Source organism: Macrotis lagotis, chromosome 3, assembly GCF_037893015.1.
Source record: "Macrotis lagotis isolate mMagLag1 chromosome 3, bilby.v1.9.chrom.fasta, whole genome shotgun sequence".
NCBI classification, from domain to species: Eukaryota; Metazoa; Chordata; class Mammalia; order Peramelemorphia; family Peramelidae; genus Macrotis; species Macrotis lagotis.
This window is the reverse complement of record NC_133660.1, coordinates 292,991,413-293,063,501: the sequence shown is the minus strand read 5'-3', so window position 1 is coordinate 293,063,501 and position 72,089 is coordinate 292,991,413. Positions and strand designations below refer to the sequence as shown.

General features: G+C 34.7%; 3 protein-coding genes and 1 pseudogene across 3 annotated transcripts; all 4 read right to left on the bottom strand.

The window, feature by feature from the left end:
* Nucleotides 1-32,266: 32,266 nt before the first annotated feature.
* LOC141519505 (olfactory receptor 5B2-like) lies at nt 32,267-33,211 on the bottom strand. The gene has a single exon (XM_074231729.1). The coding sequence runs from the start codon at nt 33,209-33,211 to the stop codon at nt 32,267-32,269; it is 945 nt and encodes a 314-aa protein (XP_074087830.1).
* Nucleotides 33,212-43,116: 9,905 nt separating this feature from the next.
* On the bottom strand, nt 43,117-44,103 carry LOC141519504 (olfactory receptor 5B12-like). The gene has a single exon (XM_074231728.1). It carries the CDS (start codon nt 44,098-44,100, stop codon nt 43,117-43,119), a length of 984 nt encoding a protein of 327 aa, XP_074087829.1. The 5' UTR covers nt 44,101-44,103.
* A 12,898-nt stretch (nt 44,104-57,001) lies between these two features.
* On the bottom strand, nt 57,002-57,923 carry LOC141519503 (olfactory receptor 5B12-like; annotated as a pseudogene).
* A 6,432-nt stretch (nt 57,924-64,355) lies between these two features.
* LOC141516703 (olfactory receptor 5B2-like) lies at nt 64,356-65,312 on the bottom strand. The gene has a single exon (XM_074227699.1). It carries the CDS (start codon nt 65,310-65,312, stop codon nt 64,356-64,358), a length of 957 nt encoding a protein of 318 aa, XP_074083800.1.
* Nucleotides 65,313-72,089: the final 6,777 nt, after the last annotated feature.

Here is a 72,089-nt window from a genome sequence, read left to right as displayed (position 1 = left end):
GAATTTTGATTATTAAAACCTCACAAGATATCTTGGGGTTTAAGGACCAGATTTCTTTTTTAAGGACCATGCCTTAAACCTAAATCACTCTGACTCTCACTGATTAGACATTTGACCAATTCTTGATTCACCATTGTTTGGTATCTGCTAGTTCAGAGTCAGTAAATATAGTAATTGGTCCTTCTTTGGACAATAATTTGGGCCATTAACACTGAAGAACTTCCTCTGCATTGACTTTTTTTTTGACTAGGTAAGACTCCTTTCCTTGCTCCATTTCTTTTATTTTTTTAGAGTTTTTTTTTTTTTTTTTGCAAGGCAATGGAGTTAAGTGGTTTGTCCAAGACCACACAGCTAGGTCATTATTAAGTATCTGAGAGGAATTCGAACCCAAGTACTCCTACTCAGGGCTGGTGCTTTATCCACTGAGCTACCTTGCCACCCCTTGCTTCATTTCTTAATCATTGAATGGGGGTTGTCTCAAATAGACTGAGACCCAGGAAAGACTTTAGCTTTAAAAGGCCAAGGTCTTCCACTGAATTTAGGGACATCTCCAGTCATCCTAATATACATTTTGCAAAGGACTTAGATGGCTCAGGAAGAGAACATAAAGCTAGTGGCTTCCGATTCATTTATAAGAAATGACATTACCTTCCTGATGTCATTGGTCCTCTTCTAACAACAGCAATAATTTTTTTTTTCTTAGGGTTTCTATTCTTAAAGCTAGACATAAATTTCCTGTATGCTTAGCATCTCTACCAGTGAATAGAATTTAGTAGGTATTTGGGGAATTAAATGATTTAAATGATTCAATTTTAGACAATACAATTAAATATTTAGCTCTCCTCTTCCCTGGATATAAGAGGATAATAAAATTTATGTTACATGAGTCAAAAAGTGATTATAAAGAAAGTCTAACATTAAAAGAGCTATACAATTAGGAGTTGTTACTTCTCTTATAGACTTCAGCACCTCCTTGTGGTAATCAAGAGATAGTTCTCTGTAAAGAAAATGAGCAACTCTATGGTGGCAATTAAGTTTAGTGCATAGAACTAAGGACTTTGATTTTGGGAAGATTTAAAATAAAATCCTATTTCAGATACTTATTGACTAAATAAGTTTGCATAATTCATATAAATTCTCTCGTTTTGTTTTGAAAATGGAGATAATGACAATTGTAGCACTTACCTTTCAGGGTCATTGTGAATTTCAAATTAGATTAGTGCTCTAAAGCATTTTGAAAATGCTAAAGCAAAATATAAATAAAAGATGTTAGTAGTGGGGCCTAAAATTATGTCTTTTCCTAATTTCAGATCTGCCCCCCAACTTTAACACTATGATCTCTACATAGATTGCCCTTATTACTCACTGATTTGTTGTTAAATAGTCATTATCATCATCAGACTATTTATTTCCTTTCAGATGGTCCCTTTTCTTAAGGTAAAATTTAAGGTAAAATGGTAAAATCTAAAGTTTGATCCATAATAATGACAATCATTTAAAAGGCTTTGAAAATTTGCAAATCATCTTACTTGTATTTCCTGTGATCCTCACAATATCCTTAGAAGGAAGGTTTTATAGATGTCATCTTGATTTTGTAGTTGACTCAGAAAGTTGGAAGGATTTCTCTATGGATTCACAGGTAACAATTTTTTAGAAACTAGATCTGAATCTCACCTTCCAGCTGCCAGATACAAATCCCTAAGACATTGTGCCATACATATGCTCATATAAGTTTTGGAATCTTTTTCTTTTTCTTTTTTTTTTTTTTTTTTAGTTTTTGCAAGGCAATGGGGTTGAGTGGCTTGCCCAAGGCCACACAGCTAGGTAATTATTAAGTGTCTGAGGCTGGATATGAACTCAGGTACTCCTGACTCCAAGGCCAGTGTTCGATTCACTGGGCCACCTAGCCGCCCCGAGTTTTGGAATCTTAAATCGGATTTTTCTGAACCTGACTTTTGGAGAAAGTCTGATGAGTCTGTAGGAGAAAGATAGCCAGGCACCTTCATGGGGAGTCCAGTGCTTGAAATCTAAGACTGAGGAAGAAAATGAAAATGATGGAAAAGTCCCCTTAAGTACCTGTTACTAAGAGTTCAAAAGTCCATTGATCTGAAGAGGTCATACTTGACCCTTAGTGATCTTGCCTCCTGTTGAATTTCAGAACAACAATGGAAAATAAAAGATTGAATTACTCAAAGAACTCCTTCCTAAATTGTTCCCTGAAAGAAACACATTTGAATGACTGAAGATTAAGGAGGCATTAGGGAGGGACTTTATACATCCTGGGAGACTATGGACTCTTAGAGATAATTGACTATAGAGCCAACTAATAATCAAAACAAGCCATTAAATTCTACTCTGACCATGGGGAGTAAACTCTGATTGCCCATGGAGATAATTTTCTTTTGGCTATCTTTGACTTTTTTAATTCATTATTAGGGATGTGGAACAGAAAGAGACTTTTTGAAAGTCCTGGTCTAGAGTTCCTAGTCATGGGACCTTGAGCAAGGCACTTAAGGCATATCTATTTCAGTTCCTCCATCTCTCAAATAAGATTGATGCTCCTACCTATAGAGCTCACAGAATTGGGATGAAATTCAAATATCATACATATTTGTATGTGTTATAGGAACAATGTGCTATGGGGGGGAAGGGTGAAACCTAGAATTTAGAGAGTCAGAGTCCCAGTTTGTCTTTTTTTTATTAATTTAGTCATATTGCTCTCTGTCTTTCACTTTCCTGATCTGTAAAATTGTGATAATTAGTATTGTCCATTTTGCAAAGTCTTCCGAGGACCAAGTTCCTGAAGGATACGTTCATATAAAGATCTGATAGACTAATGACTCAAAGAGATACTATAGTTATAGTCCAATGAATTCTAAAGGCAGTAATTGACAGTTAAGAGGTAGGCTAGAAAAGAAGACATTTAGGGGCAATCAGAATTGACTGAAAGCCAGAACCAACATTAGCCAATGGCTCATTTCATTAAAGGGATTAGATTCTTGTGGAGGACCCCAAAACTCTGTCTTTGGTGCTGTACTAGTCAGCATTCTGTATTATCATAATACATATTATCTCTATCTATTAGATCTCCATCTTAATCAAAACCATTCATAGTAGCAAATTAACAATTCTTAATAAGGAAGCTTTTATTTCACCCTAAGAAAAATCAAAATATATTAAAAAACTGAAGGAATTCAGAACCAATTCAGGAATGTCTAAAATACCCAAAGAATTGATCAGTTAGAACAGAATAGAAGCTGGGCTTGTCATCAGGATACCGTGATAGTATTCTGTTGAAATTCCCAACTTTCCCAGTATTATACAAAAACTTTTCTAGAATCCCAGGACCAAATTCAGATTAATAGTCCTTCTTTTAGGTGGTCCTATATTGGGTGCTGAATAAGCAATGCTCTTCTCATCAAACTTATTCATTCATTTTCCATTGTTCTTCTGAAGGCATTTACTTGCCTTGTCCAAGTAAATCACTAGTTTTGCTCTCCATGCATGAGGCTGAGCAGGAATTAAATGACTGATCCTCTTTCTCAAAAGATGTTAGGATAATGACAATAACAATCAACATTTATATGTTTTGAGATTTGCAAGCTACTTTACTTATATTATTCCCTCTATTCCTCACAACTCCACAAGGTAAATGCCATTAATGTTTACAGATGAGGAGCCTGAGGGTGATAGAATAAATGATTTACTCAGAGTTGCACAGCTAAGAATTGTCTGGAAATGCATCTGAACCAAACTTTCCTGATTCCAAGGTCTGTGCTTTGTCCACTATATTGTATTATTCATTAAACTATTCCTGTCCCAAGAGTATTTGGTTTTGAAGAGAGACACAGAGACAGAGAGACAGAGGCAGAGGACAGAGATAGAGCACAGCTTTCCTTCACTATCTGGAAGGATTGATCCTCTGTTAAGAGTCTGTCCCTGAGGGGAAATTTTTACCAATTAATGTGAAAATAGCCTCAATCTACAAACTCAAGTTGTCAGAAGATGGTGTTTACAGCTACAATTTGGTGATCTTATTAGTGATTTCACCATTCTGCCTGGTGGTCACAGGAACACTATAGTTTCTAAGAGGATTGACTACGGAAGTCCTTTGCATGAGACTGTTGGGGTTCATAGAACCATAATATTGGGGTTGAAGTTTATCTGAGAAGGAATTCACAAAATAAAGTCTCTCTCTCCCAGGTAAATTGATATTTTATTGGGCACTGTGTTGATTGAGAGTTTGGAGATATTCTTGCAAAGAGGGATATGACATACCCTCCTTTATATAGAGAAAGAGGAGGTAGGAAGAGAGAAGAAAACTCAGATTGACAATTGTGGGCCTAGAGGTCAGAAATTGGTTCCACCAAAAGGACTGACCCTTGGTTTTTGCCTAGCAAAGAATACTCTAGATACTGGAAGCACTTGACTGATCTTTTGTCTAAGATTAAAAGATAATCCTATTTAGAGTATTCTGATAACAAAAACAAAGGAGATCAAAGACCTTGGGCAAAGTAGGAGATAGGGGTTGTAGGCCCAGTCATAGCTAGAATTCCTAGTTCTCAGGAAGGACCTTCAGAGCAGATCTGAATGTTAGAGAGGAGGATCATCAATTGGGACCCAACAAGACCAAAGGTCATTAGATGTGCTCTCATACTGAAGGGAAAATTCACATTTGTGGAAGTCTTGGCATAACTGATAAGGCACGAACTTCCTTGGTTGGAAGGAGTCATCCATTCTGCCATGTCCTCCTAGACATCCTAGGGAGCTGGAGGGACAAGCCAGAGGTAGCTTTTCAGAGCCCAGTTTCTATTTGGATCTCTTTTCCAAACAGCATTTTTGGGGGTTTGGTTCTGTCATCAAACCATACCATGCAAGCCTGAGTAATATGTCAACTTAGAGAAATATTAATAAATGTGAATGTTGACTTAATTCTGTTTTGTACTTCCTCAAGGATTAAGGTAAACATTGAGGGTTAACACATATTTAAACTGATAGTTGTTTTTAAGGATAAAATAAAGTGACAACCCTTCTTTAGTTTGGAAAGATTCCCTCCACATTAAATGGAGTCCATGGAAGTTAGATTTAGACTAGAGAAAATGGGGTATCAGACCCTTTCTTTGGCAAGTTGTGAAATGCCTGCCAGATATACGTATCTAGAATAACAATTTGGAAAAGCTGATGTCTGTCTCCCCCTTCCCCTCCCAATTTCCTTACTCTAAATTGGAGGCCATGACAGTTTTTGACAGAGTTCATGTTTCTCTAATCTTGCTCTGAGAAGCAAGGCCTTTTTTGTGGAGTACCCCCTAAAATTGAACTTGGGTCTAAAATGAATATTACCAGTTGCTGGTACAATTAATAGTAGGTCCCAAATTCTTCTATGGTTGGTTTTAATTTGGATTGATCTCAAAGGAATTAAGACTATAGATGTCTAATTTGCAATTTCTGGTTTGTACTTTCCTGTTTGTCCCTTTTCTCCCATAAGCTTCTCTTCAGTTTCCTTTTCCCCCTCTTCTGCTCCTTGTACTGAAGTCACTGACGCTACCTCCCCACCCATCTTCTACTCTTCAGGTATCACCTGGATTAAGGACTAGAAGAAAAAGTGAGTATAATCATTTAATTTGGAAAATTGTATTAATTAACAGCCAAGTATTTTCAATCTGTCAGTAGGTTATAGAAGGAAGATAAGAAGGTTTGGGAACAAATACCCTGCACATAGCTCAGAGCTCTAAGCCCCCTCAGATCCCTGGTGAGTCTCTAAGGGTGGCATTGTGTCAGCCTCAGATGCTTTAAGCATATGGAAAGAATGTGAAAAAATTTGACTTTAATCTAAGGGAAAGGTTAGGTCACCTGGCTAATTAGACTACCCCAAACTTTTAGGAATAACTCTATAGGATGCCCTTCCATTATTATAAGGAATCTTAATTTTTCAGATTCTATAAAATTTTTACATATTTCCTAATATTTTAGAGTTTAAAATTTCTGGGAAAACCAGAATGAGGAAGATTGGATTGATTGAATCATCTCTTTATCTGATAAATCTCAAAGATAGAGAAAGGGGATCCTAGCTCTTTAAGGAAAGGACTATTCAGAAATAGGAATTGTCATCATGTGTCTCAAACCATTTTTATTTTATACTGTCTCTTTTGCACCATTAATAGTACATTAGCTGGAAAGAGTGAATCCCATAATATGAAATGCTTGGAATAAACCACCTTTATGAAAACATAATAGTAACTAATAGAGATGATAACTTGAACTCATGTACAACATTTGAAAAATGCATCTAGATATCATTAAATTTATTCTGGTCTCATTTTAATTGAAATTTATGATAGCAATTATTCTTGTAATCATTGTTCTATACTAGGAAACTAGTTAATTGTATAATTTTAAGCCAAGTTAGTCAATTTATGTGATTTGTAAAGTGAATAAGGAGACATCTCCCTGGATTATAGTGAAAATGACATAACTGGACAATGTTTGGCATAGGGCAAATACTATATGAATGCTAACTGTATTTTATAATCTATTTAATTGAATGTAATTTTTTCTTAACTTTTTTTAAATACTAAAAACAATGTTTTTGAGATAAATTTTCTGTGTAAGGCAATAGGGAAGTGCATTTACTAAAATAAGGTCATTTGATATGATAATGAGTTTTGTTTCAAGTTTTAAAATACTTGGTGAAGTTTATAGTATTGTTATATCCCTAAATTTTCTAAAACTGTGAAATTTGATATACAATTGTATCAGCTATTTCTTTTATATGCTAGGTTACTGTGAGATCAAAATTATACTACTGAAAAAAAATAGGAGAGGACTAATGATTTAAGAACTTGTTAGCTAAACTATTCCTACTGATCATATTCTGTAGTAGTCTAAAATACTGTAATTAAAGAAATTATAAACTTCCAAGTTTTTGTCTACATTTATAGGAAAATTACCCTAAACTTATTTGACTATTCCTTATGAAAATTATGAGAATGAAAAGTAAATTATTTGAAGTTAAATGGGTATTTAAAAAAGGAAAATTAGTAATTGCATGAGAAAAAAGAAAAAGAAAATCTTGTTTAATATGATTCTGCTAGCTTGGCTTGTTAAGACTCAATTCTTGAGGTATCTCATTATTTCAGAGTGATGTGATTATAATTAGACAAAAGTAGTATATCTTTTGTGTAAAATATAAGATTTCAGAATAAAAATAATATGTTGGAGAAGACTAATTATTTAGGAACTATCTGATCTCAACCCAATTAGAAATCATGTATATCTATATATGCAAATCATATATATCTATATATGCAAAATGCTTGAGTCACCTAAAGATGTCCACATTCTTTAAAGGACTTAAGCTAACAGTAGTCCTTGTTTATCTACTTGAGCCTAGTTAATAACTGAACTTCTTTTACTTTAGACAGTGTTTCCTAAACTAACTATGTGCCATTTGGAATTATTGAATTTCTACATCCCAAGTCTTTGCTGTTTATTATTATGCATCTAAGAGTAAAATCATTAGTGCAATATTGACAACTTGGTAATTTTCCTGTGAATTTCTTACTGTTACCAATATGAGATGAGTCATTATAGTTTGCCTAAAGCTTTATTTTTTGTTTTTTTTATTATCATCCCGTTGTACATACATATTCCCAAGTTAAAAAATTTTCCTCCATCCTTCCTTTTCATCCCCCTCCACTCAGTATGTTGCATTTTACATACATATTTTGTTAAACATATTTACAAATTAGTAATTTTTAGCATGGGGAATTAGGGTTAAGGGAAAGATACATAAGAGATAATTTTGGTAAAGTGTTCATTATATTTGGAATGGTTTTTTTTTTTCCTTCTGTCTCTTTTGTTCTGTTTTTCTTCCTCTGATTGGGGATAATAAAGGCCATAACTAGTATAATACAGTTGTCCTAACTTTATGGACTGTCCAGAGGAGTTGTGTCCATTAAGGCTGTTCATCTCATAACGTTGTTGATGTGTACATTGTTCTCTTGACTCTACTCCCTTTGCTCAGCATCAGATCTCACACGTCATCCTGTGTTTCTCTAGAGTCCAACCATTCATTTTCTCTTATAAAACAATATTATTCCATAGTATTCATGTAAAATAACTTGTTATCCATCTCCTGATTGATAGGCATTTCCTCAATTTCTGATTTTTTACCAATAAAAAAGAGCTGATATGAATATTTAGGAACATGTAGGACTTTTCCTATTCTTTTACAATTTTACAATTTCTTCTGGATATAGTCTTAGAATTGGAATTGATGGTTGAAAGGGTATAAACAGTTTTATTATTCTTTGGGCATAGTTCCATATTGTTCTCCAGAAAGGTTGGATCCGTTAAGTGTCTGAGGCTGGATTTGAACTCAGGTCCTCCTGATTCCAGGACTGGTGCTCTTTGTACTGTACCACCTAGCTACCCCCAACCTTATAAGTTTGATGCGATTTCTATATATTTTAGAAATGAGACCATTATCAGAACTACTGATTGTGAAGGATTTTGTTCCCAGCTTTCTGCTTTTCTTCTAATTTTGGCAGCATTGATTTTATTAGTTCAAAAACTTTTAAGTTTAATATGGTCAAAATCATTCATTTTGCAGTTTATACTAATTATTGTTTGGTCATAAATTCATCCCTTTTCCATAAATCAGATAAATAATTTTTTGGTCTATTAATTAATCTATGGTATTGCTCTTTATGTCTAAATTCCATGCCCATTTTGACCTTATTTTGCTACAGGGTGTGAGATGTGGATCTATGCCTAGTTTTTGCGATACTATTTTCCATTTTCCCCAACAATTTTTGTCAAATAGTGAGTTCTTATACCAGAGACCGATGTCTTTGGGTTTGTCAAAGAGGAGGTTGCTGTAGTCATTTGCTGCAGTTCCTTTTGAACCTATCCTTATCCATTCTTGGAAGTCTCTTCTAAAGCTTTCATAATGGGTCTTGCTATTGAAAGAACCCATGGGAATGTTAACTGATATTGTTCTGAGTATCATCAAAGAATACTGTTGATTCAATGATCCATGGTACCAGCAAGTACATGAAGTTTTACATGTAGATGAATTCTCATTGGAAAGGCATGTTATGAGCTATTTGTCTAATATTCTCAACGCTAAATAATCAAGGAATCAAGTGTATAGCTTTGGCATCTGGTTCCAGCTACACATTTCTGTGTTAACACTCCAAATTCTCATAATGCTCTGGGAAAAATTAAACAAATGATAAAGATTTTTTTTGAATTTTTATTTTTCCAACTACATGCATGAAAGTCTTTCAACATTCATCCACCTGCATATTCATATTATACAATTTTCCACCACCTTCCCTTCCTCCTTCCTCCCTTAGCAGTGAACAGTCAGGTAAAGGTTCCTCATGTGCACTCCTGTTCAATATGCCCTCAAAGTAGTTGTTTTGTATATGAGGAAATAGAATCAAGGGAAAAGCAAGAAAACCATGGGATAGGAAGGTAAAACAGGAAGTGTTTTTTTTTAATATGAGCATAAGATCCACTGGATTCTGTTTTTTATTTGTTTCTGTTGTTGTTTTGTTTCATTGCTTTTCCCTCTGGATGTGGATGGTGTTGTCCTTAACAAGTTTCTCAGGTTTGTCCTGGATGTGTGAACTGCTGAGAAATCAGAGTTGATCAATTCCCAATGTTGCTGTTGATGTGTACCATGTTCTCTTCTTCCTTAATCCAACAAAGAAAAGATTTATGAGACAGGATATGATTCTGTTACATAGCAAATAGCATAACTGTCTCAGTTCTGCTTTAAGAAAAGGAATATCAGCTAAATTATCAGAAGGATGGTCTATGGTCTTAAATGACTTAAAGGAAGATCCATTTCTGCTAGTGATTTGTTTATTTAAACATTGCTGTGTAAAATTTAAAAATGTTTTATTGTAAGTAACTTATTTGATATGGACTGTTTTGAAATAGATTATATAATATATTTATAAGCCATCCCTGAATTTTTTCTTACAACTAAAGTTAATTTCGCATTAAATGCATTCACTTTTTTATTAAATTTCATATTCTTATAAAGCTCTTTTATTATTAATTTATTTTTCTTTCCCTTTTTAAAAATCTTTTCCAATTATTCAAAGATAATTTTCAATGTACATCCTTTTGAGTGCTGTTGAGTTCCACATTTTTCTACCACTCTCCCCTTTTCTCTCCTTATGGCAGCAAACAGATATATGTTGTAAATGGATAATTGTGTTTGACATATTGTCATGTTATGCATGTTTTGAAAGAAGAATTAGAAGTAGGGGAGAAAAAATATTAGAGAGAGAAAGATACAACATAAAACAAATTTCAAAAAATGAACATGCTTTGCTCTTCATTCAGACTCCATAATTTTTTTTTTCTGGATATGAATGGCATTTTCCATAACAAGTTTTCAGGATTATCCTTGATGACTGAACTGCTTAGAGAAGTTGTGTCCATTGTAGTTGTTCATCTTATACTACTACTATTAATATGTATAATGTTCTCCTGGTTCTGCTTACTTCACTCTGCAGCAGGTCATGGATGTCTTTCCAGGCTTTTCTAAAATCTGTCTGCTCATTATTTCTTACAGAGCTATAGTATTCCTTAGCATTCATAGACCATAATTTGTTCAGTCATTTTCTTCATTCCATATGTATTCCCTCAATTTCCAATTCATTGCTACCACAAAAAGAGCTGTTTTAAATAATTTTGTACATGTGAGTTTTTCCCCTTTGGGATACACACCTAGAAGTGGTGTATTGAATCAAAGGGTATGTACATTTTTATTGACCTTTGGGCATAGTTCCAACTTGATCTCCAGGATGTTTGGCTGAGTTCACAACTCTAACAAGAATGTATTAAATATACCAACATTCCCACATACTCCTCAATATTGATCATATTTCTTTTTTTTGGCATTTTAGCCAATCTGATAGATCAACATGAAGTAGTACCTCAGAGTTGTTTTAATTTGTATTTCTCCCATCTGAAAATTGCCTATTCATGTTCTTTGACCATTTATCAATTAGAAATGACTTATATTCTTATAAATTCTATTCATCTATGTATTTTAGAAATTATTCCTTTATCAGAACACTAACTGAAAATTGTTTCCCAGCTTTCTGCATTTCTTCTAATCTTAGCTGCATTAGTTTTATTTGTGCAAAAACTTTTTCTTTGCTCCATTCTATCTTCCCCCATTTGTGCTTTGCTTTTTTCTTTTTCCTTTATCCCTCCTCTCCAATGTTTCACTTCTGACTACTGCCTACTTCACACTGTCCTGTCCCCCATTTCCTTCTACTTCCCTGTTGTTTAGGATAAATTTCTACCATTTTTGAGTCAAATCTGTTGAGAGTAAGATTCACTCAGTGCTTATAGTCTCCCTACTTTCCCTTTACTATAATAGGTTGTTTGTGCCAAATTCATCCTCTAGTTTGTCTGACTTCTTCCAGTATAGTTTTTCAGTATAATAATATTCCAGTATAATATTTTTCCATGTCTTAATTGATTTAACCACATTTTATTCACATCCTCTGTTAAAGTGTGCTCCTTTCAACTATCCTGATAGAAGTACAATTCTCAAGAGCTATAAACATCATCACATATCGATCATTTTATACCCACAATCTAAGTACTCTCCCCCCAGCTATTTCAATAATCATCCCATCCTGATCAATTTATATCTATATTCTCTGTCTAATTATGTTCCTTTCAATCATACTAAAAGAAATACAATTCTCAAAAAAAAAAAAGTTAGTCAAAAAGACTAAATGAGAAGATTATGGGTATTATTTTCTCATTTAATCAAATTGACTTTTTTTCTTTCCAATTACAATTACATTTTTTACACATATCTTGTTATTTAGTTATGCTCTTTTTTTTATGCAGTAAATTTGGAAGTCCTCTATTTTCTTGACAGTCCAACTCTTATCTTTAAAGAATATACACTGAATTTTTCAGGATAGCTGATTTTTGGTTGTTATCCAAATTCATTTGCTCTCCAGGAGATTATATTCCAGTCCCTCAGATCCTTCATTGTTTTAGTTTACAAGTCTTTTGTAATCCTGACCTTGGCTGGTTGGTATTTAAATTTCTTCTTTTTTTTTAGCAGCTAATTTTTTTTAGGTAGTTTTTTATTTTTTTGCAAGACAATGGGCTTAAATGGCTTGCCCAAGGCCACACAGCTAGGTAATTATTAAGAGTCTGAGGCCTGATTTGAACTCAGGTACTCCTGACTTCAGGGTTGGTGCTCTATCCACTGCTCCACCTAGCTGCCCCTACTTATATTTTTAAAGTAGTTTATTTCTTTTTTCATTTGAATATTACTTTTAAAGATTCTGTTTTCTTCTGTTAATTTTTCATACTCCTCCAGCATGACTCTCATTTGTTTTCCCCCACTTTTCTTCTCTTTTTTGGTTTTTAATTTTCTTTTTTGAGCTCTTCCAAGAGGTCTTTTTGGATTTGAGATCAATTCTAATACCCTTTTGAGTCCTCATATATAGGCATTCTTTTTCTGAAATGGTGATTTTTATTGTCCCAATATTTAATTTTTATGAGTAGTATTTTTTTTTTGGTTGTTTTTGTTTTGTTTTGTGTCTGTGCGTTTTCATTTCTTTGGTGAACTATGTTCCTGAGTCAAATGGGGTACACTACCAAGTTTTTTTGCTGAACCCATGGGTCTGGTCACTGACTTACCACTTGCCTTTCACACTTCAGGAGTTAGTGGCTTGTCCCCTGCTTTAGGTTGGCTCTATCCTGTCCTGCCTATTGCACCAACATTCCTGGGGTTTGAACTTTGTTTTCTCAGATGGATTTGGGCTCTTCACTGATGACTTGCTGAGCTCAGTTCTGAGCTGGTTCCTGCTGGTTTTTCCAGTTCTGTATATATTGGACTATACTGTCTGCCTTTTTATTCTCAAGAGATAGACCTTTTCTGAAATTCCCCCATGATATCTTGAGTTGAGAACTTGTTTCACTGTTTTTTTTTGGTTTCTGCCACTTAAGAGTCTGTTTAGAGGCTTCATTTGAAAATGCTTCATGAAAAACTACAAGAGCTTCCTTGCTTCCCACTGTCATTTTTTAATTTCTAAATTTGCTTCCTTCCCACAGTCTGCTCAGTTTTCAATTCTCCACCACTGCCACTGTGGAAACAGAAGGTGGTCACTTATGGGAATATTTTGTCTTTTAATTTACTAAATTTTTGGGGGGTCTCAAAGAAACCACCTTCTTGTGTTTTAACCTTCTTTCAAGGTCCTGTGAAAATCCCACATACAAGAAATCTTTCCTGATTCATATCAATTCCAAGATTTTCTATTAAAAAAAGTCTCCAATTTATCCTGAATATTTCTGTCTATACAGTTATTTGAATGTTATCTAAAGATTCAGAGCTCTTTGAGGACAAGAGGTATAAGTTACCTTCATATTCCTGGTGCTAAGCATGTGTTGGGCACATAGGAGATAATTAATAAATGTTTATTGAGTCATTTACTTAAATGAAAATTCTTTCTTTATGAAAAAAGCTAAGGTAATCTTTGGGCATCAGGCACATACATAGTCTATCCCCAGACTCTATCATAACCCTTAACAGCTAGGAGAGAACTGCCACAGTTATATTTCATTAACTTGGAGTACTTAATTTCATCTCTATCATCATGAGACATTATAAAACAATCTTCCTAAAAGTTATAAGTAAGCCACAATATATTATCTATAACAATATGTATCTCAAAAAAAATCATCGCAATGAAATCAGAGAATCTCAAGTCAGTAAACTTTCTCAGAGGTTGTCTTCCTTGGTTCTCTTCTGAACAAGAGTCTGTTCTGCCAAAAAAAGCAATATTGGAAATGACATAGCTAGTGAAGTAGGAAGAATGAAAGACAATAGACATATAACTAATGATCTATTGGCATGCCCAAGGAATTATGCCAAACAAGCATGGTGAATTAGAATCTCTAACACAAGGAATCAAATCTAACTAGCAGGGTGATACTTAAAATCAAGCAAAAGGACTTATGATTGGAATGTGATTTGAGAAAAGTTGTCCTTGATTGAATGAAATGGAATATGGAATAGTAGGCTACTCCCTACTCTATTTTTAAAAACAGATTATGTATTCAAATGGGGGTAATTCATGAATAAATGTGGGGAAATATGGTAGAAAGTATTTATATTGATATTAGTCTGACATACTGATATTACTGATAAAAATAATTTAATAAAAATGAATTGGAAGAGAAAGTAGATAATGAATTTGTTAAACATCACAAAGTTGACATGAAATAATGACAAAAAAGTGATGAGAGATTTCAAACACCTGAACATTGCTCCAGAATTTTTTTTCATCATGTCTCTGTTTCTGCTTTTCTATCTCTTTGTCTCTGTATATATCTCCATCTCTGTTTCTTTTCTTTCCTTTCCTTTTTTTTTAAGGTTTTTGCAAGGCAAATGGGATTAAGTGACTTGGCCAAGGCCACACAGTTAAGTAATTATGAAATGTCTGAGGTCGGATTTGAACACAGGTCCTCCTGAGTCCAGGGCCTAATTAAATAAAGAAAGGGAAACTAGCAAATGTCAGACTTGTTTATTAGGTTTGAGGAGGGTCAATTCAAAGTGTTCTAGAGCAAAGATGATACCAGAGCCTAGGAATTAATTCTAGAGGGAGGTCAAATCTGAAGGGACAGAAAGCTCCCAAGAATAAAATTTTGAATGTACAAGAATGAAAATTGTCAAATATATAGACTTAGATATGAAAGAAAAATTCTGTATTAAGAAAAAGGGATAGATAAGCAAAACTGAATAGAAAATTAAGACTTATAGTAATTGAGTGAAAGTGTCAGGGCCCAAGGTGAGCTGAGGGGAGTACATACAGAAAGCTCCAAACAACTAAAAGACGAGGTTTTTTTTTAATTGAATAATTGGCCATAAATGTAAACAAAAGATAATCATATAAAGAATTAGTTTGATTTTTCAAGGTTGAGGAGACAAGCACAATTGAATGACAAGAAAAGGCAGAACTCAATTTTTATTTAGCTTTTCTTTTTTACCAACAAAGAGAATTATCTTTAGATTTAGATTTAGAAGAATAAAATGAAATGATTAGAGCTTCTAAAGACTTGATACTAAAGATAATGGCGATTAGAACTGATATTAGTGAAGGGAGGGGAACAAGTGTTTATCTGTCCTGTGCCAGGAACTGTGACTATTATCTCATTTGATTCTTACAATAACCCTCAGTTTAGGTGCTGTTGTTATCCCCATTTTAAAGCTGAGGAAACTGAATCAATCAGGGATTAAGTGACTTACTCAGCATCAGTATTTACGCGTTTAAGGCTGGATTTGAACTCAGAACTTCCTGACTCCCCCAGTGCTCTATTCATTTTGCCACAGATTTATCTTTAATACTTGGTTTCCTCAATAACTTTTGTGCTTTCTTTTCCATTTGGCAGTTCTACTTTTTAAGCAGTTGGGTTTTTTTGTCCAAATTTTGTCCTACCTCTCTTTTAAGACTTTTAAACATTTTTTTTGACCTCTTCCATGAGTTCTTTCTGAGTTTGAGACACTTGCTATTTTTTTTGTGTGTGGTTTTGTCCATAGGTGTTTGGGCATTGTTGTCTATATGACTTTGTGTCTTCATCTTCCCTGTCACCATAACTTTCTAAGGTCATAATTTTTTGTTGTTTTTATTCATCTTTCTCCTTTCATTTAAACTTGAACTCTGCTTCCAAAGTGGAAGGGCCATTGTCTCAGGATTCTTATACCCTGGTTTATTTCATCTGGTGTTTTGCTGATGTGTCCCAGGGGACTGTGGAGAATCTTCCTGTGTGCTGAGGAATTTGGGGAAATGCTTGCCTCTGTTGGAGACCCCAGGCATTTGGCTGTTTAATGGGTGATTTGGGATGGTTGAAGTCCAGTGGGAGTGATTTTGCATTTCTCTGGGGTTACACAAACACATATTAGTTTGGTTACAGGAAGATAACTATTTGCCCAGTACTGAGCCAAAGCTTGTGTTGGTTTCTTGGAGTCTTCTAATTCCCCTGGCTTTGTTAAGACATGTGGGGAGTTCTGGGGTTGGCATTTGCTAGTTCTATGACACTTTGGCTCAGGATCTTCCACTAGATTACTGAGGTAGGAATTACTGCTGACTTGCAGGGATGCAAACTTTTCACAAAGGGCTCCCCTGCTAACACTTTACCAAAGTGAGATGGAGCTAGACTGTGATTTCTCCATGTTTTCAAAATTAAGATTCTTTTACCCCATCCCCTTGTTGATTCTGCTATTCCAGGATTTGTTTTGAGGCACTGTTTTATTCTGACCGCTGTTGGAAGCTCAATAAGGAAGGGCTGAAGCAATGTACTGCCATCTTTGCTTTCAAAAGTGGAATCATGCTAGATGTATTTGAAGGAGAGTATATCATAAGTTTAAGGGTGTAAATGCTTTGTAACTATTGTGTGAGTTGCTTGAGGTCAGGGACAAATTTTTGTTTTTCTTCAAATCCTCAATCTAGCACAATGATAGCCACATAGTATATATTTAACAAATATTTGTTGTAGATTCAATTTTGACATTTGATGCTATAATAGTGACTGTGACATTTCCTTGCTAAAGAACTATCTAATGACTGTTAAGGAAGATCATACCAGAGCTAGCTGAGAAGCTACAATGTAAGGAAAGGCACCCACAAGTTTACTTTCAGAACCCTTAAGAGCAGCAGCCAAACTTCCCCGGGGATGCAACTTGCCACTGTTAATATCATTTGGTTGTTGTCATTGTTCACTTTTCATGCCCAAAGAGGAGAAAAATGATATCACAATGTTGGGCCAAGACACAGCGTGCTCAACTATGACTAATGTGACCATTATGAGCTCTGAAAAGTCCATGAAAGCTTGGACAGAAATGGTTCATTTGTACATTTGAGATGGAGGTTTCTTTAGATTTGCACATCTCACAAATATTTTGAGTTGCTGTAATTTTTCTTTGCACATATGTTGGGAGCCAGGGTCTCTAAGCTGTTTGATGCAGTCGCAGCAAAAAGACTCAAGGCAAGGGGCAGCTAGGTGGTGTAGTGGATAAAGCACGGGCCCTGGGGTCAGGAGTACCTGGGTTCAAATCTGGTCTCAGACACTTAATAATTACCTAGCTGTGTGGTCTTGGGCAAGCCACTTAACCCCGTTTGCCTTGCAAAAACCTAAAAAAAAAAAAAAGAAGACTCAAGGTGGTCACACTGCCTGATGGAACATTTCCTTCTCCAATACATATAGGGATTCTATGCATACTAATATTTATTATTGATTGCAATATTGACTCACCCTAATATATAAAGGAAGGATTTCAGAAAAATTCCTTGAATAAAACAGATTGTAAACTCTATCCAAATTTAACAGGACTGCCTCTCCCTGAGGCATACAAAAGGCTTCAACATTATGAAATCTCTGGAAAACCCAACACTGGGAATTCCAAGGAGATGTCAGAATATATACAGGGAATACAGGTACAAGATGGGTCAGATAGAATTCCAGGGAGATTAATAGTTTTGCCCCCCTTACCATACACAGGAATATATGAAAAAGATGGTGAGAAAAGAGTTAGTACAGGTGATGATATGTGAACTCCAGCAGCCTTAGTTTCATGGGAAAGAATAAAAAAGTCACAGAAACCATGGTTTCTACCAACAAGGCCTGAAAGAAAAATTGGTTATTGTATGAGTTAATGGATGGGTGGACAAACATAAAGACTTTCACTATAGATTGTTAAGGAAATATATCAAAAAACGTTACACAAAAAATATAAAAAACTTTCCATGAAAAGAATTGTTTAATTAATAACTTTAAATGAATTAACAATTATACAATGTAGTAATAAATAAGGTAATAGGTTGAGGTCATCATGGTCTGAGTAGGGATAAGAAATTAATTAACTATATGATTATTAATTAAACTTGTGATCACATAATTAAACTTGTAACCACATGAATTATATGACTGATGATGAAAATTGTACACTTTTGTAACCAAGGAAATGTTCTGAGCTTGCTTGCTTGCTTGATATATACATGATTCTGAGATTATAAAAATAAATCCAAGCAGCTGACAGTCAACCTGGTCCTGCCTTTACCCCTTTGTTGACTCAACTCATTTCGCTGACTCTATCCCTCCTGTCAGGTTCCAAAGAACCCTGTGGAGGCTGGATCCCCGCACACATAGAGTACAGTGTCTTCTTCAATGTGGGCATAACAGGCTGAATTGTCCTTTTCCAATGTCCAAAGTGTTATGCAAGAGATTTCAAATTTCTTCAAAGAGATATTGAGGATGTCCCTTTATTTGTTTTTATGACTCATGTTAAGTACTTGCCTAGTTTGCTTCACAAAATAATCATTAGTAACTTTGGATAACATTAAATACTTGGGAATGTACCCCCCAAGATAAACACAAAAACTGTATGAATACAATTACAAAGCACTTCTCACCCAAATAAAGTCAATCTAAATAATTGGAAAAAATGTCAATTACTCATGGTTAGGTTGAGCTAATATAATAAAAATGGCAATTCTTCCCAAATTAAATTACTTAATCAGTGCCATGCCAATCAAACTATCAAATGATAATTTTATTGAGCTAGAAAAAAAGTAATGAAATTCTTCTAGAGCAAAACACAAGGTCAAGAAAGACTGACAGATTGCTTTCTGCGGGGGTGGGGTGGGGGGAGGGAAGTAAGATTGGGGGAAAAATTATAAAACTCAAATAAAATCTTTAATAAAAAAACAAATAGATAAGGAACTGATAAAAAAATGTAAAGGAAGGTGACCTAGCTCTACCAGATCTAAAACTATAAAGCAGCAGGCATCAAACCTGCCTGGGACTGCTTAAGAAATAGAGCAATGGATCAGTGGATTGATAAGTTCAAAAGAAAATATGGTAAATAATTACAGCAATCTTCTATTTAACAAACCCAAAGACATTAAGTTTCTGGGATAAGAATTTGCTATTTGTCAAAAATTGTTCGGAAAACTGGAAAAAAGTATGGCAAAACTAGGCATAGACCCACATCTCACACCCTATATCAAAATAAGGTCAAAATGGGTACAGAATTTTGACATAAATGGTGACACCAAAGTTAAATTAATAGACCAAGAAATACTCTATCTGTCAGATCTATGGAAAGGGGGAAATTTATGATCAAACAAGAATTAGAATACATTATAAAATGCAAAATGAATGATTTTGACTATATTAAATTAAAAAAGGTTTTGAACTATTAAAATCAATGCTGCCAAAATTAGAAGGAAGGCACAAAGCTGGAAAACAAATTTTACAATTAGGAGTTCTGATAAAGGTCTCATCTCTAAAATATGAAGAGCTTTGCATTAAATTTATAAGGTCACAAGTCATCTCCCATTTGATAAATGGTTAATGGATATGAATAGACAAATTTTCAAGTGAAAAAATTAAAGCTATATATAGTCATATGAAAAAATGCTCCAAATCATTAATGATCAGAGAAATGCAAAATAAAACAGCAATAAAGTATCATCCCACACCTATCAGATTGGCCAAGATGAGGAAAAAAGGGAAAATAATGAATGTTGGAGAGATTGTGGAAGTATTGGGACATTGATGCATTGCTGGTGGAGTTGTGAATGGATACAACTTTTCTGAACAGCAATATGGAATTGTGCCAAAAGAGTAATGAAGCTGTTCATACCCTTTGATCCAGTAATTCCAATTATAGGTCTATATCAAGAAGAAGTTATAAAAAATGGGAAAATTCTCACATGTTCCAAAATATTCATAGCAGCTTTTTTCTTTGTAGTGGCAAAGAATTTGAAATTGAAGGGATACCCATCAATTGGGGAATGGCCAAACAAGTTATGGTACATGAATTCTATTGTATATTATTGTTCTATAAAAAATCATAAACGCTCAGATTCTAGAGAAGCATGGAATGACATACAGGATCTAATGTAGAGAGAAGGGAGCAGAACCAAGACAACAATGTATACATTAACAACAACATTGTGAGATGATCAACTTTAATTGAAGCAGCTCTTCGAAGCAGTTCAGAGACCTCAGTCAACTGTATTAAAATGGCTATGGACAATGTTATCACATTCCAGAGGAAAACAAAACAAAATAAAAAAAAAATCCTTCAGAATCTGATGGACATTTTATAAAAAAAATTTCTTATATATCTCTTTCCCTTAATCCTAATTCTTCATCTCCAAAACGATTAATATATAAACAGGTCTATCTAAAATATGTATGTTAAATGCTAATCTGACTATTCATCGCTGAGGGGAGAGTACCAGGAAAAGAGGGTGGAAGGAAATATTGCAACAAAAATATACATTTGCATATATGGATGAAAAAATAAATTTCAAAAAAATTTCAAAAAATCTTTTTTAAAATTTGGCAGTCAGCTAATGTGTTCAGTTTATTGATGTTTCACTCTCTGAAAAAGAGACAAAATGCTTGGTAGTTCTGCTTGAGAAAGGAATAAAATGTCTAATTTTATCTTGCCAGGTGATTTCTTGAATATTCTCTTAAGGCAATTCATTTGGAATTGATTCAATATCTTGGCATGGCACTGGTAGACTATCCAGGTTTAACAGGCATACAACACTGAGTTAGGCAGAGTGACTCAGTATACTTTGTTTGGTAGGAAGCCTAACAATGTTTTTTTTTCCCCCCCACACTTGGGGAAATGATGAAAATGCTATCTGCCCTGATAAATTGTTGAGTACAGGAACTATTTTGCTTGTTTCTTATTAACCTCCCCCCCCCCACACACACACACCCTCACCACAGTGTCTGGCTCATCAGAGGTATCTAATAAATGTCTACTGATTAATTGATTTATTTGCTCATAAAACTGCAACTATATAGTGTTATCTGAAAAAAAGATGCATTTGGTGATTTGTTCTATGGAATATAAATCCCATTTAGTATGCCAGTGCTATAAATAAATAAATCTTAATATGTGTTTAATCTCAAATTCAACATCTCTACAGCAGAATTCAATCTTTCCTCCTAAATCCTTTGTTCCAAACTTTTCTATAACTGATAAAGACTGCACAATACTTCCAGATATCAAGGCTCATCTACTCAGTATTACCTTTGACTCCTCTTTCAGCTATTTCCACTTACCACATTTATTGCCAAATATTGCTATTCTCACCTCACAATATCTCTTAAATACCCATCACTCACAAAGTTACCATGCACACTCTCTGTCTCATTGATTCATAGCTAGCTTATTGGTTGTAGCCTTTACTTTAAATATCTCCCTACTGTAATTTGTTATTTATTCAGCTGCCAGAGTGATTTTTTTTAAATGCAGGTTTAACACCTCCCACCTCCATCTCAATTATTTCCAATGGGACACTACTGTTCCTAAAATAAACATAATACTCTCTGTTGGGCATGTAAAGAATTTCAGAACCTGAGCTTTTCCCCCTTTTCAATCTTTTTATACTTTCATTTCTCTCATGTCTCTCAATGATCCAGTTACAAGAAGCTTTCTTGATGTCTAATTTTTGACTGCTTTTTTTGCTTCCATCCTGTATTCTGGCTTCCTGTTTATTCTTCAAGATTCAGTTTTGATTTCTACTCCCCACTCTGCCAGTTGTGTCTTTCCTTTGAGTTTACCTTCCATTATTGCTTTACCTTACATCCACCCATTCTCAAACATTACTTATAAACATATATATATATATATATATATATATTAACTAAATATAATCTTGTGTGCACATATATATGTGCACACAAGATTATATTTAGTTAATAAATGGAAGGCTATGTCTTAGAGGCAAAGTAATGTCCTACTTACATCTTCAATTCACTTAGAGATCTTTAGGGTTCTTCTCTCTTTCCTAATTAGGGCAGCTGGTTGGTATTGCAATTTTAGGTTGCTGGGTCTGGAATCAGGGAGACCTGAGCTCCAATTTGAGCTCAGAAGCTTAATAACTGTGACCTTGACTTGGGAAAGTCACTTAACCCTGTTTGCCTCAGTTTCTTCATTTGTAAAAACAGCTGGGGAAGAAAATGGCTAACCTCTCCAATATCTTTTCCTAGAAAACCACAAATGAGGTCATGTGGAGTTTTATACAACTGAAATGAATGAACACTAACAAAACTCCCTAATTAATAACTACAATGCTAATTTATATGATGTCTTAAAGTGTGCAAAGCACTGAACACATATTACCTCATATCCTCACAACAAACTTGGGAGGTAAGTAACATTATTATCTTAATCTTTCAGATGTGGAGACTTGTTAAGGGTGTAATCCCACCTGGAGTTCTGGGGGTGGGGCGGGCCATTAGCCTGAGACACCTGGGTGTGGACTAGGCCACTTAGTTGAAGGGAGATATGGGAGGAGTGGTATCCACCTTGAACAGGACTGGCTCCCAATGGGCTGGTCCATGCAGGAGGAGGACTTAGGGAGCTATATAAGAGGGACACGGGCAGAAGTAGGAGATGGAACAAGCAGGGGACCATATTTGCTGGAAATGTAACCAATAAAGAGCTGCTTGTTAGACTGCAACCGGGTGCTCTGTCCAGTTTATTGCCCTCCGTCCCCAAGGAGGGTCGGTGACATCCAAAGACCAGGAAGAGGTATGTATCCAGGCGATGGCTGGTCACAGGTCCCCGAGCAGAGACTGAGACAAACTGAGGTTAAATCCAAGTTCATCTTTGTTACTTCCATGACACAATCTATCCAACACATCCTCTACCATTCCCTGCTTCTTTGAACCTCAATATTTTCTAACATCTGGGTCTTTTCCAATGGATCCTGTTTCCTCATTATGTGGCTAAAGGTATTAAGTTTCAGCTTTGTCTTAACAGGGAATAGTTTGAATTGATTTCTTTAAGTTTTCTGTGATTTTATCTGTTATTTAAGTGGCTCTCAAAAGTTTTCCCCTGAGTCCAATTTAAAAGCACAGACTCTGTGTCTTCGAGCTTTTCTTATATTCCAACTCTCACAGTCATTGCTACTGGAAAAACAATTGATTATATAGACCCTTGTCAGCAAGGCAATACCTCTGATTTTCACTATGCTGTATAGATTTGCTATAGCAGTCCTTCCAAGGAAATTTAATTTCACAGTTGCCATATGCAGTGATCTGTTAACCCAAAAATATAAAATCTGACACTACTTCCATTTCTTCTCCCTCTCTTTCCCAGCAAGTGATGGAACCAATTGCCAAAATCTTAATTTTTTTTATGTTAAGTTTCAAGCCAGCTGTTAGACTCTTCTCTTTCATCTCTTCAAGAAATTTCTTAATTCTTTATTACTTTCTGCCATCAAAGTAATAATTGTCTGCATAGTTACTGATATTTCTCCTGGCAATTTTCTAGCTTTTAATTCATTCAACTTTGAATTTTGCCTGATTTACTCTACATATATGTTAAACAAATAAGGTGGCAACGTATAACCTTACCTTACTTCTTTACCAATCAGTTTTTCTATATTTGATTCTCATTGTTGCTTCTTGACTTACATACCAAAATGATCTGATTCTCCCTTCTCTTTGAGGACTTGCAACATTGATTTTTGTGCTTTAGTGTAGTCAATGAAACAAAAGGTTTTTTTTTTTTTTTGTAGCTCCCTTACTTCCTCTATAATGTTGGCAATTTGGTCTCTAATAATAATAATAATAATATAATTTTTACAGTATATTACATATTGTTAATCATGTTACATACTTTGTTTCATTTAATTAATACATCAACCTTTATGGGTTTAAAGGAATTATTATTCCATTTTATAGTACATAGGAAAAGGATGAAAAAGTTCTAATGGGGCAAATTGGCAAAGTAATTTTAATACTTATATTCATTTGGAAGTCTCATTTCTTGGAAATAAATGATCTAAATGGAGAAACTTTTTGCTGTCTTCTTTCATTAAGTATTCAAATATTCCTAGATCAGTAGACTCAGGAATGATCCATTTTATTGAGACTAAGGGAAGGATGAATGGATTTCTCAAAGGACTCCAAGTTTCAGGTTGTTTCCATGACAGTGAGTCCTCACAGAGTCACATGTAGAGTCACTGGCTGAAGACAGAGTTCAGGGAGCGGCTTTGTACAAACCTGGAGCTGCAAAAGCTTTTAGGAAACACTTGACAGCTCTTTAACCAACTCCTGAACAAAACAAATTATTAACTTACACTGATCATAGGGAGCAAATCCTGATTGCCCAAAGGAGATCGTTTCTCCCTGATGCCTTTGCTTATCTTAGCTCTTTTACAATGTGATGGAGTCAAAAGAATTTCAACATAGGAATACCAATACTTAGTTTCTAGATCTCTCTCTAGGATCTTCTGGCTGTGAGACATCAATGAAGTTGATGAGGTTTTGTAAACCTAAATTGGTCCATCTGAAAAAGGAGGATACTAAACCCTGTCTGACTCACAAAAAGGGTGTTGAGTTATTTGATCTAAAGTGGCATTATATATGGAAAAAAAAAAAAAACCCAGTTTGATGGAATGAGTAAAACACTGTACTGGGAATTAGAAGATCTGGGCTGTAGGCCAACTCTGCTCTTATTAGCTGTGTAACATTATGAAAGTTAAAAATCCTCTGAGCCTCATTTGTAGAATGAGAATTGCAATTTTAAGTTATTACCTTACCTATAATACTGTTGTGAAAAAGAACTTTATAAAAAGAAAAACATATAATATTATTTTTAAAAAAATTTATCCTTACCCATTAATTTGATAGACTATTTCCCAAAGTTTACTTTAACTGAATCATCTTATTGGGTTTCTTCATGAAGGATATATACAAATTACTTAAAAAATGACTGAAAGATAAAAGAAAGTAAATCTACTTTTCCTTCATTTTTAATTAAGCCTTGAACAAAGGCTTGTTATTTATTTTTATGGACAAGATTCAAAGTAGTAGCCCAGAAAGTGATTGTAAACTGAATTACCAACAAGTTGAATTGTTAAATACAAGGAGAAATGATCAGGGACTCGATGGCTACTCAATTCTGATGCATCTTAGAAATACCCAAGAATGTTTCTTATGCTCTAAATCATGTCATATTTTATATTTGCTTGGGAGGCAGGGGCTATTTTGGGAAATAAATGTAACTTTCTTTGAAAATTATTGTTGTAATTTCTTCTATCTTTTGCATATCTGGTTACTTTATAATTCCATGCCTCAATACTCATTCAATTTTAGCATTTCAAGCATAGATCTTCTCAGTGTACATTTGGTTAGCTGATTTTCCTGATTTTGTTATCTTTCATACCATTTCTACCTTCTAATTATGTCAAAGTTTACAATATTAGAAAGCAAGAATGATGGACTTACTTTTTTAATGGTGAAAAGTTTGCAGATTTTGTCCATTCTATTTGTTGTTTCTTTATTTTTATCCTTAAAACCTATAGTAATTTACTTTGCTTAGTTGATGTTCTTGGCAATCTTTTCTTAAGCTACTTTTACTGCCCTTTTTTCTCTCTGGTTTGTGGCATATTATTTATAAGTACTCATCATCTTCCTTCAGAAAAAGTCAGAGGTGAATTTAAATTCTAAAAAATTGATGTTTCTCTTGGCCATCATTTTTCACTCTCGAATCCTCCTCTTCTTAGAGACTTATTCAGGCTATGTTTCAGAAAATCAAAGCAGCGAAAAATGATGAAATTATATTTGCTTATTAACACACCGTTGATAGAAAGCTTGTACAGTAACAATGCTACCCATACTGGAAATCAGATCATCTAACTTTTAATTTTAGTTGTGCTGTTAATAAACTATGTGACCAGGGGCTGCTAGGTGGCGCAGTGGATAAAGCACCCGCCCTGGAATCAGGAGTACCTGGGTTTAAATCTGGTCTCAGACACTTAATAATTACCTAGCTGTGTGGCCTTGGCCAAGTCACTTAACCCCATTTGCCTTGTAAAAAAAACATAAAAAAATAAAAAATAAACTATGTGACCCTGAGCAACTTAACCATCTGCTTAAGTGGAATTAGAAGTTATCTACTAGACAATTCCTATAGTAGAACTATTCCCAGGACTTAGTATATTGATTCATACCCTGTAGGTGTTAAAAAGTGATTTTTGACTTGATCTGCTGATTTGTTTTAGAAGTCAGAGGACTGAAGTTGAAATCTCATTTCTGAAGCATCCTACTTATGTGATTATGGCATAACCTCTCTAGATCTCAGTTTTCTCAAATATAAAATGATGGAGATAAACTGGATGGCCTCTGATCTCCTTTCCAGGATAAAAGTATATAAAATTAGTTTACATTCAGTCAAAGCAGAAAGATAATTATTTTCAAAAAATGTGGTTAAATTTCTCCATCATCTCCCATTTCCTTAAAAACCTTTTGATGAGATCTGAGATTTCTTTGAATATTATGCAGCAGGATTCCAGTCCCTGGTGCCAAGTGATAGAGAAGGCACACATTCAATGGTATCATTATCAATTTAAATTTGGTCAAAATTTGATCACTAGGACCAAATAGGTATGAAGTAGATACTTGGGCAGCATGGAGATTAGAAATTCACAGAATCATAGTATCTAAGAATAAAAAAGTAGCTTGAAAATAGAATCTTTTTTGTTGTATATTAATCAATGATAATCCAGGCTCTCCTTAAGGAAAAAGTTAATCCAACCTTTCTATTCCTCATTTGAATAACTTTTACCAAATTGTCTTTATATAATTTCCAAGAATTTCTCCTAATTCTCTCCTCTGCTGTCCAGTAGACCAAGACTCTGTCATAGTATAACCCTTCAAATACTTGAGTGTAACTATTATTTACACCTAAATTCTACTTCTTTAGGTTATATCTCTGGTTTCATCAACTGAATCTTATATGCCATATACTGGGGTACTCTCTTGGTCCTTCTCTAATTGCCAATTACAATATGATTTCCAAAACCAGACAAAGTACTTTAGCTGAGTTTTCCCATTCTTTTGGACCCTGGACTTGCACCAACAATCTATATTGAGTGTGTAGTTCACATAATTCCAAATCATTTTTTATACAAGATCCACATCCCCCTCATCTTGCTTTATGCTTGATGATCATTTCTGAGCTCAAAAATCCAAACCAGAGGAGAGCAGAGCAACATGGCAGAGGAAAGGCCAGAACTCCACTAATCTCTCGCTTGAATCACTCCAAATACTTTTAAATAATTACTCATACCAAATTCTGGAGGGCAGAATCTACAAAAAGACTGACTGAAAGAATTTTCCAGCCCAAGAGAACTTGGAAGATCCACAAAAAGGGTCTGCTACACTGGGGTTAGGAAAGCCCCACAGCGTAGCCCTGGCCACAGTAGAGGGAACTGATCCCAGCCATCCAGGAGCAGACCACAGTGGCATTGGTGATGGTTTCCTCTTAGCCCAGGGATTGCCTAGGACAACTCGAAAGGTCATCAGGACAGCTCTGTCACACCAGGGTGAGAGTGCAGCACAGTCCAGGGCTTGCCTCATCAGGACAGATCCAAACTTTGATCTCTGGGGTCACTTCCAGAGCTTTCGGCCCATGAATGGTAGGGGGAGTGGGGAAGATAGCAGGGCTCTCTTTGCTATCCTAGCAACAACTCTATTGCTTTTTGTTTTTTTTTAGGACAACAGAGCTTACTGTCATAGAAGAGCAAGAACTCTCCTCACAGTTCTAGAGCAGAAAGGGGTGCTTGTGATCACCCACAGAACAGAGCCTAGGCCAGAAGAGTAGTCAAAGCTTCTCATAAGACCTTGGGAGAATTGGAAACTTGCAGGTCTCAGGAGGTATGTTTGAAAACAGCTGCAAAAACCCTCAGAGTTTTTGGGCAGTGTGTCCTTCCTCCATCCTAGAAGTAGAGCCTCATCATAATAAAAAGTCAAAATCAAATCATAGGATGAGGAAATGAATGAACAACAGAAGGAAAAAAAATCAGACCATAGACAAAATTGGTCAGAAGAATATAACAAATTCAAAGATTTTGCATCTAAACTCTCCAAAAAATATTAATTTGATCTCAGGTCATGGGAAAGTTCAAAAAAGGTTTTGAAAATAAACTAAGATATGCAGAGGAAAAGTTTGGAAGAGAAATAAGAGAAATGTAGGAAAATCATGAAAACTGAGTCATCAATTTGATGAAGGAGATAGAAAAAATACAGAAGAGATTTTCATCTTAAAAATCAATGTCTTAAAAAGCAGAATTGATTGTGAGGAGGAGACACAAACACTCTCTGAAGAAAATAATTTCTCAAAATATAGAATGGAGCAAAGGAAGTTGATGACTTTGTGAGAAAACAGGAAACAAAACAAAACCAAAAGATGGAAACTAGAAGCAAATGTGAAATATCTCATTGGAAAAACAACTGATCTGGAAAACAGAAGCAGGAGATATAATTTTAAAAGTCTGTACTTCCTGATAACCATGCCTAACAAAAATATCCTAGATGTCATTTTTCAAGAAATTATTAAGGCAAACTACCCTGATATTCGAGAAGCAGAAGGCAAAATAGAAATTGAATGAATTCATCGATCATCTCTTGAAAGAAATCCCAAAATGAAAATTGCCAGGAATATTATAATTAAATTTCCAAACTCAAGGAGAAAATATTGCAAGTAGTCACAAAGAAACAATGCAAATATCATCAAGCCACAGTCAAGATAACACAAGATTTAGCAGCTTCTGCATTAAGGGATCATAGGACTTGGAAGATGATAATCTGGAAGGGAAGAGTTTGGATTACAACTAAGAATCAACTATCAAGCAAAACTGAACATACTCTTTCAGGGGAAAAATTTTATATGAGCAGATGAAATGGGAAATGTACTTTATACAAACGAACTGCAATATTTCAGGATAATCGACTGTGAATGACCTACCTTTTCTCAGCAATGTTATGATCCAAGAGAACTCTGAAGGACTTATGACCAAAATAACAACCATCTCAAAGACAAATTTGCTAGTGTCTGAATAGAGATTGAAGTATGATTTTTTTCTACTTTATTTATTTTTTTTTAGGTTTCTGGTATTTTTGGAGGGAGGGGTATTATGTTTATTTTTACAACATGACTATAAAGGTTATGTTTTTCATGACTACACATTTTTAACCTATACCAAGTAATTTGCTTTCTCAGTGAGAGGGAGTTGGGTAGGAGAAAGGGAGAGAATTTAGAAATCAAGGTTTTGGAAGCAAATGCTGAAACTTGTTTTTGTATGTTGCCAAGGTAAAAAAATAAAATAAAATATTAAAAAAAAATCCAAACTTTATATAAGATGGATGGAACCAAATTTACAGAAGCAACATCAGTGACTAACTTGAACCCTTGATTACAGATTCTTCTTCTAAGAAATAAAGAGGTTGTATCAGATGTTATCTAGAGACCTTTCAAATTAAAAAAAAACTGTAATTCTTTGATCTTTTGACTTGATTGATCATTATGTCTGTGGCTAAATCAGATAAAACACCTATTATTGATCCTTACAAGTTAACAGAGGTAAGGTGCTGCCAAACTTTTAATATACAAGGTTTTTGAAATAGCCTCAGTAGTAATTGCTAGCTATCACTCATACTGCAGAAAAGATCTATTCCTGGCTTCTTGCATACCAATATATAGGTGCAATAGTGTCTGAGTATCTGTGGGTGGCCAAGTGATACTGTAATGATCAGAGTTCTGAAGTATTTCAAAGCATATACTTTTGTACTTATCTTCCTTCACTTAATTGAAACTGTTCTTTCCAGTTAGTAGTGATATATACATATATATATATATATATATATATATATATATATATATATATATATATATGTGTGTGTGTATTTCTCTATTGTAATTTTTGCAATTTTAGCATCCATTAAAAATTGAGTTTTAAAATGCCTCACTTCAACCCTCCTCATGCACTTAGAAGAAAATAATATGATATAAATTACAAATGCAAAGTAAGACAGTACCTTTTCCCATATATTAACCATATTGCAAAATAAACAAAACATAACAAAATAGTTTAAAAAAATCAAGAATAATAAAGTAAGAAAAACTCTGTTTCAATCTTCATTCAGGGATCATCACTGCTGTCTTTGGAGGTGGACAACATTTTTCACATAATTAGAATACCTGGTTCATAGCCATGATTCCTGAATCACTCTTCAAACTACTGGTGGCACAGTGGATAGAATACTACATTCTATTTCAGGAAGACCAGTGTTCAAATCTGATCTCAGATATTTATTCATCTAATCCTGGGCAAGTTCCTTAACCTTGTTTGTCTTAGTCTCTTTATGTTTAAAATATGTTGGAGAAGGAAATGACAAATAACTCCAATATTCTTGCCAAGAAAACCCAAATGGGATTGTGAAAAGTTGGATATGAAAGAAACAACTGACAAAATGACTTGATGTGAGTTGTTCCTTTCTGACTAAAGTTCCTTAATCTGGGAGCTCTGAAATTTGGCTCTAATATTTCTGGCAGTTTCATTTTGGGATCTCTTTCAGGAGAGATTCAGTGAATTCTTTATATTTCTATTATAACCTCTGGTACAAAGATATCACTAGTTTTCCTTGATAATTTTATGAAATATAATGTCTTGGCTCGTATTTTTGATTATGGCTTTCAGTTAGTACAGTAATTCTTAAACTATATAGCCTCTATCTATTTTTTTTTTTTTTTAGTTTTTTTATTCAAGGCAATGGGGGTTAAGTGGCTTAAGTTAAGGCCACACAGTTAGGTAATTATTAAGTGTCTGAGGTCAGATTTGAACTCAGATACTCCTGACTCCAGGACCAGTGCTCCACCTAGCCACCCCTCTATTTTCTTAATAAGTTGTTTTTCCAATGAGATATTTCCTACTATCTTTTATTCTTTTGATTTTGTTTTATTCTTTCTTGATTTCTCATGGAGTCATTAGCTTCTACTAGTCCAATTCTAAGTTATAGGGTATTTTGTTCAATGAAGTTTTATATCTCCTTTTCCATTTTACCAATTCTATTTTTTGTTTTGTTTTCATTTTGGTTTTTGCAAGGAAATAGGGTTAAGTGAATTTTCCAAGGTCATACAAATAAGCAATTATCAAATGTCTGAGGTCAGATTTAAACTTAGATCCTCCTGATTCCAGGGTTGGTGCTCTATTTACTGCACCATCTAGCTGCCCCAATCAATTCTGCTTTTTTAAAGGGTTCTTCTCCTCAGTGAATGTTTTACCCTCTTTTCCATGTGACCAATTTTGCTGCTTAGGGAGATTTCTTAAGTGGTTGTTTTAGGTTCTATTTTACCAGCATTCTACTTCTGTCTTTTTAGGGAATTATTTTATTCAGTAATTTTTTGCATCTTTCTTCCCAAGTTGTTAATTCTCATGTTGTGTGTTGCTTAAAATAGTAAAAGAGACTATTAATATTTAAAACATAACTGCTCAAAAGTTAAGTAAGTTATGTGATGACACAAAAATCTAAAGTCTTTTCTTTGGAATGATATAGTCTTTTGGCAGGATGAAACAAAGTCAATAATTCCTTTAAAAGGTTCTTGTAAGAAAATATTCATATTGACCTGGGTATAATAATAAAATGGCATAATTTTATTTCAAGGTATTAATAGTATGTACAATATATAATACTGATTCCTTAATTGGTCATTTGTATACTCACAAAGAGCCTATGCATGTATGTACATATCTCATCTCTCAAATCCCAGAAACCAGACAGAATAAAACCAGATTAGAAAATATGAAATATAATTATAGTACATAAAGCAGCATAAATAGTCAATATCTATATTAAAAATAGTTATAATACCTTTTTGCATCATCAATGTATGAACTGAATCTTCATCTAGTTTAGAAAGGCCAGAAATAAGCAGCATAAAGCTATAAAAGAAATTTTAAATGACTGAAATAGGAAGATATCATTAGAATCATAATCACTAGTATGGTTAGTAGAATCAAGTTATCACTCATATCATATTAAAGGGAAGAAAAGAACCATTTATTATTAGGTATGACCTCAAATTCTTAAATTTAATCCTTAAAACCCTAAAGTGTTCTCATAATAATAGTACAAATGACGAAATAAAAGATGAAAGAAATTAAATGATTTGTTCAGGGACAAAAACAGGAAAATATGATAAACATTTCCATCTGATCTCTGATTTCAATTACAATACTGTACAATGCTTCCTCTGAAAAAATTAAATTATTATTTTTTATTTCATAAATTAATATGTATTCAAAGCTATAACCTAGATATCGGAGATTCATACTGGGGTATCTGCCCAATTAGCATTGATGAAGTACAATTTCAAATTCTAAAAGTATCATCAAAACTTCTCTACACCTAATGGATATTTTCTCCCAGTAGCTTTCCTAAAAGCATTCTTGACTTCTTTGTTCCTCAAGCTATAGACTAGCGGATTTAGCATGGGAATGACCATGGTATAGAATACAGATGCCATTTTGTCTGTGTCCATGGAATGACTTGAACTGGGCTGGAAGTACATGAAGATGATTGTCCCATAGAAAATGGACACAGCTGTGAGGTGGGAAGCACAAGTAGAGAAAGCTTTATGCCGACCCTCAGAAGAATGAATCCTGAGGATGGCAATGAATATGAAGACATAGGAAGTTACAATTACCAAAAGGGCAAAAGAGACATTAAATCCTGCAAAAATAAAGACCACTGCCTCACTGATATGAATATCAGAGCAGGAGAGAGCCAAAAGTGGGGGGATGTCACAGAAAAAGTGATGGACTACATTTGAATTACAAAAGGTGAGGTGAAAGGTACATCCAATGTTAATGGATGACTGAAGGAAGCCACAAATGTAAGCCCCAATAGCAAGATGAATACACATACTCAATGTCATGGTAGTGGTGTAATATAAGGGTTTACATACTGCTGCATGGCGATCATAGGCCATCACAGCCAGAAGAAAACAGTCCACGCTGGCAAAGGCCACAAAGAAGAACATTTGTGCAGCACATCCATTATAAGAGATGACTTTGTCCCCTGTGAGGATTCCAGCTATTACCTTGGGAGTAACAGCTGAAGAATAACCAAAATCCACCAAAGAGAGGTTACTGAGAAAAAAGTACATTGGGTTGTGAAGATGGGAGTCCAAGGAGATCAGGAGTATCATGCCAAGGTTGCCCAGTAGAGTGATCAAATAAATCAAGGTGAAAATTATGAAGAGAGGGATCTGAAGTTCTGGAGCATCTGTTAACCCCACAAGAATGAATTCATTCATCTCTGAGTAATTTTTCATAGATGCTCTTTCAGGGTCGGGACAATCACCTGTGATAAGAGAGAAGCTAACATAAGTACCTCAGCATAGTTAATTCTGAAACAAAACTGATGATCAGAGACATATTTCATATTTTTAAAGGGGAATAGGAGCCTGAGAGAACAGGAAAATCTAGGTGGTCATCATGGTTGCACCACCCATAAATTCTTGAGTAATGTTTCTAACGTTTTTTTCTACTACTAAAGGATTACTAATTCCAAAGGTATAGTAGTAAATCTCATTCTCAGAGAAAGTGTCTTTGTTCTAATGGTGCTATAATTATCCCTACTTTGTAGATGAGAAAATCAAGCTAAAAGATCGGGCCCCAAGGAACAAGCTACTAAGACTTTGAAGCTAGATTTGCATTCAGATCATCTTGACTCCAAAACCAAAAATCTATCCCCTGGGTAACTCCACTAAGAACACATTCTAGAAAGAGTTTTGGGTCTAAATTCTACCTCAGATATTTTACTAGTTGTATAGCCCTGACAATTTCCCTTGACTTTTTTATTCTCTATTTTATCACCTGTAAAATGGTAATATAAATATCCCTTTTATAAAGAGTCCTGAGATTAAATTGAGTCATTGAATCAAACCATTATTAAAGATGAGCTGAGATGATTGAGAATAGAAACCAGACATCTCACCTCCAGAGTTTAACACAGTTCCCTGCAAATGGCAGGACCCTCAAAAAGGCTTGTTAAGAAGTTTTTGAAGTTTCACTAATATTAAACAACTTTGACTTAATTCTTTTATAGGTAAGCCATTTTCAGTCATATCTGAACATTCATGATTCCATTTGGGGTTTTCTTGAGAGGATACTGGAATGGTTTGCCATTTCTTTCTCCAATTCATTTTATAAATGAGAAAACTAAGGAAAACAGTGTTAAGTGACATGCCTAAGTACAGTTAATACCAGTCTGAGGTTAGATAAGAACTCAGGAAGATGAATCTTCTAACAAGAGGCCTGACACTCTATCCACTGTACCATCTATCTGTAACCTCTCAAAAGTCTCTCATTATAATTAGTCTCATTATATTTTGATCCTAGATTATAGATGAGAAAAATGAGACTGGAATAATTTGACTGTGATCAAAGGGGAAAGCAGTTGGACACAGCTGTCCCTCCTTCCTATCAACTATGCCATAATATTCTTCAGATAAACCCTGAAATTGTAGGTTGGGTTTCTTAGTACTTACTTATTTGGAGAAATAGAAATGGAGCTCAGGACAGTAGAAACAGACAAACACCTTCACATGTAGCTCTTGAGTTTGAAGTCCTATTCCTAGGAAGAAAATTATTTTGTTGAAAAAATTGCTCCCCCTTCCCTAATACTATGTTCAATGATTTCTATTTCAAGAGAAATCCTTTTTCTCTGCTAATTTGTATAACAATAGAATTAGGACATTTCTCCTCTGCAGATTCTCAGAACTAATAATGATTGAATGATTGAGAGACTCCAGCAAATAACTCTAGAAGTGCATCAATTAGATAGGAGTGAGTGAAGGTAAAAATCTAAGAGAAGCTTTAAACAGATCTAGACACAAAGAAACACTTAGGAGACCTTATCACCTTGGAGAAACCTGGCAGTTCTTCACTCAGTTCATGAACACAACACATCATTAACTCTGCTGTGACCATGGGGATCAAGTCTTGATTGTCTAAAGAGACCATGTTCTCAGAGGTATCTTTTGTCATTCCTAATTCAATGCAATTTGTGTTAGCTATTGTTAGTTCATACAAGGAAGAATCCCTAGAGGAGGCGATATGAAGGCATAACTTCAGATTATATAACTTTCATAGGCATGAAGAGAGAATGCATTATTAATCAAAGAAATGATAGATGCTATTTAAAAATTGAAAAAATGCATGAATGAAATTAATATAGCTTAAATAAAAAGTAAAGCAGTTGACTGGTAAACAATAGTTGTATCAAATATCTTTGGAAAGGTTCTGATACGCAAAATATAGAAAGAAATGCATAAGACCAAAAGCCATTCCCCAATAGATAAGAGGTCAAAGTATGTGAACAAAATGTTCTTAAAAGAATTGCAAAACATGAAAGAATATATATGTACATAATTATATGTATATATATATATATATATATGCATTTCTATCTATCTTATCTATCATTTATTGCTTCAAACCCAGAAACTCAGATTTCTCATTACACTAAGCAAATCAAGAGATGACAGAATTTAGGAATAGTCAATATTTTATGGGTTGTCAAATGATAGGCATATTTACTTACTTATTCATTGGTAGAAATGTTCATTGAACAGACAGTTTTTGTAAATTTAAAAATTATGCAGAGAGTGACTAAAATGTTCATATATTTTGATCCAGAGATAGTGTAGCTATGTGTAAAGTCCAGGAGGGTTAATTTTTTAAAAGACAATATACATATAAATAATTATTTCTAAAATATTTAGAGATGTATTTTTGAATAATCTAAAAATAAACAAGTAGATATCCGAAAATGGAGAAATTGCTAAACAAATTTTGACATGGGAATACAATACAGTATTCTTGTGCAAGAAGAAATAATAAATATTTTGAATACAGAAAATCATGACGAATGTTACATGGGCTGATATAAAGTGAAGGTAATTGAATAGGAGGAACAATAAACATGATTGCAACAAAGTTAATAGAGACACTAGTAATGGAAATAATTCAATCTTAATGCTGCAGAATTAAATATAAGAAAAATATCTCCCTAATTCTGCTCAACATGTGGAACTCTAGATTTGAAAGAATTCCTATATTTTTATACTCTTTCTCTATGTTGGCTAATTTTACTGTAATTGATTATTGCTGATGAGAGGAGGCAAGATGGTAAATTAAAGGCAGGAACTTGAACTCTCACAAATTCTCTGAATGACTTTAAAATAACATTTCAAATCATATTCTGGAGTGACAGAATTAACAAATGATCATGATGAAACAATTTTAAAACCTGAGTCAAATTAGGAAATCTGCAGAAAAAGTCTGTCTCACTGGGGAGATACTTGGATCAGAAGCTCAGTACTATGTAGACTGCTTGATGGCATGCCAACAGCAAGCCATGGAGGCATTTGCATCAGCTGCAGTGGTAGCAAGCTCAGAGCTTTCAATCCACACAAGATAAGAGAGTTGGACAATTGGCTATAAGGAGATTACAAAGGACCCTACACTGGCCCTGGGTGTAAGAACCCATTACATTGGCCATCCAGAGGTCTGAGTCTCAGGCCAAGGGTAAAGAGGAAAATAAGTGAAATAGCACAGATGCCATGGAACAGGGTTCCTGGGTCACAGTATGAGCAGGAAGCCTGGTATCGGGCCTAAGGTAGAAAGGAATACTAAAATGCTTGTGGCTTCAGGAGAGCAGAGGACCTGGTCACAGTGCCAGGGGAGAGAAGAATGCTCCTGGTTACTAAGTGTATAGATTGCAGACTAAAGAAAGCAAGTAGTACCTATATCTCTTCTTAGATCCAATAACCTTGGAATAGCAAAAAAAATAAATTTTAATTTACAGTCCTCTAAACCTTTTTCTGAATATAGTAGCATGAAAATATCAAGTCTGGGACAGTGTTTCTTCCAACCTAGAAGCAGAGCCCAACTTTAACAAGTCAAGGAATAGGCTGGAAAATGAGTAAACAACAAGAAAAAAATGAACGATTATAGAAATTTATTATTGTGACAGGAAAGATCAAAATATAAACTCAGAAGACAGTAATGTCAAAAGAGTTACTTGAAAAGACTTAAAAAACCTGAATTGGACATGAGCCCCAAAAGAATTTCTGGAAGGCTCAAAGAAGATTTTAAAACTCAATTAAAAGAGAGGTAGAGGAAAAAAACAGGAAAAAATAAGTGATGCAAGATAATTGCTCTGAGGTCACAGAAATTTGAGCTTTCTTGATGAAAACTATTCCCAAAGAAAGGAAAGCAGGATTTTTCTCATTCTCTATTTCATTGTTTTTCTTACCATGAGTTTCAGGGAAAATTTATGTAAGAAAATTTAGGCATAGATTATATCCAGCACCTCCCCTAAAAAGAATTAATATAGTCCCTCCAAGGAAAAAAGATTTTAATATGTAAGGAAGATATAGATAGTAGAACAATTCTTTATTTCCTGCAATTAAAATAGGAAGAGCCAAAATTTTTAAGAAATTAGTTTAGATTAATGAATTACAGTATTTATTGGCATTCATATAATCCATGACCTTGAGGTTTTTTTAAGGGCTCTCTATATATTAATTGATGTGATATTCACAATAACCCTTGTAAGCTCAGTTGCTATTGTTTCTCATTCTATATACCTTTATAAATATTTAAAATTTGATTAACATGCATCCTAAATACTTTGGAGAATTAGTTAAATGGGACAAAAAAGAAGCTTGATATGGGTACAATTATTATAGTAATTGCTATAGCAATTTGTTTCTATATGTACTATTCTCACAATGTCTAAATTTGACCAGATGAAACCTAATAGGGTTGATTTTCCCCATCTTGATTTATTTCTGTTTCAGTTGAGTGTCAACAGTTTTGCCAAACACACAAGTCTTTTCGGCTTCATTTTTTTGTTTTTAATTATTTCATTTTTAAGACTATTATTTACAAGGAAATATGCAAAATCTCTCATTCTTAAAAAATGTTCTTGAATGGCAATAGTATACATGAAGCAGCTTTTGGTGTGAAGTCTAGTGTTTTAATGCTAATGCTATTAAAACCCTCAGTAATGTAAGACAAATCCCTACAAATGGCAAATATAAGTTCACTTGCTTCTAACAAAAAAAGTCATGAATTGAGAAATTATCACTGCAAATGTCCTAAATTATCTTCAAAAAGCATACAGAGACTTTCAGAAGACTCTAGACTTCAAGATATTGAATTATCTGCAATAAGAGTACAAATTTCTTGAGGTTGGAAGAACAGAGAGAAATCCAATTTGTTAAATAAAAAAAAAAACTTCTGTTGCACTAAAAACAAAACATAATAAAATATTATTTCTGTTCATGTGTCAGAGCATAAAATTATTTTAGTATAGAAAACTGGATAAATATGTATATTAAATTTACTTTTTTGATTCAAGTTCACAAACAATTATTCAGGAGAATAGCAGGTGATCCTTTAAGATCTGGGCATATTTGTCAGGCTATAAAATAAGCATCAGTAATGTTTTATGGATTGATTCCCCAAGAAAATGATTGTCTCTATAAAACATATTGATATACTGAAACATGCAATTTTTTCCAAACTCACAGAAATTCCTAAATGGAAATGAAAGAATGCAACACAAAAAGAAAAAAAAATCATGCCAAATATTGTGAAAGATTAAAATTTTTTTCTTTCTTTTATTTAAACAAGAAATGGAGAAAAACTTGCTTCAGCAGCCTGACAGATCAATTGATTTAAACTCCCTTGAAAATTCATGGGCTATAATCAAGACTAGATTGAGGCAATGAAATCTTTGTTAATGATATGCTTAATATCCAGTGTGATGGAGAGTTTCATGATGAAGAATTTAAAGGCATCAAAAACCTGTGAGATATATACTAAATTGTATAAAACAAATGATTTCACCAAAAAGGGTATTTTGAAGATTGTTAGGGTTTAAAAAAAGATATAAAATTGTTAAAATTAATTGTTTAAGATAATTTAAGATAGGATAGTACAAAATTATTTTATTCTATCGCTTATTAATTTACATTATATTATGTGATATACTTTCAAGATGTAAAGACAACATTTATCTCCAAGTTAAAATTTTTTTTCCAGTATATCTTAGTTCTTTAGTCCCTTCTGTTTCAGGATGATTGTAAGAGAACTATGTAATTTGTTGATGTCCCTTAGATTCCTTTTCATAACCTGGGATCCATCTTCTAATTTTGACTAACTTGTTGAATCTCTATTCCTTGGCTTCTCTTGACTCTGTATTCTAGAAAGTGACAGCCTAATTTTTGGCAAAAGGCTAACTTTAAGGACATTAGAACATTAAGTAGTGCTGCACTGACCTTACATCTGCAGATGTAAACTCCACTACTATTCAGGTGGAACATTCTTGAAACAATCTATAAAAGCTCTATTCAAATTGTTGGTCAGTGGAACAATCATGATCAGTTCTTTGATGGCATGGTTGCCTCCCATCTATATCTGATGTCTTTTCCTTCTTAAAGAAAATAATTTATTCCCTTAGTGGGTCATCTTCCCCCTCTATGACTTGCCTAGATCTTTCCCTCTTTACCTTTCCTTGTTCTTTTCCTTTAAATTTCAATAATAGCATCACTGACTTCTGGTAGTGGTGTCAAAGCGGCACTAATAAAAGTCATAATTACTCTTGATTTTATCTTTTACTGTTATAATCCAACTGAATTTCCTGATGGGTAATAAGTTGAAACTTGGATCAGTAATGTCACTAGCCAAGGGACGGAAAGGATAAAGTGTGGGACCTAGAATCAGAAAGACCTAAGTTCTAATTTGATCTCTGACATTTATTGGCTTATGACCTTTAACCCTCAAGGGAAAGTACTTGATTTCTATTTACCTCAATTTCCTCAGCTGTAAAATAAGGACAATATAATAATTCCTACATCACAGTGTTGTTGCCAGGATTTTAAAAGAGAAAATGCACTTGGTACATAGTATGTATTTAATAAAACCCTATTCCTTCCTTGTCTGTAACTCATAAGTTATGGTCAATTTTTTGTTGATCAGGGCTCAAATTAGAAGTCTTGGCAATAGCAAATTTATGGGCAGGGCATTTTTTTTTCACTAGTAAAGGAGAAATCCCCTCCTATGATGCCCTCTTTAGATCTATAAGCTTCTGACCAAAACCAGAAATAGGACTTTGGGTTCTGACATCAGTTCTCCAGTGGAAAAACTTTTCTTGCTGTTTTATGCTCAACAAGACTTTGATCCCACAAATGCAATGATGTTATAGATGCCAATATTCTCCCTTAAGAACTAGGTAGTAGTATTAGTTTCACATTCTCTTCTATTTTTTTATTTTTTATATTTTATTTTATTATTCCTTGGTCTGTTTAACTTCACTGACTTCCCCTTGCCCAATTCTAATTTTCAGAATAATTTTCTCACATTCTGAATCTCCTTTTCTAGTTGATTTTCTTTTCATAATCTTGCTTTTCTAGCATTGTTATTTTTTAGCTTTTGCTCAATTTCTTTTATGTGGTTTTAAAGTCTTTTTTTTGAGTTTTTCTATGAATTCTTTTTGAACAGGTGGCCATTTAACATTACACATTGAAACAAGAGGGATTTCATTATCTTCTTCTGAAGATGAAACTAGTCCTCTCTATTTCTGAGTTCTTTCTGTAGACTGTACTGGAAAGGATCTTACTCTCTGAGAACACTCCAATGGCTATAATCTTCACTTCTCTCTTCTGGCCTGGGGCCAGGATAGAGAACTCAGGTTTTCTATGAATTTCCAGTGCTAGCAATGTCCCTGTGTCACTGCTTCTACTCTCACCAGGCATGTGCCAGTTTTTTTTCCCCCCAGGACAGAGTTAGCAGCACAGCTGGGTCTGGCATACTTTATCAGCAGGACTTCCCTCCCTTCCCCCAACTCCCCAACACAGTCAAGGAGGTGAGAATTCTTGTGGCTGAGGCAGAAGTTGCCTCCCACCCTGACTGCCCCTAGGGTTTGTGTCCTGCAGATTTAAGGAACTAGCCTGGAGGTGTGTACTCCTCACTGAACCGAACCTCAGGGTCCAGGATCTTCAGATCTCTTCCAATTGTCTCAGGAGGATGACTGGCCCAACTCATTTTTGAGTGTCTACATTCAATGTCAGTTGCTTTATTTTTTATCTGTTTCTGACAAAATGGGGAGAGCTTCGATTTTCTTCCCTATTCTGCTATCTTCTCAGAATCCTTTACCAGTACCAGATTTTCAAACTTTAATACAAGGCAGTAATTATTAAAATTATCTGGTACTATAAGAAATAGAAAGTTAGTGGAATAGAGTAGACATACAATTTACAACAGCAAATGACCATAGTAACTTAATGTTTAACAAATGTAAAGACACGTTTTAGTGACAAGAATTCATCATTTGGTAAAAAAACATTGTTAAGAAAACTTTAAAGCAGCCTGGCAGAAATTGGACATTAGCCAAAAAATAAAGTTACATGATAACTTTATTATGTATTTAAAAGGCCTAATGAGTTGAATAACTAGATTTGTTATTAAATTTACAATCATCCTTTTTTTTCCTACTCTAGTATTTTATGGAAATGTTTTATTTCTTAAGTTCAGGATAAAATTAAAACATAATTTTAAAAAGGAGGTAGGAAAGGAGAGTGAGGCATGACCAGGAGCTGTTCAGCAAAGGGGAATCTTGTTACTTAAAACTGAAACCAGGCAGAGCAGCAGATTCAGAGTGTAGTTCAAAAGTCCAGTTTCTACTCTCTATATAAAAGTAAATGTGGGTTAAAGTTTAGTACTCTATTCCTTCAATTCAGGCAGTTGGTATCAGGTCTCTAAGTCTGATCCTCTTTAATTCTTTATTTCTGATAAAAAATATTTTATCAGTCTCTAATTGAGGTTTGTAAGTCTGAATTTTAGCTTCTGCCCTCCACAAGATGTGTCTCTCCAATTATAGATCTAAAGGCAGGTTCTTTTTAATTTTTTTTTATTTTTAAGGTTTTTTTGCTAGGCAATGGGGTTAAGTGACTTGCCCAAGGTCACACAGCTAGGTAATCATTAAGCGGCTGAAGTTGGATAGGAACTCAGGTACTTCTGACTCCAGGGCTGGGGCTCTATACACTGCATCACCTAGCTGCCCCATGGCAGATTCTTTTTGTATGAAACAGCATAATCCCCCTCTAATTGCATTGACAAGTGTGAGCATTCAGAGTTGGACTCCTGGACTCAACAAAGTTCAATGCACTATTCATTAAATGTTCATCACCCTTGAGTTGACATGCTAGCCCTTTGTAAAATCAAAGAATAAAAGGAGACTGCTGCAGAGATAATTTCCCGGAATGATAAGAAAAAATATTCACAGATGAGAATGATGCAAAATACAATGTGACAAAATCTGTGCAAGCAATTCACGGGGAATATGAGGAGGAAGATCAACTGAGGGAACCAAGCATGAGACTTTGTGGAAAATTTGCAATGGAGTCTGGGCTTTGAAGAAAGAGACTTAGACTCCAGGTGATAATGAGGATAAAGTATATTCCAGGTATGAGGGATGTTCCATGTGAAGGCCCAGCATCAGTGGAGTTTATTACAAAGTCAACTATTAGACTATGGGCCATCCTAAACTAGGGAGACTTTAAAGTGGATGCAATTATGTAGAAAACTCAGACAAAGAAAAGGCTGAAAGAAGTAAGACAAAAGTCATTAACCTCTTCCATGTTTTGTAACCATCCTAGTCTCACAAATTGCATAGAGCAGGCAAAATGAATGGCAGATTAATAGTAGTTGCCAAACCACAATTTCACTCATTTCTTCTTCCTTTTGAGAGATCCAGGGATATATTCATAAGCCAGTTAGGAATTATAAGGATTATAGCATGAGTTTCTGATTATAAGACAAACTGAGGAACTCACAGGAGTAAATAAATGACAGAGAAATTCAAAGTAAACATGATCTTACAAGGCTGATTTGCTATATTCTGTGACAAATCAAGAAATGACAATGTTCTTACTCATTTAATTCAAGTGTTGTAGAAAGGTTTATTTACCACAGCAATCACAAGTAAATGAAGAACAGAATATTTGATAGCCCTGAAAACAGACCTTTTGCTAAAATGGAGTCCAGTTAAAGTTTCAAAAACTGGCTAAACATCAAAGGCAGGAGAGAGGTTTACTCACTATATAGTACTCTTTTACTTTATATTGTGTTAGGTATTAGGAGATCCTGATGATAACTGGATAGGTTAAGACCAGCTGGCATGAGATACATGTTGTTCAGCAGGGAGAAATAGGGATGTGATGCCTAGAAAGGAGGAGTTGATGCTTTTCCTGAAAGCGTTCTTGACTTCTTTGTTCCTCAAACTGTAGACCAAGGGGTTCAGCATTGGAATAATCATGGTGTAGAACACAGATACCATTTTATCTATGTCCATGGAATGACTAGAGTTGGGTTGTAGGTACATGAAAATGATTGTCCCATAGAATATGGACACAGCTATGAGGTGGGAACCACAGGTGGAGAAGGCTTTATTCCGACCCTCAGCAGAACGGATTTTCAGAATGTCAATAAGGACAAACAGATAAGAGGTGAAGATGATGACGAGGGCAAAAGAGATATTGAGTCCTCCAAATATAAAGAGCACCCACTCATTTGTATGAATATCAGAGCAGGAGAGAGCCAGGAGAGGAGGAATATCACAAAAAAAGTGATGGACTATATTGGAACTACAGAAAGAAAGGCTAAAGGTATCTCCTACAAACACAGAGGAGGTCAGAAAGCCACAGATGTAGGACCCAACAGCTAGACGTGTACACACACCTGATGTCATGGTCATGGTGTAATACAGAGGCTTGCACACAGCCACATGACGATCATAGGCCATGGAAGCCAAGAAGAAACTTTCAATAGTGGTAAATGTCGCAAAGAAGAATAATTGTGTAGCACATCCATTGTAGGAGATGACCTTGTCCCCTGTGAGAAGCCCTGCCATCACCTTGGGAGTAACAGCTGAGGAGTAGCCAAAATCCACCAAAGAGAGGTTACTGAGGAAAAAGTACATGGGGGTGTGGAGTCGAGAATCCCAAGAGATCAGAGCTATAATTCCCAGGTTTCCCACCAGTGTGATGATGTAGATGAGGGTGAAAATTATAAAAAGGGGGATCTGAAGCTCTGGGGCATCTGTTAATCCCAGAAAGATGAATTCATTAATCTCTGAGCCATTCTCCATAGATACTACTGGCAAGTTAGGTCATTTACCTGTGACAAGAGAGAAAGCAGCAGATAAATGAACTGAGACACAAATGACTGAATCATAAAATATACCCACATATATCTATCTATCCTTCTATCTATCTTTCTATCTTTCTATCTAGTGAATGCTGAAAATTCAGATGTGAGGGAGGAGTGCCTAAATGACTTTCATAGAAATGATCCAGGACCTGTCATCTTACTGTTCTCAGATACCCCTTGATAGAGAGGCCCCTGAGACTCATTCTCAACTTTTCACTCTGTGAAATGTAATCCTTTCAGTCCTATTGCCACCCAGAGAGAGGAGACCCTGTGCTCTTCTGGTGAGTTAGAGGTGGGGTGTATTGTTGTAGAGAGCAGGACAGTTAGGCTTTTGTTAAGGAATAGGTTTCAATCTGATTAACACAAGAGAAACGTAATAGGAGAGAGAAATGAAAAAAAAGCTGAGAAAGGATCAAGAGGCAAATGCTGGTGGAACTTTGACAAGAGCATAGATAAAGTCATTTGAGGCCTACGAGAATAAAAGGGACTTGTTCAGGGAATGAAACTATCAATCACTAGATATGAACACCTGTCAACAAAGTATAGTTGCATAGTTATGGAAGTCAAAGCAATCAAAATGGTCACAGATTTGTTTCTCAATAAATTTCATCATTTCTAGGTTAAAATTTCTTTACATTATTTTCCCCACATGTTTCCAACACTTATCACCAAATCCATGGAATCATAAGGGGCTTTCACAAAGGACTGATGGTCATTGTGTCCTTTTTATTTGCTTTGTAAAATTCGAGCATATGAAATATCCATAGCAATATATATATATATATATATATATATATGTGTGTGTGTATATATATATATATATATATATATATATGTAGAGAGAGAGAGATGAAGAGATATAGATAATAGAGACATAAACCATATATAGACTTAGATAGAGATACAGTTATCAATACAGTTTCAGATATGGATATTCCCTAGAAGTTAGGCTTCTGGAGGTGAGCCTTTCTTCCCTAAGTCTGAATGATCTTTAGGAGCTAGACTTGGAGACTATCACACACCTACACTCATTGCCTTTAAAGTTTGGAAAGACCTGACAAATTTGCTTCCCTGCCATCATCCTAGAGAGCTCAGGGTTACTTCTGTTCCAAAATGAGGCATTAGAAAAAGGTGTGAGTGGAAGACATTAGTAGACCCATGAAATCTTTGTAAATTAGCACCATGAAACTCCCATTAATGATGAAAGAATCACATGATTTCATAGTATGCAGGGATCTCAGGGATCATTGAGTTTAATGCGTAAACTTCATAAAGGAAAAAAGAATCACATTGGCTGTAAACATCAGCAACAAAAGCAACTGTAATTGGAATATGAAATGAGAAGAATGATAGCCAAAAGATAGATAATTTTAGTGGCATATTAGAGCCCTACAAGTGATGATATGAAGAGATAAATTTGACTTTACATCTATCATTGGAACTTGAAAGTATAAGACATACCTGGAACATGCTTCTGAGAGGGTGTATAGCAATCAATGTAGAATAGGTAAAAGTACGTGTATTAGGTTGATAAAATCAAGAAAACAACATGAAAATGGCAAATGTTGAAGAAGCTACAAGAGGAAAAGCACATAAAAGCTCTTTTGGTGGAACAATAAATTAATCCAGCCATTATTGCAGTTACAAATGAATGATGCCTCTATTTAGTCTATATAGTAGTGAGAACAAAGAAAAAAGAAAAGAATAGCAAATGTACAAAAATGTTTATAACTGTACTTTTGGTAATCACAACACTGGAAATGATAGTCTTCATCTACTGGTGAATAGATAGGTGAATATTTGTGAATATTGTGAATTGGTGAATATATTCATCTATATCATAAGGAAATATAATACATGAATATAATCAAATGCTGTTACATATTGATAAACAATGAAAGAAATAATTTCAGAGAAACTTAGGAAGCAATGTATGAACTGATTCAGTCAAAAGAATAAAACCAGTAGATTTGTTGTTTCATTTTATCAGTCATTTTGAATCCTTCATGACTTCATTTAATGTTTTCTTGACAAGAATACCAGAGTGGTTTGCCTTTCTCTCCCCAACTCTATTTACAGATGAAGAACTAAGGCAAGCAATGCTAAATGGCATGTCTAGGGCCACACAGCTATTAAGTATCTGAGTTTAAATCAGAATTCTCCATGAAAAGTCTTCTTGACTCTAGGCTTGGCACTCCATCCACTTCACCATCTAGCTACTCCAAAGTCAGAAGAACATTTGTACAATAACAACACTGTAAAAGGGAAATTCTTTTTTATGACTTCAAATCACTGACTAATCCAGTGATAAAGCAAGATTACAGAAAATGTTGATGATGCATAGGTCTACCTCCTGAGAGGTCATACATTCAATTGCAGAATGAGATATCCAATTTTGTATGTGATCAATGTGTGTGTTTATTTTGCTATTCTATGCATATTTTTCTTTCTTTTTCAATTGGGGAAAGAAAGGAGGAAGGAGAAGGGAGATAAAATGTCTGTTAATTGATCAAAAAAGCAAAGTTCACCAACATTTTATATTAAGAAGAAATGCTAATGAGATTATATATCCAACAATCTAAGAGGTAAAATTGTCTAAATCATTGGGATGAAGAAACATTTGGAGATTTGCTGGCAGAAATAAAAGGAACGTTGTCATGGAAATAGGATTTGACTATTTGAGCTAGAAGAAGAAATATAAGAGTCTTTTAAAAAACAATTTCAATTTGGAGACAATTATAATATCATGATATGGTAAACAATTATAGATGCAATAAAGGGTATTGGAAGCAGTGGCATCAATTATTTGAAAATCTACTGAATCTCTCACTTATGATTTCTTGACTTTTTTTTAGGTTTTTGTAAGGCAAACAGGGTTAAGTAGCTTGCCTGAGGCCACACAGCTAGGTAATTCTTAAGTATCTTAGACCAGATTTGAACCCAGGTACTCCTGACTCCAAGGCCGGTGCTTTATCCACTATGCCACCTAGCTGCCATGATTTCTTGACTTGTTTTAAAGATAGATTCATATTTCAAAAAAAGCATAGAAATTCTGTTATAAATCTGTTTATCTAGAGGAAGGAACTGGTAATCAAAAAAATTAGAACTGCTGTTGTTAGTGATGAACTCAGCTTGGGGTTTCAGAGGTAACTACAGAGAATCCCATTTTTCATTCATGAAAGGAATAATTAAAATGATCAATTGATCAGGAGATTGCTGTTGATGAAATCTCCCTAAAATATATTTGATAATATGATAAAGTCTCTCATGAGATTCTTTTGAGAAAGATATAAGGAATTTTGCTAGGTGACAGTTCAATTAGTAAGACAGCACTAATTAAATTACAGAATCTTCAGCTCCAAATTTAATGTTTAAGTATTAATTTGTAAGATCTTCTCCAAAGAATTACCTTAATGTAATTGTAATAAAGATTAGCATTTTTATAATCTCTTAAGGTTGGTAAAATGCTTTACTCATTACTGCATTTGATTCTTGCAATGACCTTGTGAGAAAGATGCTGCTGTTAATCTACATTTTCCAGATGGGAAAACTGAAATAGAGTTTAAGTGACTTGTCTAGTGTCATTTAGGTAGCAAGTGTCTGTGACAGAATTCAAACTCAGGTCTACATTACTCCTAGTCTAATTCTCTAGCCATTGTTTAACATCATCTTATAAATGATTCTCCAATATGTTATCCCATGAGCTTATACTCTGTCTGATGCTATTTCAAAGAAATCAGTGATTTGGCCAAAGAGATTAATGGCAGAACTATCATATTTGCAGATGAAAAACAAGACAAGAAAGATAAAACTATTGTGTAAAATACTTAGAGAGCAGCCAGGTGACACAGTGGACAGACTTTGGAGTCAACTATATAGAGATATTAATGAATTTGTAAAAGCTAATGAGATAGAAAGTATATAGAAAGAAATGAAAAGACTCCAGACAGTATTGAGGGATAATCACACAAAAAGAAAAGATGCTATTCTTATAAAGGAGTAAAGGAAAAAGTAAAGAATCATTAGAATCTGGAGAGTATAGTCACAAAATATCCAGGGGGGGGGGGAGTACTTGGAAGATAGGGAGGACAATAGTTTCAAATGGGAAAAGACATGGGGAGAAAGAACTATTCAGATATGGAAATTAAATTTGATTTGGAAACTTAGAGGCCAATGTCATAAAAAAGGCTCATTAAATTTTCAGATGAAGTGAAGGTTAGAGAGAAATCTTGCTGAGTCCAGTTCCTTACTTACTCATCTGTAAATTGATCTAGGGCAAAGAATGGCAAACTACTCCATTATCTTAATCAAGATGACTGCAAATGGGGTCATGAAGAATTGAATCAAACTGAACAATAAAATACTTTTAGTTGAAACAAATAAATACAATTCAATAGAGAATTCAATAGAAATACAAATTTTGTACTTAGGTTAAAAATTCAAAGTAAAATTTTAGTAAAATTCCTTAGTAGTTTGAAAAAAATTGAATGAGGTTTTAAAAGATCTGCAAGATCATTCTTTCTTTTTTAGGATTTTTTTAAAGGGTTTTTTTTAGGTTTTTGCAAGGCAAATGGGGTTATGTGGCTTGCCCAAGGTCACACAGCTAGGTCATTATCAAGTGTCTGAGACCTGATTTGAACCCAGGTATTCCTGACTCCAGGGCCAGTGCTTTATCCACTGTTCCACCTAGCGGCCCTTGTACAAGATCATTCTAAAGGAACTACTATTCAAATAGATTAATACTATTTTTATCCTACATTCTAAGGTCTATTATGTAGCAAGAAGGTGATGAGTCTGCATCAGGAGTATTATAGATCTGGAGATCATAGATTTAGAGCTAGAAGGGACCTTCTACATCATCAAGTCCCATGCCCTCATTTTAAACTGATAAGGAAATTGAGGAAGAGAAAGGAAAAGTGAAATTACCTTAGGTCATGCAGCAGATACTACAGAGGACTTGTACACAGGAAGACATGAACTTGGATCCTGCCTCAAACATATAAATTACATGACTTTGGGCAAGTCACTCCCTCTTAGCTTCATCATCTGTAGAATGGTCATAATAATAGTAGAACCTGTCACAGAGGAGGATGAAATGAAATTATTCAAATATATATATATGTACATGTATATATACATATATTTCTATGTGCCTATGTATGTATAATATCTGTTTTATTATGTGTGTATGTACTCAAATATTGACAACGAGGTTGCAGAGTAGAGTGCTGAACCAGATTCAGGAAAACCTGAGTTCAATTCCAAGTTTAGACATAATTGATCTTGGAAAAACCACTTAATCCTTTTGCCTCACTTTCTCCATCTATAAAATGAGTTGGAAAAAGTTATGACAAGCTATCTTTGCCAAGAAAACCCAAAAGGGGCTGAGGTGTGAAGACATAAGACCTTTGGCTATAAATACACCAGTAAAAATGCGGCCATAGGCTAGGTCTGTGTACAGTGGGTTCAATTCTGATGATTATTCAATCATAAGACCTAAATTTTAATCCAGACTTTTTTTACAATTATTTTTTTTGTGCTTTGCAGAATATCATTTCACCCCATTCTTTGAACATCTGTAAAATGGGGATTAAAATCCTATGCTATATAAATCAGCAGATTTTTTTTTGCAAGGTAATGGGGATTAAGTGATTTGCCCAAGGTCACACAACAAGGCAATTAGGAAGTGTCTGAGGTCACATTTGTACTCAAGTCCACCTGGTCACAGTGCCAATGCTCTATGCACTGTGTCACCTAACTGCCCCCAAGTCAGCAGGAATAGGTATGTGGAATACCTGTTAAAACTTAAAATACTTTAGAAATGGAGACTGGAAGCCTTTAGTTATTATAATGGAGAGCATGGTCAGGTGAAAAGTAGAGAGGGAATGAAAATTAGATCAGAATGAGTCAGTGTGAGGTGATCTCAAGGCATTGCCTGATAAAGGGATCCAGACACCTTTGGGTGCCTCATTTTGTAATGATTAGACTATTTAGATAGATGTCTTCACCTTTCTGGAATCTTCCAAACCTGATATAGATTCTTTGCATCTTGTTTTGTTTCTTAGGATTTCCATACTCCAAAGGTTGTTTATATTCATCAATCAAGCACTATTAGGTTACAAATGATTTTAATCATTAAATAACATGGAAATATTGGGAAAAAGCAGTGACATAATTTCTAATGCCCCACAAATTATTATTATTACTGTATAATTAATAAAGCAATAGATCCCATCAAAAATTTTTATTCCTGCTAAGCCTAATTCATATAGTTCAGACAACTATTCAAAAGCTGTCCAGTTGGTTCAAAATCACCCAGTTCTGTTACCAATGATAAAATGATACTAAAGAGAAGAGAGTCGAAGCTGGCTCAACTGATCTAAATCATGTGGGCAGTGGGACATTGCCCATGACTTCATAGAGTGGGCATGAGCCATTAGAAATGAGAGTCATTCCTTATGCAGACTGAGGGGTTCACAGATAAATAATAGCTATCAGTTATATACAATAAGATGGTTCAGTAGATAATAGTTTTGGGATTAGAGTGAGGATGACTCAACTTCCTGAGTTCAAATCTGCCTTCAAAAACATGCTAAACCTGAGTAAATCTCTTATTCCTGTTTGCCTCAGTTTCTTCAATAGTAGGAGAAATGGCAAACCACTCCAAAACAATATCTTTTCTAAGAAAACCTTAAATGAGGTCACAAAGAATCAAAGACAACTGAACCACAGCAACAACCAATATTTAAATAGGACTTTTAAGTTTTCCAAGGTGCTTTACAAATATTTCTTAGGTTCCTTGTGTTTTTCTGTATAGCTTGTTTGCATATATCTGTTTGTCTCTTATCTCTCCTATTAGAAGATAAAGTCCTTGAGGTCAGGCACTATCTTGCTTCTTTTTGTATCCTCAATGTTTAGCAAAATTCCTGACTCAGGGTAGGAGTTTAATGAATTATTTATTTAATGAAATATTTGTTGACCAACTATGAAGATAGCAATGCTGGGTGATAATCATTATTATCTTCCTTTTGCAAATGAAGATATTGAGCCTGACAAAAGTTAAGTAACTTGTTCAGAATCACAAAGTCCATAAGATTCTGAAGCAGGATATGAATGCAGATTTACCTGAATCCAGGGTCATTGTTCTATCACCTTGCTATTTGGTTACCTATTTTATGTGATAATTAAAGAAAATGTGCTCTGGGTAGAATAAAAATAAAGCAAACAGATGACAGAGAGATAAATGCAGTATTTTCTAGTTCACTGGGCAGAAGATAGGAGTAGAAAGATTTAGAAATGTATTCTGCCACAGTCACTTCCTGGGCAATTCTATTTCCCTCTCTGATCCTCACTGCACTTATCTCTTAAAGGGAAATAATAAAATGTGTGTGGAACTTAATCTTCCTGTGATTAGCTTTAGACAGGGGAAAAAAGATATAGGATGTCCAACATTTTGATAACTGTAAGAGTGTATATAAATGTGAGCTGTTAGAATTACATGCATTCTAATATTTGTAGCTTCCCCAGAATTTTGCCATATTATTGACACAGATTAGGTATTTGTGGATTATATGGATTAGGTATTTGTTGTTTTATTAAGATATTCTTAGCATTAGAGTTCTGCCTTGATTCCCTTCAAAATACCTTCTCAATACTGTTTCCCTTGAATTACTGCAAAGAAATAAACTTTCAAAGCTACACATAAAATTGAAAATATTAATCTATGTCTATAAAGTGAACATAAATTTACATATTCAAAGTTCTTTTATGTGAACAAAACCATTTTCCATATATTAACTCATATAAATCTCATAGCAACCTGTTAAAGTGGATATTGTTATACCCATTTAGTGATTTTAGAAAGCGAAATTTAGATATCTAAGAGTCTTGAAATGATGACAAAGTGAACAAGTATCAGAGACAAGATTTGAACCAATTACATCTTGAATCCAAGTTAGAATACTATTCTTTATTTTAAATTTCCTTCCAAATAAACTATGAAGTTTTGAATTGAATGCCCCAGAACTTACCTGATATGTACAGAAAAGTAGATGTGACTCAGGAAAGGAGAAATGACCAAAAAATTTCCCATGAGGGTCTTGGATTTTTAGTGCCAAGTCCAGGAAGCTGGCAAAAATATTGGAAAATTTCTTCTCTAGTCATTGGTCTTATGTTCAAATATCCCTACATATGAAGAGACCACATTGAGCTTGTATGGATGATAGCAGTGTTGTGATTTACCCTCCAGCTCAGTATTTTAATGAATGATAGGAAGCAAATGAAAGATTTAATGACTCAAGTGATTCTGACCCACCAGGAGGTAGAGTAAAATACCTTAATGATGAAGTCTATCAATGCTAATAGATGAAGTCAAGGTTCAGAAATTAACTTTATGCATATTTGGGAGCTTCTCAACTCTTAGGAGATGATGCTTCATCCAGCTCTTAGGAAATGGTGCCCCCTTAGAGACATTTGGCAGCTCTACCACCAATTCATGAAAAAAGCAAGTCATTAATTCTGCTGTGATCATAGAGGACACACCTTGATTATCCAGGGAGACTATTTTCTCATGGGTATTTTATTATTTTTAGATTGTTGTTCAGCAAACTGGGGTGAAAACTAAAGGAATGACACTTATATCTTCTCTACATTTCTCTTGAATGCTTTCATTGTCTTTTGGTCAGAGTCTTATATACTTTCAGTGTGTTAAATGTGTTCATATGTAGGGTAAAGTATAATAACCATTCCTCTGGTCTGTGCTTACTAAGCTATGGACCCCAATTTGTTTCTGGTTAATACAGCTAGAGAAGGAAACAGCAAGTCACTCTAATATCCTTGCCAAGAAAATCCCAAAGGGAATCACAAAGAGATAGACATGATGGGAAAACTAAATAAAAACAACAATGCAACTGTAGACTTATATGTTAAGTTAAGCAGCAGACCTCCAGAAAACAAAGATTAAACCTCAAAATGACCAACAGTCTTGCCCATAGTATGGGGAAGCTGGCCTCAAAGCAAACCTTTTGTCATAGGCTTTTAAGCACTGAAAATATAGATTTCATAGCTGAGTCAGACAATTGTCCCTTCTCAGCCTGAGAGAAGTTGAACTACCATGATTTTTGTGCCAGTAGATGGACTAGAATCATGCCCAGAAACTTTGAAGACACAGTCTGTGATCTAGGGAAGAGGGAAGAACCTGTGTGGAGAATTAGGCTTCCTAAACCTCAACCAACAATTCAGTGGGAGATATGAGTCTTTGTAAATCAACGAGTTAGAGAATTTCAACTTATGTAATTCTATCTCCATTGCCTAGTTCATAGTGGATTCGAAATTATTGTATATTTATAGATTGGTGGTTCCCATATGGTAATTCTATTTCACCATTGTCATGAAATTCCTAATTTTGAATTGGAAAACACTAAAAAGTTCCCATCCTTTAACTATGCAGATAGTTAAAGCCCACAAAGCTGATCTTACTTGTCTAAGGTCATATGATAGTGAATATCAGAGGTAGGATTTGATCTCAATTGTTGTCACTTCTACACTACAATGTACTAATGAAGAATATCTTTCCTAGGTGTCTACAAATCAATGGGAGGGACTTTCTTAAGGTTCCATGGCTAGTAAGTTTTAGTGTTGACATTCAAATACAAATTTCCCAATTCTCTTATTATACTCTTCTTTATTATATCATACTCTATCTAGTAAAGGTAGATCTGAGCTTAAGAATACTTAAGATCATGGCATGAGGAGCAGAGTCTAGAGAAAGAAGGTTCAGACTTCTTAAGAAAAATACTAAGGGGATTCTGGGAAGATGGGGGAGTATGCCAGAAAGTTCCAAACTCTCCAGACGTTCTCCACTAACAAGTCAAAAAAAAATATACCTTAGGTTGAAAGTAGAGTGGCAAAAATAAATAAAAGTTGTGAAAGTGTTCTTCTGGGACACCCAAAGATATGAAAAAAGATCGCTGATAGAAGTTCCACTGGCAAAGTAAAATGTAAACATTAAGCCAAATCCCTGAATTTTTAAGAGGTGAGCCCTAGGGACAACCAGAAGTGGGAAGCCACCTACCTGGAAGTCTTGTCCAAGATTGGTGAGAATAGCAGGGAACTTCTCCTAATAAAGGATGCCCGGCTCAGCTGTGCAGCCACCTCAGTCCTGGGCAAGAAGGAACCAACATGTACTAGGTGAGGGCAAAAGCAGTGGCAGGGACACTGCTGACTGTGGACAATTACTGAAGACTTGCGTTCTTGGTCTTGGTTCCAGGCTAGAAGGAAGAACTGAAGATTATAACCACTGGGGAGTTCTTGGGGAGTAAGATCATTTCTAGCAGTGTGCTTAAGGACCCCAGCTCTGGTTTAGAGGGAAGGGGAGAAGAGTGCAGAGGTTGGACCCAGGGAAAAGCTCCTGAGGTCAGAGATACCATCCCCTACAACATCACAAGAATAGAGTTGAATATAAGAAAAAACTAATTATTTTTAAATGAACAGGTAAAGAAGAAAGAATCCAACTATTGACAGTTATTAGAGGAATGATGAAGACCACAGTTCATCTTGAAAGAAAGATGCTAAAGCAAAAGCAAAAAAAGCCTCTCCTACCCAAAGTATAGTATTAAATGGCTACCTGCTCAAAAAAAGGACTTGATAAAGACTTTAAAAATCAAATAGGAGAGACTGAGGAAAAACTGAATAAGAGCAATCAAAGAAAAAAGAAGAAAATTGTAAAAAGGATCTCCTACCTAGAATAGGAGATCCAGAATCTTAAGGAAGAAAATGAATCTTTGAAAATTAGAACTGAGTAAGAGGAATCCAGTGAAGTTACAAAAGATAAAGAAAAATAAAACAAAATACAAAGAAGAAAAAAAACAGAAGAGAACAGTTCACAAGCGAAAAGAACAGATTTGGAGAATAGATCAAGAAGAGAAAACATAAAAATAATTGAGCTGCATGAAAGTTATGATAAAAAAAAGAAATGAATCTTGACACAATAATTAAAGAAATAATTAAATTGTCCTGAATTTTTAGAATAAGAGAGGAAAGAAGAAAAAAAATCATTGCTCACCACCTGAAAATGATCCTATGAGGAAAACTGAGAGGGACCTCCTAAATAAATTCAAAACCTCAAGGATAAGCAGAAAATATTAAGAGCAATTAGAAAAGCAAAATTAAATCCGGCAGAACCATAATTAGAGTCACATAAGACCTAGCGGTGGCTACTTTAAAAGACTGCAGGTCTTAGAACATAACACATTGGAGAGAAAAACAACTGTGGTTGTGGCCATAAATAATCATACCCAGCTACTATTATGATCTGAAGTAAAAAAATGAACATTCCACAAATAGCCAGACTCAGAATTTTATTGCAAAAAGTCCTGAACTTAATAGAAAATTTGACATACAAGAACCAAAAGAAATAGAAAGTAAACATCAAAGACTAATTACAAGACATTCAATATGGTGAAATTAATTGTTTTCTATATATGAAAATATAAACCATATGGCCAAGATGTTTATTAGTAATTGAGTAGTTAGAAGAAAAGTTGGGAGGGTAGAGCTGAGTAGGATTGAATTTTTTAAGGTAAAGTGATCTAGATAAAGATATAGAAAAAGAGTTATCATTATATACAAATGACATATGAGAAAAATTGAAGAAAGGAATTAGATGGGGAAGAGAGCTGGTGGTTCTGGAAACTTAGTCTCATCCAAAATTGGTTAAAGGTGAAGATCTATGTCTATCTACCTCTCTCTCTCTCTCTCTCTCTCTCTCTTTCTATCTTTACCATCTCTATCTCTATCTTTATCATCTCTATATCTATACACGCACACACATATATACACATGCATCTATCTTTCTATCCCTCTATCAATCTTTCTATTTATATGGTTTTAAAAGTTTTCTAAATTTGGAAAGAAGGGGCAGCTAAGGTGGCACAGTGGATAGAGCACCAGCCCTGGAGTCAGGAGGATCTGAGTTCAAATCCGGCCTCAGACACTTAATCATTACCTAGCTGTGTGGCCTTGGACAAGCCACTTAACCCCATTGCCTTGCAAAAAACCCAAAACACACAGACACACAGACACACACACACACACACACACACACACACACACACACACACACACACAAACACACACACCCCTAAATTTGGAAAGAAAAAAGAGGAGGGGATAGGGAGGGTAATGATTTAGAGAATAAGGGAATAGGATAAGTGGGTATAGGGGTGTGTAGATTAATTGGTGGCATAGGAGGATGTGTGGATGAATGGAAAAGGGGCATAGAAGGTTGTGTGAGGGAAGGATTCTTTGAAGTGTAGCTGATTGAGGAACAGAAGAGTAAGATAGTGAATAGAAGCTGAATGGAGAAATGAGGAGAAGTTGTTGCTTTCAAGAACTTTTGTAAAAATAAGAGACACCCAAACCAAATATTTATCAATGAATGTGGATGTAGGCATGTGTCTTATCTAAATGTTTGTGTTTGTGTGTGGGTGTGTATATATTCTTCAAATATAAGTGAATATTTTTATGTGAGTAATTATAGATTAATTATAGCTTAATTATATCCATCCTGAGGGGAGATGAGAGGGAAAAAAATAGCCACCACACAGCAGAAAACAGAATAAAATCTACAAGGAAGCAAAGTAAAGCTGGACATATTTGAACAAAATGTATAATATTTATTATATGGGCATTTTTGAAGTCAAAATTTATTGCTTTACATTATGCATCCTCTCATGTTTTACTTTGTACAACAACGTTACTTTTTTATTTTGTAAAAAGAAAATTAGGTAAAAATATGTGAAATGAAAAAAATAAAAATAACAGGAAAAGAAATACTAAGCTTAATGAAATCTTTGCCTCCACATAGCTTTCCTGAAAGCAATGCGAAACTCTTTATTTCTCAAGGTATAGACCAGAGGGTTCATCATGGGAATGGCCATGGTGTAGAATATAGAAGTCATTTTGTCTGTATCCATAGAAGGGCTAGAGCTGGGTTGTAGGTACATAAAGATCATTGTCCCATAAAATAAGGACACAGAGAGGTGAGATGCACAGGTAGAGAAGGCTTTTTGGCGGCCCTCGGTAGATTGGATTCTCAGGACGGCAATAAAGATGAACAGGTAGGAGGTGCATATAAACAATAATCCAAAAGAACTAGTAAATCCTCTTAAGATAAATATTATCACTTCATTGATGTATATATCAGAGCAGGAGAGAGCCAGAATAGGAGGAATGTCACAGAAGAAGTGATGGACCACATTGGAAGTACAGAAGGACAGGCTAAAGGTCTGTCCAGTGACAATAGCAGAGTTCAAAAATCCACAGACATGTGCAATAATGGTCAGAAAAGTGCATACACTTGAAGTCATGGTAGTTGTATAACGTAGGGGTCTACAGACAGCTGTGTGTCGATCATAGGCCATAACAGCCAGGAGATAAATTTCAGTAGTGGCAAAGGTTGAAAAGAAGAACATTTGTGTTGCACATCCATTGTAGGAGATGAGCTTGCCCCCTGTGAAGAAACCAGCTATGACCTTGGGCATGACAGCAGAGGAATAACCAAAATCTACTAGAGAGAGGTTACTAAGGAAAAAATACATTGGAGTATGCAGGCAGGAGTCCTAGAAGACAAGGACTATTTACAAGGATTATGAGGTAGATGATGGTGAATATTATGAAGAGGGGAACTTGAAGCTCTGGAGTATCTGTTATTCCTGTGAGAATGAACTCACTCACCTCTGTTCTGTTTTTCATAGATTCCATTTTAGACATGTCTCATTCACCAGGAATAAAAAGAAATATTAATTAATATTATTAAATTAATTAAACATTAATTAATATTATTAATTAATTAATCACAATGAATTCCTCATAGGGCTAAACTCTGGTTTCCAGCTATATGGGCATATAGGAGATATTGTGAATGGGGAATACACTGCAAGGGCCATATGATTGAATTAGTGAGTGTATAAAGGAAATTACAAGAAATAAAAATAAAAAATAAAGTAAAACAATTACAAAATGATACAAAATCATATGAAAGAAGCTAAAAAGGAATTCAAAGATCAAAAAAGAGAGAACACACAAAATTAGAAAGAAAAAGGAATTCAGGAAAATTACAAAAATAAGTTAACCAATTGAAAAAAGAGAAAAAAATTGTCAGGAACACAATAGAAAGTAATTCAAAAATCAAATAAGAGAGAATGAAGAAACAATTTAAAAAATTCAATCCAAGAAAATTATGAAAAGAAAGTTAATCATTAGGAAAAGAAGATGCAAATATTTTATGGAAGTAAATAACTCCCTGAAAACTAGAATTGGACAAGTGGCGTAGAATATTATGAGACAAAGATGTAATTAAACTAGAAAAGTTAGAAGAGAATCTGAAACAAGTCATTAAAAAAATACTGATCTGGATATCAGATCATGAAGAGTCAATGCAAAAGGTTTTAGACTACCTGAAAGTTATGATAAAAAAATGGCATATAATAAATATATGGAGAAATTATTTAGTATAATTGACCTGAAGTTACAGAAGAAGATAGTAAAGTAAAAATGGAAAGAATTCACTGATCACCACCTAAAAGAAGTCTTATGAAGAAAATTTACAAGAATATCAAATCCAGGTTTCAAAATTCCTAGGCTCTTGCAAGCAAAAAGAGAAAACTCATTTAAATAAAGTGCAAAAATAGTCAGGGTATCACATGTTATAGCATTTCTACACTAATGGACTTATTTTTAGAACGTTATATTTTGAAGAGAAAAGCAGAAAACCTTATCCAGAAAAGTTGAGTAAAATCCTAAAAGAAAAAGAAAAATGCATGTTTAATGAACTGAAAAACTTACAGGTATTTTCAACCAAAATAAAAAGCCATAATAGAGCCAGAAGTAATTAATCATTAATAAGCCATTAAAGAATAATTGTAAGGTAGTGAGAAGGATTAAATTATTTACTCAAGATATAGGAAACTGTTATTAGTATTCTTAAAGTTGTTATCATTACTAAGGTAGTTTAAATGAAAGGTTGTGATTGAATTGTGTATGATGAGGTAATTCTAAAAACCATTGGATAGCAAAAGATAAAAAGGAGCAATTATCTTATGAAAAATAGGACATGAAAGGAAGAACTAATACATGTGGGGGGTGGAGGCCTGATCCAGTTGATATCTTACTCTCATTTAGGTGGAAGAGGTAGCAAAATATATCTGAAGATTTTTAGAAGTTTTCAGAACTTCTACAGAGGTGAGAAAACTAGGTAATATGATGGGGGAGGGACTTTTAAATGAGAATATGGAATAAGATTAGGAGGGGGAGGGGGAATGATAAGGTAGGAAAATTTAGAGGGATAATAGGGAATAAGAGTGGAATGAGAAAAGAGGATAGGGTCAAAAGAGAGACTGAGAAGGAAACTAATGACTAGAAGGAAGAAAAGTAAATTCACAAATGGTAATTTGGACTTTGTTATAGTGATAAAAATTTAAGTCATTTCCCATTTGATAAATGGTTAAATAAAATGGTCAAATAAAAACAGTTTCTAGGCAATTAAAATATAACCAAGATCCTTATTGATTAGAAAAAAAAACCAATCAGGATATTTTATACCCACCAAATTTGTTAAAATGATAGAAAGGGAAAGTGACAAATGGTGGAGGGGATGTGGAAAATTGGGACACTGATTCATTGTTTATGCAATTATAAAATGATCCATCCATTTGGGAAAGCAATCAGGAATTATGCCACTTTATTAAGATACTTATACTTTGGCGACATAATAAAAGAACATTTTATATAGTAGCGGCAATATTGTTTAAGAGTGAGTTTGAATGAATATTATTTTGTCTATTTTAAATACCCAAATTAAGTATAAAAACATATGAAGAAAGGTGCTATCTTCATGTAGAGAAAGAAGTGATAAAAATGAAGGATATATAGAATAATTTTATACATACATACACATGGAAACACATAGGGGTGGGAGGAAAGGAAAAAAACCTTAAATTATAATTTTCTTGTATATTTGTAAGGAATAACAAGCTGTTCATAAACATTAGTGCTGCTCATGTCAGGTCTATGGACTCAAGTGCAGTTTAGTCTCCTCCAGATCTAGAACATATACTGAGCTTATTATCTCTGGTAATCATATGCCAATTTAGGTTTAACTAATATCAGTGATTAATCCTGTTTTTTGAATTTGCTAGTCACTGAAGTCTCTCTTCATTCAGGGTCTTCCTTCTACCTGAAGAGCAATGAAATTCTGTTTAACTTGAACTTGTTAAATAGTACTGTCAGCATCAAATTTAGAACCTACCTTTTCACTAACTCATCTGCAGTTATATTTTTGACAACTGGATAGAAGGCTCAGCAAAAGAGGGAGAGGCTGGTAACTTTGCACACTTCTTCCTCACTTAAATCCAATTCATTTGCAAATCAAGACATCACCTTCTTGATGTCATTAAATAACCATATTTTTTTCTTATATTCTTATCTAGGGAAATTTTCTATTCTTCTATTAGATATCAATCCCTTGAGGAAGTTAAATTGAATTAAATTGTGGAATTTCAGGCAACACAATCAAATCTTTGGGTCTAGCCTTCCCTGTTTTTCAGAGGATGATAATTTTTCATCAGTCAAAAAGTTTTTATAAAGAAAGATAATCTAAAATTTAAAGGAGTTAAGGCTTCCCTTACAGACTTTGGCACCTATATATAATGATGATGAGATGTTCTCTATAAAACTTATAAACAAATTGATTGAGACAGTTAGACAGTGGTGATGTTGGCATCTTAAACCAAATACCATTTTTTCGGCTATGTTTCTCTCTTAACAAAATAAGAATCTCTCCATTGTATCAACAGTCACAGGGAAAGTCAAAATCCAGAAGAGGCAAGATTCACTTGCTTTGTGCAATTTTTTACCATAAGTGGTAATGGTCATGATTTTCTAATTTTATTGAATTCTTGGAACTCTCTGCCCCTAAGGAATGTGACAAAATATTTCCTGAGTTGAGGGTCACTCCTTTGATGGACAAGCTCAGGAACACTTTATCAGATCCTGCCTTCTTAATGTGCAATTTTATAAAAATGCTTTTTTCAAAATTCCACTGGGGGTCCAGATTTATTAACCAGAGCCCCAAACATTCCTAACACAAACTTAGTGAATCTAAGAAACATGTATGTTGATCTAATTCCATTTGTTTTTTTTTTTCTTAAGATCCAAATGGGAGACTTATACATGTTAGCCTAATGCCATTTGTCCTTTTTGAGGATGAAATCTGGAGAATAATACGTTAGTTCAATTATTTACTAAGATCAAACTCATGAAGTTTGATATTAGATAGAGTTAATGATTTGTATTAGGGGAAGTCTTGAAATAGAACTCTGCCTCAGATACTTTTAGCTAGTTAAGGCTTAACAATTCACATAATTTTTTTTTCCAGTCTCAGTTTTCCCAGGGAAATGGAGATAATGGCAACTGCAGCACTTACCTGTCAAAGTCCTTTCAACTTGTTAAATAGTACTGTCAGCATCAAATTTAGAACCTACCTTTTCACTAACTCATCTCCAGTTATATTTTGCCAACTGGATCTAGAAAGCTCAGCAAAATTTCAATACCTTAAAAAGTTTCGAATTTCAAAACCTTAAAATATTTTAAAAGCCCTACAGCAAAATATAAAAGATGTCAGTAGTGGAGCTTGAAATCCTGTCTTTTCCTACGTTCAAATCTGCTTCAAACTTTAGCACCATGTTCTGAACAGTTTGTCCTTATTATTCACTGATTTGTTTTTAAATGTTCATTATCATCAGACCGTCTCCTCTCAGATTGCCTCTTTGCTCAAAACAACATAATAGATGACAAAAGCTGGAGCACACTCCAAATAATGTCTGTCATTTATAAGGCCTTGAAAGTTTTGGAAGCATCTTATGTGTTATATTTTATTTGCTCCTCACAAAAAGCTCAGGAGTAAGGTTTTATAGATGCTGTCCTCTTAATTTGACTCAGCGAAATGGAAAAATTTGACTATGGTAATAATTTTCAGAAACAAGATCTAAACCTAATTTCCCATATTCTAAATCTAAAGCCCCATGGCATCATACTGTCAGCCAGATGAGTTTTTGAATCTTTAATTAAATTTTTTCTGAACTTAACTGACTCATGAGAAAGGCTAATGCGTATCCCTAGGGAAAAATGACACTTTGACAGAGTGCTTGAAACTTAAGACTAAGGAAGAAAATAAAAATGATGAAGGAAGTCTCCCCTAGGCCCTGTTGCTAAATGTACAAACATCCTCAAATCTAGAGAGACCATCCTTGGCCATTGCTGCTAGGTGAATGGCAGTAGATTTGATGATCTTTTCTCCTGTTGAATCTCAGAATGAACAATAGGAATCAAATGAATGAAGGACTTAAAGGACTCCTTACTTTGGTTGGACTCAGCATGGTGCCCTAAAAAAGACACATTTGAATGACTGTAGCTGATATTTAGTATTAGGGAGGGGTTTTATTTAAACCTGAAAGAGTATGCCGCCTTGCAAATAATTAGTTCTACAGTCAACCAAAATGCAAAACAAATCATTAAAGTTTTCTCTGACCATGGGGAGCAAATCCTAATTATTCATGGAGATAATTTTCCTCTGCCTGCTTTTGTCTTACTTAGTTCATTGTAAGGGATGTAAGACATAAAAAATCTTGATTTGGGGGAATCCTGAACTCCTAGCAATGGGACCTTGAGCAAAGCACTTAATTAATAACTGTCTCAGTTTACTCATCTCTCAAATAAGACTTTGTGTCTCTGTCTCTGTCTCTCTCGCTCTCTGTGTGTCTCTGTCTCTCTCTGTCTCTCTCTCTGTCTCTCTCTGTCTCTCTTTCTCTCTCTGTGTTTCCACACACACAAACACACACACACATACATTAAGGGAATTGGTACAACAAATGCATTTATTAAAAACCCAAAAGGGGAGTTCAAGAGTTCAAGTTTTTTGATCATTTTTTTGCCTTTCTCTTCTTTGCCTGAGTAACAAAGGAATTAGAAGCTTTTGCTTCAGATGCCCTTGGTCTATAGTCTGACTCTTTTGTTTAGTCACTGAAACTTTTAAATAAGAAGGGATTTCCTAATGCAGCATGGTCTTTAGTGAAAGAGGAACGTCAACATAGTTCATTTTCACTGTCCTATTAGGAGAACAAAACCAGGCAGTGAAAAGACTGAGGTTCAGAGAACAATATGACTGAGTTCATAAATAAGAGACAGGTCTGGGACTCAGCTAGCTCTCAGAACTCTTGGTTTCAATACTTTTTTCCCCTGCAGTAATTGTCCCTTTCATATTTCAGTATGATATTTGAATCTCATAGCAATTCTGTGAGCTGTACAGGTAAAGAGTATCAGTCTTATTTGAGAGATGAATAAACTGAGACAGTTATTAATTAAGTGCTTTGCTCAAGGTCCCATTGCTAGGAGTTCAGGATTCCCCAAAATCAAGATTTTTTATGTCTTACATCCCTTACAATGAACTAAGAAAGACTGAAGATAGACCAGGGGTAAAATCCTAGTCAGAGGAACAATCCACAGTTCTTTTCTTCATCATTAGGAAGGATTGTTCCTCTGACTAGGATTTTGCCCCTGGTCTATCTTCAGTTCATGTTAAAGCAGCCTCAGTCTATAAAAAATCATATTGTCAGAAGTCATTGGTTATGTCTACAATTTGGTGACCCTATTAGTGATTTCATCATTCTACCTGGTGTTGAGAGAAACACTAATATCTCTCAGAGGTCTGATTTCTGAAATAATTTCTAGATGAGAGCTATGGTTCTTTCTGGCCAATCTTCTATGGTAAAAAAAAGAAAATGACACACATAGTTAAATTCAGAAGACTTGGTTTCTAAGTATTTTATGTGAATCATCATATTTAATCCTCAAAGAACACAGGAACATAGTTAATCCAAATATACTTTTCGCCATTTTACAGACAAGTAAACTGTGACTCAAGGAAATACAGAGACTTATCCAGGGGTTGCTCTCTGTGGTTGTACAGCCAGAAAGTATGAAAATAAATATTCAGATCTAGAGCTCTCCTCTTCCAAGTTCAGTGTTCTTTCAATGATGCAATGATGCCTCTCGAAAAATTATAACTATATTACTGAGTGTATGAGAAAAAAATAGAATCAGAGACTGGAGAAGTAAGGTGCAGATTTTACTTCCTCTTTATGAAAAAGGCTGATCTAAATGAAGTCTTTGTCCCCCCACAGCTTTCTGGAAAGCACTCTTAACCTCCTTGTTCCTCAAACTATAGACTAGAGGGTTCAACATGGGGATGACCATGGTGTAGAAAACAGATGCCATTTTGTCTGTGTCCATGGAATGACTTGAGCTTGGTTGGAAGTACATGAAGATAATTGTCCCATAGAATATAGACACTGCTGTGAGATGGGAAGCACAAGTGGAGAAGGCTTTCTGACGGCCTTCAGCAGAATGGATCCTCAGGATGGCAATGAAGATAAACAGGTAGGAAGTCAGAATAACCAGAAGGGGAAAAAATACTGTAAATATTCCTAAGAGAAATATTAGCATTTCAGTGCTGTGAATATCAGAACAGGTTATAACTAAGAGAGGGGGAACATCACAGAAGAAATGATGAACCATGTTGGACCTACAGAAGGAAAGGCTAAAAGTGTCTCCTGTAACTATGGAGGAATTTAAAAAGCCACAGATATAAGCACCGCTGGCCAGATATGCACATACAGTTGAAGTCATGGTGGTAGTATAATGTAGGGGCTTACATACAGCTGCATGGCGATCATAGGACATGGCAGCCAAGAGGAAACTTTCAACTGTGGCAAAGGCCACAAAGAAGAAAATTTGTGTTGCACATCCATTATAGGAAATGACTTTGTCCCCCATGAGGAGCCCAGCCATCACCTTGGGAGTAACAGCTGAAGAGTAGCCAAAATCCACCAGAGACAGATTACTGAGGAAAAAGTACATGGGGGTATGGAGGTGAGAATCCCAGGAGATCAGAACTACTATCCCCAGGTTCCCTACCAGAGTGATGAGGTAAATGAAGGTGAACATGATGAAGAGAGGAACCTGAAGCTTTGGAGCATCTGTTAATCCTGCAAGGATGAACTCATACACTTCAGATCTATTCTCCATACATGTCATTTGAGAGTGTTGTCATTCTTCTACAATAAAAGAGTAATCATCAGAAAAATACAGTCTGAATGAATGATGAATAACTCTAAGGCATAAAACATGAGCAGATACTTTATTTTATGTGAATGGTAGAAGTAAGGACTGAAAAGATCAAGAGCAGTTAGAACATTCTCAAAATTCAGTAATACAATTTTTCAGAGAAAGAGAGAGGGAGAGGGAGGGAGGGAGGGAGGGGGAGAGAGAGAGAGAGAGAGAGAGAGAGAGAGAGAGAGAGAGAGAGAGAGAGAGAGAGAGAGAGAGAGAGAAGGAAGAGAGGAAGAGAGGAGAGAGAGTGTTAGTTTTAGGAATTACTTTTGAGCTTTTTTAATTGCTGCAAATTGAAGAATCCCCAATGTGGCATTTCCAATTGTTGCTTAGGATGGAGAACTAGACCTTTGTTTCTGTGAATATGCTTCACTATGATGAAGAAAGAAAAGAAGAATAAGGGGGAATTGAATTGAGAGAGAAAGAAGAAAAGGTTTATAGAAATTTGGGTAAAATTTTACTGGGATCTAACTTAGTCCTGGTGTCATTAATAGCTATAAGTTCTATGAAAGGGACTGGAATCCTCAGTTCCTAATAGGATGAGCTGCCAGCAGGCAACAATGGCATAATTTTGGAAGCCATCCGTCAAATACAGCACTAGTGAATCACATGACAATACTTATATGATTTCTAAATTGGTTTCCTTCCATAACCTGTCCATTTTTTTCAATTCTCCACCATCGCCACAATGGCCACAAAGAGGGACATTCTGTCTTTTCGTTCACTCTATGGTTTTCTGAGTCCCAGAAAAATCACTAATATTTGGTTTAGCCTCCTTTCAAGGTATAGAGTAAGTCTCACTTTCAAGGCTTTCTGATCCATCTCAATTTCAAGGCCTTCCTTTTTTATAAAAACCTATCTCCAATGTATCCATTGGATATTTCATTTTGTAGAGTTATTCTTTGAAAGCAAAGATGATATCTTACCTTTATATTCTTAGTGCTTTTCATGATACTGGACACATAGTAGGCAGTTAAAAAATGCTTACTGGGCCATTTTTTTTTTTTTTAGATTTTTTCTTTTTCAAGGCAATGGGGTTAAGTTGTTTGCCCAAGGCCACACAGCTATGTAATTATTAAGTGTCTGAGGTCAGATTTGAACCCAGGTACTCCTGATTCCAAGGCCTATTCACTGTGCCACCTAGCCGCCCCTTGGGCCATTTTAAAAAATATGATTATTATTTCTTTATGAACAAGGCTAAAGTGATCTTTGAGAATCAGACACATACATAGTCTGTCCCCAGACTCCACCACAACTCTTTACAACCTGGAAAGATCCATCACTATTGTTTCACTTGTTTTTACTACTTAGTTTCATCTCTACCCTAACAAGACATAGAAGAAAGTTTTTATGCAAATTTTAAGTAGTCAACTACATATTATCTATAACAAGATGCATCTTCAAAAAATCATAGATAACAGAATCAGAGAATCTCAAGTCACTATAGTTCCTGAGAGATACCTCCCCTCAGAATATGTGTCACTTCTACAAAAGTCTATCAGAAGTCACATAAGGTTGGAAAAGGAGTAGAATTGGTGAATAGGAGGAATAAAAGATAAGAGACATATATTTTTGGGAGCCAATTGGGTGACATTTAGACTTGAGGGAAGGAACTCATAACTGGAATATGGTACTCAAAAAGATCCTTATTTGAATAAAATAATATAGGTAGCAACAGGCTGCTTCATATATGTGTGTGTGTGTGTGTGTTTGTGCATATATATATATATAATTTGTATGTATATATAAAATATATAATATAATATGAAATAAAATATAAATCCAGAAATCCAGAGACCAAATGGGAAAATATGGTGGAAAACATTCATACTGCTATTAGCATACCTTAATTTGGAAAAGGAATTAGTTTATGAATTAGTAAATATCACAAACTTGGCATGGAGGAATGATATATTAATTGAGGGATTTCAATTACCTGGAAATCTCCTAAAATTACTCTTATTCTGTCTTTCTGTCTCTGTTTTTCTTTCTCTCTGATTCTAACTTTGTCTGTCTCCCTTTCTCTATCTTTCTGTATAGATCTACATCTTTGTCTCTACCTGTCTAATTCTTTCTCTCTGTCTATATTGGTTTCCCCCTTTTTGTATATTTACTTATTTCTCTCTCTCTGGGATCTGTGTATCTATGGATCTATCCATGTATCTATCTGTCTGTCTATCTATCTGTCTGTCTAGCTATCTTCTCTCTCTCTCTCTCTCTCTCTCTCTCTCTCTCTCTCTCTCTCTCTCTCTCATCTATTTATCTATCTACCTGTCAGTCTGTCTGCCTGCTTGTCTGTCTATATCTAAATGTCTGTCTGTGTCTATCTACCTCTTAGCAGTTAGGTACTTATGTATCTCTCTGTTTCACTCTTCAAAGTACAACTGTTGGTATCTTGATGACAATGATATTTTTAGTAAACAAAAAGTGAAAATTTTTATATGGAAATTATGTTCTACATTTAATTCTCTTAAAGGATAAAGAATTGTTGGATCAAAATATGATAATATTACAGGAGGGAAAGGAAAGTAACTAAATCGTCTAAAACTTCGAGGTAGTTAAAGAAAGAAAAAGCAGTTGTCGGATATTTACATTAGATTGGGGGAGACTCAATTTCAGGCAGGATGAAATAGGAGACTAGGGATTAATTTGACAGAAAGTTCAACCTGAAGGGAGAAAAATATATCAAGATTAACATTTTTTTCTTTTTTTTTAATTTTATTTTTTCCAATTAGATATAAAAGTAGTTTTCAACATTCATTCATTTGCAAACCTTTAAGTTCCACATTTTTCTACCACCCTACCTTCCCTCTCCCATATAAAATGACAGAAAACAATATGGTAAAAGCTGCACATGTATAATCTTGTTTAACATATTTCCATATTAGTCTTGTTGTGAAAGAAGAATTAGAATTAAATAGGAACATGTAAAAACAAAGGAAAGAGGCAAGAGAAATTTTAAAAAGTAGACTTGCTTTGCTCTGAATTCAGACTTCATAGCTTTTGTTTTTGTTTTTTCCTGGATGTAGATGTCATTTTTCCATAACGAGTCACAAATAACATTTGGAAGACATAAGAAGAAAAATTGTCAGGTAGATAGACTGACACATGAAAAAAAAGAGGTAAACAAGGATGAATGCAAAAGCAGAACCTGTCATATTGTCATGGAGCTGAAGGAGTGCAAAGATTCAAGGTGAGTAACTTCCTTTAAAAATTTAATTTAGGTAAACAAAAGATAGTCAGATAAGGAATCTGATGCTCAAGGTTGATGAGACAAATACAAAAAAATAGCAAAAAATAAAACCGTGTAGAACTGCTCAACCTATACCTTGCTTCTCTTTTTATGGACAAGGAGACTGACCTTTAGATTTAGAGAAACAAAAGAACTTTAGTTAACTAGAAATTGATACTGATGATAAGAGGAATTAACACTGATATTAGTGAGGGGAAGAGAAGAAGCATTTATATTGCATCTATTATGAGCCAGGCACTGTGTATAGTGTCCCATTTGATTCTCACAACAAACCTATAATGTGGATGCTGTTTAGCATAACTATTTGGCAGTTGAATAAACTGAAGCAAACAGGGGCTAAGTGACTTGCTTAGTATCTCACTGCTTTTTGACTCCCGACCCAGTGCTCTGGCAGAGTTGCCTCTTTAAAGTTTGCAAAGTATTTTAAATACATTGGATTATTTGATCACTTAAACAACTTTGTGACATACATGACTAAGAAGAAAACCAATTTAGCATTATACTGAATGGATGGTCACAGTATCTGGATATACAGAGATGGTTCTCTGTATCATGTTCAGTTGTAGATTCCATTTAAGCAGTATCATTTATGAGTTAGAGATTTTCCAGAGGACTTCAACCATCATGGAGAAGGACTTTGAAGTCTTGTCATGTTGAGAGTGGTGATAGGAACTAAGGGTATTTGTGTAGAGAAGATAGAAGATATGTGCCAGTGCAAGGTTAGGGATTAAAGTGTTCTTTAAGTATTGGCAGGACTGACATATGAAGGAAGGATTTGACTTCTATTTGTGCACAAAGGGCAAAATTAGGAGCAAATGAAGACTTTAAGAAGAAATGAATTAAGATTTAACGTATGGAAAACATTCCCACAGTAGGGTTTTTCACCTATGGAAGGGACTGCTTTGTGTACTGGAGTTTTCCTCATTTGAATCTTGAGGGAAGAGCTAGTGGATCACTCCTTTTATACACACACACTCACGCACAGATAACATGCATATTCATGTATACTATGTCCGGGTTGCGATAAAAGATAGAAATGAATTATTTCTCATGTCATGGGAACATATGACTTCTAACTAGTCTTATTGTGATCATGGACAAGGCATCACATTTCATTCTCATTTCACTTTTGTCAAAAGAGGATAGTTAAAATTCTACATTATTGAATAGGACTACATCATAGGACTGATCTGAGGATAAAAGGAAATAATTTTATGAAATGCTTTGGAAACCTTAATCAACATACATGTAATCTACTGGAACACTACTGCTATTAACTGTGTTATCTATTAGAAATATCTTGTGGTGTTTTACTCCTAGGCTACTATGGGCCTCAGTTTGGTAATCAATAAAGGAAAAAAAAACAGACTAAATTAACTGTACTAAACTTTACAGTTCTGAATAGATGATCTGATACTTTTAATGTTTTAATTTTAAAGATTTTCATTAGGTTTTTTAAAACTACAGTAAAAGAACTTTTTTTTGGATGGATTTAATTTTGGAGTTGTCTTTAAGGACAAAATAAAAGAAAAATAAACTTTCCTTTCATAAACTATTAGAGTAGAAGAAAAATCGATTTTTGGAACTTATACAATAAAGGATTTTCTTTTATTACAATAGAAACCTAGAGTGAAGATATATGGTAAAGTTGGTTTCATATATTTTAGTCTTGAACTATTTTATAATCAGTAGTGTTGAATTCATTATAGTAGACGTAGTCTAACTGATCTCAAAATGTGATCTTCTCAGGTTCTCATGTTTAGAAAAAGCCTTTCTCAGTCACCAAGGCAGATAAAATGATTTGTTTTCTCCCTAGAAATGTCTAGGTATTGGTGAAATCATTCTATTTGGGAAGAATACTTTACAGGGAGTCTGAAGACAGTTTCTAATGTTATTTGCTTAACTAAATGTATAAATTTCTTTGATGATTTCACCATATTAATCAGTAATACTGGCTCTCTACCTCCTCATTTTGAAAATGGGAATAATATTTCTTTCAATGGAGAGAAAACACAGGGATTGTGAGGAAAGTGTCTGCCAAGAATCAAGTGCTGTAGAAATGAGAATTTCTATCATCATCATCATAGGTTATTGGGCTTTCCCTTGATAATGTATAAATGGGGCTATGAATAACACAAAGATATAGGCTCAACTACACTCCAACATACCAGTTTGATAATGTGGTATAGTAGAGAGACTTTGATCTTTGACTCAGGAAGATGTGGTTTTAAATTCTACCTCAGACTTTTATTAAATGTAGATCTTTGAACTCATCATTGAGTCCCTCAACTTCAAATTATTTACCTGTAAAAAAAAGCAATAAAAATAACTATGTTTATTTCACACTGTTCAGAGGAAAATAAAATGAGAATGAGGATATGAAGCATTTTGCAAATTTTAAATGCATTTTCTTTTGTTTGGCTATTTCACTATGGTCTAACACTTAGTGACACCAAATATGAGCTATTATCATTGAGAGCAAGGCTTAGATATTACCTAAATTATTATATGTTCCATTGCTCAAGACCTGAACACAGTATCCCCTTTATTAATGGCATTTAATTAATTGTTCATTAGTACTACAGGAATGTCAATTCCTCAAATTGCTCCTTCAGTTACTTGAAGGATGATGAGTTTAAAAGATAACATATTTATAGAGCACTTGGATGTTTGAACCCAATTTACTTGCATAATCTCATTTGAGCCCTAACAGAACCCTTTGAGATAAGAACAAGTCAAGTTAGGAATGGTTTATACGTAAGAAAAGAAAAGAAGTCAAGTGACTTACCCATGGAGAAACAGGGAGTTAGTGCCTGAGAGAGAAAAGGTTTTATCCAGGTCCAACAATGTTTCACCTATGCCATATTGCTGTCTAAAAGAACATAAAAGTCTTGGATTGTATATATACTAAAATTTAGCGCGTTTGATATGGGAAATGTTGTCCAGGACTCCAAAGAGGAAAGTTAGCAAAGAATTTTATAATGAAGGTTTGACTTTGAAAGAAACCTATGATCCTGTTAGAGAAACTCTTCACTGGTCATTGGGTCATATGGCTCCAAGGTTCCTAATGGCAGAGATGTCACTCCTGGGCATTCCTATGGCATGGATGGCAGTAGAGTTAGTAATACCCACCCCTACCCTTCATTGAGCTAAGTCTTAGGAGACAGAATGACTTAGGGAATTAGACCTACAAGCTAGTCCCTCAGGACTGAGCAGTAATCATTTTGTCAGTAGCCAGAATCAGGGAAAGAGGCTTGGAATTTATGCAGACCTAGGAGACCTGAAGCTCTTGGGAGATGGTGCTTCCTTGGAGATACCTAGTGGCTCTGCAACTGGGGAACAAAACAAGCCATTAAATTCTGCTCTGACCATAGGAAAAGTACCATTTTCTCATGTATACTTTGTCATTTTTAGCTTGCAAATAGAAAAGTGAGGAAGAAAGGGTCTTG

Excerpts from the sequence above, each read along its gene's own strand:
- LOC141519504 (XM_074231728.1), bottom strand. The coding sequence starts at position 44,100 with ATGGAGAATGGCTCAGAGATTAATGAATTCATCTTTCTGGGATTAACA.
- LOC141519505 (XM_074231729.1), bottom strand. The coding sequence starts at position 33,211 with ATGAAAAATTACTCAGAGATGAATGAATTCATTCTTGTGGGGTTAACA.
- LOC141516703 (XM_074227699.1), bottom strand. The coding sequence starts at position 65,312 with ATGACATGTATGGAGAATAGATCTGAAGTGTATGAGTTCATCCTTGCA.